This window comes from Anopheles bellator, chromosome 1 (genome assembly GCF_943735745.2).
Source record: "Anopheles bellator chromosome 1, idAnoBellAS_SP24_06.2, whole genome shotgun sequence".
Lineage (NCBI taxonomy): Eukaryota > Metazoa > Arthropoda > Insecta > Diptera > Culicidae > Anopheles > Anopheles bellator.
In genome coordinates, this window is record NC_071285.1 from 43,706,575 (window position 1) to 43,778,663 (window position 72,089).

Consider the following 72,089-nt stretch of genomic DNA (forward strand, 5'->3'; position numbering starts at 1 on the left):
TTAGTTGAATTTGTGTTATTGATTGCACGTGCATTTGACGGCCATAGCACAGGATTTCCACATGAAAATATTTTTCTTACAAATACAGTATTGAAGCAACGCCAGAAAATGAGCATTTAATGGTTTGTAAAAAAACCAACAACGATCATTATTCACAAATCCATGACCAACGGACCTGCGAAGGAAAAGGCCCGCTTTTCCCCGCTAACAAACCCAATTCCATGTGGAAGCGATACACGATATCCTGCGCTTGATGATGTGTACATTTCCTTCTCCGGGCCCGCGGCGCGATGAAAAATGGCTGACGGCGAACCTTTGTTGACCTCTATCGTGCATAAAAGTAACAACGTGCGCCGCCTCAGGGCGGTTTTCCACCACCGGAAGTGGCAACGGAAAACGGCTTTTCCATGAGGCGCCGTGCAGCGGCTGTGATTTTTCCCATCGCTTATCATCGGTTCGCTTTAAGGTTGCCGGTCGTTTTCCTTTCACTTTCCGGCGCAGCTAAAGGAAACCGCTCGATGAAATGAGTCAATTCGAAAGAGCGAAAAAGTGGTAGAATTTTCTCCGATTTTCCCACACAAAGCGTGAACGACGGACGGCATCATTCGAAGCGAAATCGGTTCAAACGGGTCGGGATCCGGCGGGGTTGACGGCACATTACGACGATGATAAAAACCTGACGCCCCCGTAGGGACGTTGCATTTTGAGTAGAAGAGCGCTGTCATAGTGTGTGTTTGTGTGTGGTGGCCACCGGTTGCTTTAAGAGCTTTACGAACGGCCACCGTTTCAGTGGCATGAAAACTTGACAAAAAAAACCATCATCGAAGCATCAAAGAAAGTGCCACTTCCCTGTCCGGAGCGCCACGATTGTCAACGAACGGTTTTTTCCGCACCCAAAGGCCAGGAAAAACAGATATATTCATGAGGAAATTCGTCCACCAATGGGCCGCGGCTGGCTCGAGATGAAAGCATTAAGAATTGTGCGATTTTACGGAACGACTTTGCGACGACTCTTTGCGCGCCTCGTTTCCCCACTTTGCTTTCCCCACTGACCGTGGCCCGAAGGTTGCGGTCAATTTACGGTTGTGTGCGGCCCGCCGACTCCATTTCACTTCCGGCCAGCTCATGCTTTCACGAAAATTCACGATTTTTCGCTTTGATCTATGGCCCTGCATTTCCCATTTGGTAGCATTTGTTGCCCTCTTTCTTTACCAAAGCCATGGCGCTCTGCTTCGCATGAAAGGATCCGAAGATTTTCCACAGAAAAGCGCCACCCCCAAGAATGGATGCGTTGTGGAAGGTGAACAGAAAATGAACAACCCGTCGGTGGTTTTTCTGGCTTGGGGCTTGATTGGAAAATATGAATTTCGGCTCCAGACCCGTTCAACGTTAAATAAATCCAACTAAGTCGGCCGGCGTCGAATTTTCTTTCCATCACCATGGGCCTACCCCCACCACCCCGTGCGGGTTCTAATTCAATTCTTCCGAGAAAATTCGTGTTTAGTTCGTGCCGTTCCGCTGTTGGTCCGGGCCGTCGGCGCGACCGTAGCGCGGCCGGGGCCACCTTTCCGGCGTATGTTAATTTGATGCCAACACCTTTTTCGCTATGGGTGAAAAAGGTGGGAAACGGCACGCAAGGATTTTATGAGCCTCCATTATTGGCCAGCTAAGGGTGTACCAGCGTATCCCGCCCGGGTGGAGGAAAGGATGCGGGCTCTTGGGGAGGTGAACGTGGTTGGACGTTGCATTATTGAAAGGAAAATGAAAAGCTCGAGAAAAGTCGCGTTCGGGGGGTGATACGTGATGTGCCGGTCATTCGGCAGAGCGGCGGCATCAATCTGCAGTAGCATTTCATTTCCCGTGGGTAGTGAATGCTGGGATGTGATTCACGTTTGGGCAAGTGGAATGGTTAGAGAGGTGCTAAAAGATCCTCATCCTCCTCCTCATAATATTGGCACCGTTATTTTCAATTTGAGTGTTTCATGCGGGCCGCTTGTAATGAGGTGGAACAATGCTACAACATTTTTTGACAATTTTTAAATATTTTTTTGTATTTATAATATTTTATATATTTAAAGTAAAATTTATCGATGTGCCCAAACTGGGGATTTGTTTGTGAGATGATTTAATCGCTGGAATCAAATCCCTTTACGCTGTAATGTTTAAGGCCGAATACGTTTGATTTTGCTTCCGTTTAAAGTGTCTTTATTGATTCACTTTTTTCGATATAATACCAGAAGAGGTCGCGCGTACACGAACCGCGGCGTCTACCCGGGGAGCCTGACGAGAAAAGAAGATTTCGTTCTTCTTATCATTTTAGCAATTTTGAGCTTGGGGCTTCTTTCATCTCTTTCAAAACTGGGAAAGTTGACTCGAACTCGAACCAGCCCTTTCAAAACCATGTCATGGTCGTTGTTATGCAGACATCAAAAGGGTCTTTCATTTTCGGTATTCGGAGCTCAAGTTTGCCCTAATACTGATTGACGCTTGACGCTTTCCTAGCCACGCACATTTGATCACACCACAAGCTCACCTAATCACATGCACACTACACTGCGTAGCAATTGGTCCATCAACGTCGTTCCTCAAATTTCTAGACCCGAGCTTTAGATATGTTTGTATTGATAAACAAACGGTCGATTTAAACATGAAACAGAATTTGAGAAAACTTCATAAATATCTATACTTTTTTAGGTCAACGAACTTTGCCTACCTCGGAGCAGTGTGGTGCTTCTTATCCATTTTTTATAGGCCAATTTGCATGGCAATCCTGTGCCATGCTCAATTTAATACGCCCTGTGCGATAGCGTCAGCCTCACCCATCTCTTCGGTTCGGTGACTCTCGGTGTTAGTACATAAATTATGCCATTCTTATGCTTCGGTACCTTCGTTTCCGAAAATCCACAAACACACCATGGTACGCGCGTGTTTGTATGTTTCGATTAAACTCGTGTGGTATGTATGTAACGCATTCTTAATTCCCCAGCGCTTGAGGGTCTTGCCGGCATAATGCCGGCTCCGTGAGCTCCACACGGATCGATAATCCATATTCATGGAGCCAATCCGGCATTTTCCGGAACACCCGGTCCAGCTTCATAATTCTGTAATCCGACTCCTTGGGTACGTTGGACATTAAGGAAACTATAAATCATCGATGGGAGCCCAACCGATGCCACCGGTGGCCGAGACCGTTTGAGGAATACAAGTGACAAATTACCACTTTCCGGGAACCGCACACCGACGGTGCTGCAGATTTGCATCGGTGTAGCTTCGGTCCGGTTCGAACTCGTAGCGTACAGTTTGTGAGCGTCTCCCGACAGAGACCTGCAGGATCTGAACACGGTTCAGATGGTGTGTTTGTTGAAATAAGGTACGCCACCAGGACGTCCGCTGCCACTTGGCCGACGCCACAAGCCCGTGGCCGGGTGTTTGTTCAACGCAAGACACGCACCCTGCCAGCCTGAATCGGACTTTCAATGAATGGGCTCCGAATTTCATAAACAAGCATAAAGTCCATCGAAGCGCTCGGCAGCTGTTGCGCCGCCAGTCGATGCTATCGAACTGACTCGGCAAGAACTCCCTTGCCGAGCAGAACCGGTGATTCCCTTACCGGTCCTGCGTGACGACGGCAGGACGAGCGGTTCGGTGCCCCTTCGTCGTCTCTTGCCATTCCTATTGATGGCGTCTCGGGGCAAATATTTACCATCTATGAACTAAATTAAATTTCATTTCGTCGGTCCACCAGTTGGCCGGTCGCCCAGTTGGATGAGCAAACCCGCTCTTTGGGCCGAGAGGGCCCTGCTGTTGTCCGCTTCGCCGTTCGCCATTCTATATTCTATTTGCACGGCCACCACGACCATCAGCCATCGATTGGTTTCGTCAGTGTTTATGTACTGCTGCATATTGGTTCGGTTCAGAAATACGAAACCCGAACCGCGGTACCTTGCCGGAATGCCTAGGATTGATTGTTGTGCCTTTTGCCGTCTTGCCGGACCGATGTCCCGTTTCACGACGCCAAACAGCCGACGATGCATGGATTGAAAAGTGCCTATCCACATTCCTCTTCAGCGGGGTCTGCTGGCACAGAGTTAGTTTACATGTTGGGGAATTACAATAAAAATTGCCGATAGAACATTCTTTGAATAACTATCAAATACTATAACAAAATCACGATAAAACCTCGTGCTTATTGGCAAAGGAAAATCTGAAACTGTCGATCATTCTCTTGATGTGAAGTTTTCACTTGAACCACTATTTTCAAGCAATTAAGAGACATAAGATGTACAGGATTCTGTTTGAATTATTATAACTGCAATAAAAGAATGTCTCGAGTAAGGGTCCGGCAGTAATATAGCGGCTCATAGTGGATGATTTCATGCCTATCTAAACTAAAATGAACTGTAACTTTCTGACCATTGTTCCTAGCGTGTTATGGTCGACAAATACGTTAATTTTTATACTGCTTCTTAACGTTTCATTTTGTTGTACAAAGTAATATTTACACCCGATTTTAGACGTTATTTAGGGTTTCATCATAACCATTGGTAAAAACAAATATTCGGAAAAATGTGTAAAAAAAGTTGTAAAAACAGGTTCAATTTAACAATCGATGTGTCAGCGTGTTTTCAAAACACAATCAGTGCTGGTTGAGCATGAAAGAAATCTTCAGCCAAACACCAGAAAGCAGAGTAAAATCGATCCGTTGCTTCTAATGAGCATTTGTTGGGGTTATGCGTATTCAGACACAGTAGTCAATACCTGCAGTCCGTCCATTTTGCGGGTGTAATAGAACGTAATTTGATTGGGTTTGTTTTGTTAAAAGTATTGCCGTACAGCTCGGTGGGCTCGATGCCAAGAATCCCATCCCAGGGATGGACTAGAAAAGGCTGTCGGACCTCGGAAAGACCCGAGGGCAAGAAGGCGCTCCATTCACGGTAGGTGCGCCTCTGTTAAATATCTCTCTGAAAGAGTCTCATGTTGCAAGGCGGTTCAAAGACCTACCAAGCGAAAAGGACCTCCTTGCCAAGTAGCAACAGGAGGAAGCCTAAGACACTAACCTGCGGCGTTGACACGTTTCCTGCTCCCCGACGCCGGGCTGGGCTGTGAATTAATAATGCTGATTAGGGAAAACGTGCAATAATTACGACATGACACCGACCTCGACCACTTCGAACCCCGCATCGCAAGATACGTGGAAACGGAACCCGAAGCCAAACATTGGGTGAAAGCTGAGAAGGATCCGTTCGCCACCCATTTGTCCAACCCCGGGATTCCCGTTGAGCTTCCGATCCTTTCGGCACTAATTACGGCAAGCACGGCGTGTTTCGGGAAGCTCTCAAGAAGCAGAATGTTACTTTTTCCCCAATGCCCGCCGCCGTACCGGGCTCCCGTGACCCGTGCTCTCACGCCGGGGCATGCCCTCGGGACAGATTCGCAGCACAGATCATCGGGCAGATGTGGCGGACCGAGGCCGCAGTGCAGTAGAACTTAGGAAACCCTTATTCCAACGGCACGGTTCTGCTACCTGGGACTCCTGTCAGCCCGTCAGCAAGCACATGCACTGGAATGTGCAACCCTCGGTAACGAACGGCTCACAATGTGGCCGCCCCCCGGGCACAATGTGGAAAGAAAGAATCTCGAAAAAGGACGAATGGAGAACAAATTGCGGAACGTGGTGTTTGCCTAGGGTAGGGCCATCAATCTCGTACGCCCTGCACCGGGAATAAGGATTTACTGCACAACTTGTGTTCGACATTGTGTTCACTTAATGAGAAAAACCCACGAAGGGTGTTTGATGGGCTGGCTCGTCGAGTGTGTAACAGTTTGATTGCAAACAAACAAAAATTAGACCAAGCCGAGCGGCCGCCATCTTCGAATCCCGTTTTCCGCCAATTCTAACAAACGTAAGGACTAACGACTGATGAAGAGACTCTTGTCTCGTTGGGACTTCCGACACCGCTTTTGAACTAATGCAGACTATTGTCAATCTAACCGAACACAGCACAAGCTGCTGATGCACCAAAACTACTGGTTCAGGATAGAATGGTTCTTGCGCCCAGGTGCAGCGATAGTAAAGCTACTTCAAAGTGAACAAAATTAATCAATAAAATGCAAGCCTTCAGGTGATGCAACACACGGTGCCATCACCGCAACAGCAAATCATGAGCATTGCACGTTCGGGGCAACGTTTGCTCACCAACCCGTTTTTGGTCTATTGTTCTCTATCCTCCGGGTTACAGGATCGGCATCTGCTCGGTAGGGACACAATTTTCAAACAACCTTTAATATTAATAGCCAAAGTTAAATTTGATTCACGGTATAAAGGACTGTCGTTGTTAATTAAACACTGAGAGACCCTTATCGGGTCCTGCAATATACACGGACCCGAAAAACTTATCTATCCACAAAGCAACAAACTAAACTATAAGGGCGAAATGGGAAACCTGCCTTGTCAGTTGGCAGCTAAGCAAGTAAGTGTCTACAAAGCGTTTTGATGGCCGTGGCCAACGAAACCGTCGTTCGTGAATCGGTGTGTTTTGTACGAGAAAAACACATAAATTTTCCAAACACTCCACGGTTTCTGTTTCTTTGTGTAATATTTATTTGTTCACTTAACGTTGATTAAAACACGCATCAGGGCCGGCTTCGTCACCAGTGAGCTGGGTGTTCACATTCAAGACAATTTTCAGGGAAAACTCCTCCCGGTCTTCGGTGTCCAGCAGTGCCGGTTTCAAGTTTCGCCCTTTAGGACGACGGTACGCCACTCCTGCCGTAATCCTTGTGAAGTCCTGTGGCTAGATAGAGTAAGGTCGGATAAGTTGACGATAACATCGCGTCCGATTTGCTACAGTCTCGACTGGCTCGGTGGTGGCTAAGCTACACTTGCCGGGATTTACGCGCACTTCCCGGGCAACATCGGGACGATCGGAACAGATTAATGCCACCGCGTTGGCGTTTGTGTGTGTTTGGTGGTTAAACATTCGTTATCGCCAGGCGCTTATCAAATAGAAGATCCGCTTGAGAAATCCTGCACCAAGTCTTGCATATTTGATGAATATGTTTGCCGTTCGTTTAAGCTCGGCCAAAGCGGAAGTACGTGCCCAATGTAAGCTTAAAGTCAAGAACTTCAAGCGGTAGGATGTCGAGAAAATTCGAGGGTTGCATTTCACAGGCGTCCATGAATGATTCATGGGCGGTATTTTCGAGGTTAGGGCCTTCGATTTCTACCGGTGCTGGATTATACGCAGCACACAGAGCGTAAAAAATGGTAAAAACACCATCAGCAATCATGCCGCCCGAACGCTGGCTTACGCAAGCCAGTTCGACAGGCTAATTCGATTTGTGTCCTTTCCAGGGTGCTCCTGAATTTGCCCAATGAGTCTACGCACGGACTAAAGGAAATTGATTATTTTATCTGAGCTCCAACCTTTTGAGGAGGGGCCATAAAAGTGGAAAAATTATTTTCTTCGCTCGCTGCAGAGTTTGCAACGAAATGGTTATTATGGAAAATGGTAAAACAACAACCGACCATGGTTCGAAGCGGCTCCAGATCGGATTCGCCGCGTACTTTACGTGAGCGAGAATAATAAATTCATCAACTTTTGAACTTTGGACGCGCAAGTTACTCGTTAATTTCGCCCGCCAGGCCGCACGCTGTCCTCTGTTGGCTGGGGCCACCATTTTAAAATCGTTAACCATTCAAAGTGCTGCCAAGTGCCGGGTGCCCGGGACGCTCGTGCTCTTGATTTGGTTAGTGAAATTATACATTGTTCCTCCTGACCGGACAGCCGGCCGTTTATCTTTCCAATTCAGCCACGCTCGCGGGCGCTTTTGGCGTGGCGAAGAAAAGTTCTTGCCGCCTGTTTGTCTCATTTTTTATTTAAACTTGTTTGTAGATAATTTTCTTACGCAAACGATACTCTAACGTGAACACGATGGTGACCACCTCCGAAGCTGAGTCCTTCGAGGATCGATCGTCTTCGGAGTGTTTGATTTAAAAACAAAATGCTTTTTGTCGGGCTTTCGTTAGGCAATCATGTTAATTGAATTGCTTGGTGTTACGGGGAACGAAGAAGGAACGGTAGCTGCACGTAAGCCGACGATAAATTAGCTGAACTCGAGCCAGTGAGGGTTGGAAGTTTGATAATCTTCAAATGAGGTCACCGGAAAACGGAGTGGCCAAAACAACAACAAAATCTTCCGTTTGGGACACTCATGAAACGAGGCTTCGCACACTCGTCCGCTCGGAGGTTCTCGAGCATAATAAAACAAGACCATTATCAATTCCAGAAGTAATCATGTTCGCCATTACCTATATTGCAACATCCACTTTACTTTTCTTGACTCGCACACGCGGAAATCAACTTAAAAGCACCACGCCGAAGCGTTTCGGAAACATTAAGCGGTGCGCCTCGGCTCCGGTGATGCTTTCCGGTCTAGGTCGACGGTCTGCGTTTGTGTTAACCTAGTCTTCATCTTGTTACGCCGTTCGTTTTTATGCGCCGCTACAGTCCCCTTCGCATCCTGGAGTCGTTTGTTGTCTGGAACACGGAAATATATGAGCCAAGCGAAAGATAATACCAAATTTATGATTCTTCCAACAATTTTTCGCGCCAGCTGGAAATTCGTAACCGTAAGCATAATCATCATTACAAGCGAGCGGTTCTTCCCTCTTCCAGCGTTTGGCGATTGATTCGATCGTTTCCTCGTCCCACCGAAAAAAAACGCTCCAAATGGAAGCCAACAAACGGTGGGCCCTTCTTTTGGTCTGTCCCACGGTGCACGGTTTTTCGGGGCCACAATCGTGAAAGAAGACGTTTCGAGCGAGAAAAAAGAAACCGCTAAAAAGTTTAAATTTATGGTGCACTCTTTCGCTGGCTGGTTTCGCACTGTAACTGGTGGCGGGTACCACTGAACGCTGCGCAACCGTTTCGATAATCTAATCTTCATTAAGGGCTAACTTCTTTCTTGTTGTTCGTGCACTCAACGAATCGAATTTGGCGATTTTCTCCTCGCCCGAGCGAGTGTCCTTTTTCGATTGCTGCGCGTTGCACTATCGCGCAGTGCAACAATCGAGCACTCTCACTGCGGTGCACTGCTTCGTGCACTTTATGCTTACTAAAAAAGTCATTACGAATCGGGGAGAAAAAAAACACCCACCCGATGGTGGATGCTAGTGGTCGTGGCCAAAAGTTTTGCCATCAGCATCCTTGACCGGGCTGACCGCAAAAGCCACTTGAGTCCGCTGACCCCGCGAGCCTGTCCGGCAGACTAATGGACATTCGATATCGTATAGAAGGATAAGCGAATAATTGCCAGGGTCCGTGAGGTCCGTGATGTATTACGTGACCGGAATCGGAAGCGTCAGCGCGAAGGAAAGAAAGGTCTTCACAAAAGAAGATTTCATAACTAATCGTGGGTCTCAGCAGAGAGAATCAGGGACCCTGGAAGATGAATTAGGTGAATCGTTATTTTAAAAAAATTAGAAAGAAGTTGATTTGGTCGCATTAAAATGCGATTGAAATTTGCTTGTATGATGTGGTACAAACAGGGTTCCAATATGAAGATGGATTGTTGCTCTTAGTTACTTTCACTTAGGTTTTTTTTAATTAATTTGTATTCATCAAGTACTATTTGTCAAATACAATTATACCAGTAAAAGTTAGGTATTCTTAATTCCTGTTCAGTTCTACACTAGAAAGAAGGATCTAAAAATTGTTTTCAATTTGCTTCCGGATGTCTCTCGAAAACGTCCCAAAGCCGATTCAAAAAAACACGGAAAACACGAATCACAAGCAACAAGAAGCGCCCCAGCCGAACTACAACTTCAAACTCCGCAACGCTTCGCGGCTGGCTGAAATATTTACGGCGTGGAACTTTTGCGCCAGTTTGAAAAATTTGAATTGTTAAGCAGCAAAATGAGACAGCGAATTTCTTCCTGGCGCAAAAGTTTCCATTTCCGACCGTGTTTTCTTTCTTTTATTTTGCACTTTCCATTCCCAATTCAACGTCGCGACTATTATGTCTTAATTTGCCCATTTAGGTTCGGGATGCGGCGGATTGGATCGCTTTTGACAGCGATAGGCCACCCAGGGCCTTTAGCTGGCAGGCGCACCCGCAGGCGACGACCCAATAAAGCAAATTGTTGTCATAGACTTTCGCCTCGACTCGACAAAATCATAATGAAATAAACTCGACACTTCGGCCCCGGGCTTTTCGGATCCTCTTTCGAAACCGGTTCAGGACTTGGCGCTCCGCTCCGGTTCTTCGAAGAAAATCTCGGGAAGGTTCAGTGATTCCGACCGGCATGGACTTGTGTACTGACGTTTGGCAAACTGCCCCGAGTCCTAAGGATCTTGCATTAACCAGTGAAGAAAATACGCCCCATGCCAGCAGATGCCAAGCGCTCCCCTAATTCTTGTCACAACACGCGCCGATGGGGTGATAAATAAAACATTAGCATCGAGTACACGCAGCCAGCTGCTTCAGCTGTATCGCTCCGGTCTCGATGTCGACACCCTGACTGCCAGGAGTGCCACGATGGCATCATCATCGATACGCTTTCTGATTGAGCTCTCCGCCGTGAAACATTCATTGAGCTTTGAATATTTAAATCGAAAGGGCAAGACATTCGCAAGATGTCTGGTGCTAGTCGCGTTCGATTCACCAAACCGGAGCGAGCCTTTGCAGTAGAATAGAAATAAAACATGAAAGTACTTTTGACATCATCGTCACCTTTTTGAAACGTGAGATCCCTTTGCTTGCGCACAGACACATTCACTGATCAAATGCCACATTCGATACCAGCAAATAAACGATGGCGCGAAGAAAGTGAAACTTGAACCAACGTTGCCAATTAATCATTACGCAGCGGTAATAGTATCCTTCGGTCGAAGTCGGTCCGTTGAACTCGTGGCCAAACATCATTAGAACGTAAACGGAAATGGCTGTACTGCGATAGCCTGCCCGGATCGGTAACAACCACCACCGCGAACCACCGGGAATCGCATAATTTATCTGATGCAATTTGATAGTGCCACGGCGGTAATTAAATAATGTCAACACATATTTGGCCTTTGCACTTTACCAGCAGCGTGCGTGTCCTCATCAGGCCGGTTCCAAAATGCATTTGCTTACAGTCGACTTCATTTTCGGGCCGACCCGGCGCGCGGCAAATTAGTCATCCATCGCGCATATGAATATTTATGGATTGGTGTGCATTGGGTTGGGTGCATCCTTTGCCGCTTCACGTTTGGGTTTTGAAATTAAACTGCCCAACGGATTGGGGTGGCACAAGGTGAGCGTGATGCTGCGGCACCTCTCCACAACCACATATTAAACTGCAAAGTTTAAAATGGTAAACAGAGGTTTTTACTAAATAGAGTTGGGTTAATTATTTTCGGACGAAGCTCATGTTTTAAACAAATTAGGTTGGGTAACTTTTTTAACAAAAATGTTATAACACAACTATACGCTATCTCTTAAAATTGTTTAAATTTTAGTTTGTACTAAAACGGAAACCTTAAGCAAGAAAATCAATGCTTAATATAACAACTGAATGGAAAAAAAAATTTGGCATTAAACTTTCTCAAAAGAAAGACCATTTTTATCCTTTCGGTAACATGGATAAAAATTACAACAAACAGGGTCATCTTGTAAATTTAAATAATTTATATTTTTACCAAATGTGGCGGTAACAAACTATTTCCTTTGAGAGATATGCTCCAATATATTTGATGTTTATTTAACTGATTAAACTGTTTCGCAAAACTTACCTCACAAGCGTTGCGCACTTTACATACATTATCCGCCACCATTTGGCCGTCAGCTGGCCTTCAATAAGACCACAGACCATAAAGTACGTCCGTAAATCGTAGAACACTTTTCATTAATACACCAACGGAGCTCTAATCATATTTCCATTTCACTAAAATGCCCAAGTATGTACACCGTGTCCTATCCGATGCTGCACTGGCCATCTCCGGTGTGCTGCAGTGATAATTAATTATCCAACTAATTTCATTACAGCATACCCAAAGCTCGCCCTGCAGCTGGGCGCTATTCCCCAAAGAGAGAGGTCCCTCTTCGGATGTGTTGAGTTCGGCGTCGGGCTCCTCCGGGGTTTTTCAAATTAATCGTTTGATTAATGTGCCTCACTGGGATTGGGGACTGTGTGCAATGTCATGTCCCCAGCCACCGTGGGACGATGTCGCCCATCGCTGTGGAGCGCTATTGACAAATTTATGGAATTTTCATCCCAAACATGAAGCAGCTCAAAGTCACGGCGGCTTTAGATAGATTGGGATCCCGGCCGCTAATGGGTCAGGGCATTAGAGTGCGTCGGGTGATCCCTTGGCAAATGCGCCGGTCCGGGGACAGCACAAAAACCGTAATACTCATCGCTAGCCCTCGCCTCGACCGTCCTCAGGGCAGCGTCCAGCGATTATGGAATGCAATCGGTTTAATACTGAAAATGAGTTGCGTTTAGTATTTTTCTCTTTCCACAATTTCTCCATCGAATCGCCCCACAGGACATGCAGGCGTACAATGAAATGCACCATTGTTCGGGAAGCAATAGGAACACCAAAACTCACGGTCACTGTCCCTGAATCATCCCAAGCGCATCGCATTGTTTGTCGATGGACATGGAAAATACGACGAAACTGCGCTCAGCCAGCAAAAGCAACAGCCCCAGAGCCATCGCTGGAGGTTATACATTCCATCGATTTTGCAATTACGAATCAAATTTGAAGATTTTATCAGAGTGTGACTTATGGGAGCTCCAAACGCTGTGCTATTTGAAGTGTTCCTGATCCAAATGAATGTTACACTTTGGATTTACTGTCGAAAATTGCGAGTAGGCCCGAAACATGAGCGTACATTGGCCTGGAAGCTCTCTTGTGCGGCTGCAACAAAACTGCACAACGCTTCGATCAAACAATAGTAAAGGTGCTCCCACACAGAGCCAGCAACAAAATTGGTAGAATGATTTGCCCAACGAGCCCTACGACTTCCATCCAATTAAACCACTTGGTTTAGCACTTCGTGCAAACTTTAACCCATCGCCAGCCGGTGCCGTTAAACGTGAAAAGGTAGATGGAAAGGTGCCTTGGGACGACAGTCGTTTTCTATTAGACGCACACACCCGAACACAGAGCTACTAGTAGATCGATCGTAAAGATCGAAGTGCTGGTTCATAAACGACTAAAGACTGCGAGAGAGAAGCACATAAAGTTGGAATCGATTTCCCGTGCGAATACCTTGCAAAGTCCTGTTTTCCACGTCCTGCCCGCTCCAGGCTCAAGGGCCTTGCGCTTTGCGCCCGGCCCTCCTTTTGTAGGCTGCAAATAAAAATATAGAAGCCCTCAGGCAACGGCGGCTATCGGCGGGTGGCCAAATGGGCGAACAATGTCGTTGTTTGAAATACCAATTGGGATTAATGCGGGCTCGAGGTTCGGGCCTGACGGCCGCCCAAGCCGACGGTGGCTCACAAGATGTTTAATGCATTTTCAAACCATGGCACTTGAACGGTTAAGCACTCTCTCTCTCTCTCTCTCTTTCCTTTTCTCCCTCTCTCAGAACTCGCAGGACCCTTACTAGCGTTAGTTTTTGGTTGTTTTTGGTTGCGTAATTATTCGACGCAAATAATCAGAACGGCGCACAATGCGGCGTGCAATGCTCAGGATATTTGACCACATTTTATGGTCACCTTCTGGCGACCCCGTTTTTACTGCTCATGTTGGTGGTCTTAGTATTTGATCTCACTCGTTCATTTAATGGTGGCCTTCGGGGAATCGTTCCGTTTCCCGTACCGTTCCGTCAGCAGTGGAAAAGATTATTTTCATTTCGATTTCTTCTATTTCACTGTCGGTCGGAGAAACTCCATAATCGTTCGTAATCATCTTGTTGGGAAGCGCGAGCACCACCGGAAGTGGGATTAAGAATTGGACGCCAAGTCATGCCACAGTGCCGGGCTGGTAATCGAATTAGTATTAATTTTAAATTAATGGTTCATTGCTGGGCATAATCTCGCGGTGCTGTGTGTCACCATGATTTATGGTGCTAAGCATATTTTTCGAAATCCCATTTTTGTGGATTTATTTCGCGCCTCGTTCATCAGCCATGTTTCATGTTCTAAGAAACCTAAGCAGAATAATCGAACAGCGTAGCATTATAATCTGATCCGTTTCCCCAACTCTTTGCAGATGTCCAAACATGGGTTTCTTGTGTGAAAGTGCGCTCCGCCCTCAGTATCGAGTGCCGCGATCGGATCAAACGGTGGACTTTGCGAGCCTCGAACCCTACCAGCACTATGGCCAGCCCGAGCAACGAACAGCACCCAGAGCGGCAACCGTAAACCTCAAGGTACGTCGTCGCCACCCAACGTCGAATCCCGCTAAAGCGCCACCTGCGTCGGACCAGGAACCGCAGTTGAAAGCGCCGTCACAACCACATGGAGGAAGCTGGCCCGCCAGCTGCGCACCGTTCTTCAGCGTGTCTTGCTCACCGGCGGCCGTACTCGACGAGTACTCGACAATCGTGCTGGACAAGCTCACGCAATTCCTCAGCCGTCATCTGGTAGCGTCGAACGCACGGCGTCTCCAAGATGGTCCGCTGGCCAGCGGGGCTGAGCCGGGCCGTCCGGTGGCGAACGTACCTACCTTCACTGTCACACCGTCCAACCGAGGGCCGCCGAGTGGCTCCTGGTGCAGCCGGACCAACGACCTGAGCCAGCCGAACGTCCAGAGCAGGGCCGGCCGCCATCGGGACGAGGCCATCCTGCCGGTAGCGAAAGCAACCAGTAGTCACCATCTTGTAAGACATTCACTTTGTTTATACGCAGCCTCTAGTGTACTACTAGCGTTATGTTATCTAACGATACCAACAGTTGCCTCAGACACAGCACACCCAATGTAAGTACCCGCGGGGATGGCCTATCGAAATCTCGCATCCACATACCGCCATCATCTGGACCTGGTTGTCGCGCCTATGGCTTTGGTTCCGCATCCGGGTCGTTTGGTTTCCATCGTGCTTTGGTCATATTGTTTCCCCAGTTTTGTTGTTCTATATCTTTCTTCACTTGCGGCTTGCGTTTTCATCTCTCACTTGACGCATTTCTCTTATCAACTCTCAGCTTACATTACATGAGTTGTATTTTATTTGTGTTGAATCATTTTTTATTCCTACTTACGTTACTTTAGTGGTTCGCTCTATCAAACCTTACGGGGTAAATTGTAACCATTTAGTTGACGATTATCATGCCAGCTTTCATTGACATAGCAAAAGCCAACAAGCTATCCTGTTCTAAAGCGGCACACTTCAAACGGGCAATCAGCCCGAAATTATCACTTAGAGAATGCGCTTCCTCATTTTGCTCAATATAGTGTCCACTGTTTGCCGCATGTACTGCAACCGAAACAACTTGTAGAAATCACATGAACAAAAACAAACTTTAATCCTAACAGCTGCATTGTTTATTTCTCTACCATAATGTCTAACTTTGCCAAACAGAAGAGGAAGAGTTCGGTAAATAAAAATCACAATAAATTTTAAGTCACCGGTACATGCAGAGGATCGAATGCGATCAGAGGATCGAAAAGATCGCACAAGAAAGCTAGCTCGCAAGAAACTGAGCCAAACGAATGTTTCCTAAATGAAAGTTGGTTGCGAAAGCAGTATTTGACTATTTATTTCTAGGTCATTTAAGTTAGTTTTAACTGCATCCCCCTGATTACGTGCGTGGTTACGTTTCGTTTAGGTTTTATTGTTTTCTGTACATTCGATTTGCGCTGCGCTCAAATTCACCGTTCAACTCACTCACTCGTATCGTGTTCTTGTCTCTGCTTCGACCATCTCCGCAGATTCGCCGAAGGAAAGTCGGATAAGGAAATTTTAGATCATCTGTTAAAAAATTCCCGCTACGATAAACGGCTGCTGCCACCAGTGGACGGTAAGTAGGCCGGCGTTCAGCCGCGAACGATCCGCGAGATCGAGCCGCTGGGCACTAGTAGAAACCTCCCGGCTCCTGGCTCAAGTGCAGTGCAACAAACACACCTTTTGACCGATGCAAGCGATTACAGGAGTTTGAGATTTTTAGTTTCATTTTTTATTTGGTTATTTCTTAGCAAAACACCGTACCATTGAAGCCTCCCATTTACTTTGCAAAAGTTAGAAAGCTACGAACCCTATTTACCGATACGTGAAAACCTGCTTTTCTAGGTTTCTCTTCTAGAGTAGTCCATCTTTTGGAATGTGATCTCAACTGTGATTTTCATTTTTCGCTCATCCCATAACACTATGGCAGAAGCCAATTTTTCCTATTTTAGTAGCGTTACAGTAAAGCATCTGAAGCACTTTAAAAAACATTGACCCAAAACATCGGGCTGTCCTCCGCGGGGCACGGAATATTAAAGAATGAAAGTCTAACGTAACAAAACCAGCACAAAACTGTGCTGACATGACCCGGTTTCAGCTGCCCCTTGTAGACTGTGGTAGCTATACGCTCATGTTGTGGAATTTGTTTCATATGTTGTGTTTCGCCGAAATCATTTTCTTGTTGTACATTCGCTCATGTTTTTCAGTGTCGTTCGTCCGTTTGCGGCCTTCTTTAGCTGAGTGGTTTTGTTGCAATAACTTTTTTCTTTCTTTACTCCGTAGCAGTTTGGTTTTATTCACCTTTATTCCTTATTTCGCTTCACTGCAGTGTGGTTAGCATTTCTCCGTTTTGTTTTCTATTTGTGTATGTGTTCTATATAATTGTAAATATTTCATTGTTCTGGTACGGTTGTGTTGCTGTGTTGGTTTTTTCCCTTTTCTTTGCGATACCATCGTTCGCCATAGAACTCGAACTCGCCAAGGCCATCGGCCCCATGTCTAGTCCCTTAAAATAGTGTGGTTTGCCGTTAAAGCAAAACTCTTCTAACAAAACAAAGACAGCCAAACCTTCATACACCTTTCCCACTAAACTAAGCGGCCGAGCGCCAAGCCAAACTTTCACCAAACTGTCAGGGGGAAAGGAAACACTAGAACCATGCACGAACTTCTCTTGACCGGCGCCCCGCTCCTCAGGCGAACGGGGAATGGCCAAACCTACAGCTGCCTGAACCGAACCGAACCGAATGCCATGCCATGTCTTCTTGTTTTGCTTCTTCTTCTTATCTCTTCCTCTTTGCAGATGCCGATTTTTGCTGTGGCATGCACACGCCGGAAATGGCTAAACACATACCGGATATGCGTGTTCCAGGACGACCCCAGAATCGTGGTCCGTTTGCTTTCCCTTGTGCCCTAGTGTTTTACTCTGCTACAATATTTCGTCCGCTACACCTTCTTTGTTCGTCCGTTCCTTCGTATTGCTTCGTTTTCATGCTCCTAGTACTGATTCTATGTTGTGTTGCATTTCCTCGGACTAGTCGTACTTCGTGTCGCGCGTATTTAGCATATCCTAACCCTGGATGCGAATGGATTCCGTTTTTATGTGTTCTCACTGCCGGCTGTATGTGTACCAGTGTTTATATTGCATTCGTCTCCAACGCGTTGCAACATAAGTAGCAACATTCGGTAGAATATAGATGATCATACTTTTACGATGCCACTGCTGCACACCGACAAATCAATGTGCTTGCTAATGGTGATTTTGCTTTCTCTTTGTTTGTTTTATGTATGTTTTCTGCCCACTAACTGTTGATCACTGTATTTTAAAGTGCACAGCATTATTGCCAACATCTGATGACTTATGTAAAATAATTCCATTACTCTACGGCCTTGGGAAGCAAATAACGATATCACGGTTTTATGTTTTTTCTTCAATCAGATTGGGATCATACTATTACTTGTAGAATGTAAAAAACGAAGCCAATTTTGCTTTATTTATTCTATAAAAACTATACATCTTCAGTTTCTTTCCACTCTGAATCACGCTTAAATCACACTCCTTTCGATTGTACAATTCTGCACCGACTATATCCTGTTGTTGTGCCGCCGTTTTAGCGAAATCTACCTTACCAAGACGATACGCACCACCAACTCGCGGCTCGGTGATTGACTTCGTTAGGCATTTCGGTTGTTTTGTTTCATCACTTCGTTTTTAATCAAACCAGTAGAGTACCGTTTGTATGCAGATTGCACGAGCCCGATTACCGTAAACCCGATTGCGAAAGTTAGTTCGTAAACTAATGACGAAAGTTCGGAAACACCATTTCCGCCAACCGCAATCCGCGAACCATGGCTTCAGTTCGGTGGCTACAGTTTTGCTCTCCGTGTTTGGAATCTTTCCAGGAACATTGACTGTGAACGTTAGCGTTTTACTATTAAGCTTAGCATCGCCAGACGAGTCTAGTTTGGTGAGTAGTTGGTTGGTGGTCAACCATCGGCCACAGTAGGGAAACGCGTTGTTGTTTCTAAAATTCATAAACGCTACACATTATTTATTCGCAACCTGGACGCCCGACGGGCGGGTGCTTAACAAACATATGCTCTTTATCCTTCCTTTTGTTTTATATTAACAACCCGTGCAACAACAAACGCCCAATGCCGGCCGAACTACGGTGTAGAAATACGAGGTCGAGTTTTTGCTGCAGCAACAGTGGTTCGATCCGCGGCTACGGTACGCAAACCAGTCGCAGTATGAATATTTGAACGCAATACATCACCACGAGGATATTTGGCTACCGGATACATACTTCATCATGCACGGCGACTTCAAGGATCCGATCATACCGATGCACTTCGCGCTGCGGATATACCGTAACGGAACGATTAATTATCTGATGAGGTATGCAACTGTAAAAACATCTTCGGACCGATAAATCTGGAGCCACTAATTAATATGCATATCTCCCGGATGCGTCCGCTACAACCGGATATCCGGCCACCGTGTTCCGTCTCCCCTTGTCTCGCTTTATTTTACATTTCCTTCAGACGCCACCTCATCCTATCGTGCCAGGGTCGGCTGAACATATTTCCTTTCGACGATCCCCTGTGTTCGTTCGCGTTAGAGAGCAGTAAGTATACCTACGACAACGGGCAGCAATGAACCATTATTTAATACAAAAAAATTTGGGGCATCGGGTATGCTAATGCGGTGATTGCAATAACGCCAGTTACATTAATCAATTTGTTGGTTGTGCCAACTAATCGGACACTGTCGTACTCTTGAAAATTTAATCAAATCATCTTCGATTCACTACATAGATAAAGATTTCCCTACATTTTCCGGTACTGTTCTCGTGTTTGCCCAGCAAAAGGACGGCAATATTTACTTACAATTTATTACGATACCGACCTGCCCAAGTCAAATTGAACATAAACATAATGGAGCAGGTTCTTCCGCGTACCACTCGCTTACCAGTGGCCTCTGAAAAGTGGCCCTTACTGACGGCAAATCATAACAAGCATGGTCGCCTTGCTCGTCGGCTTCTTCCCTAACGTCTTGGTTCTGTCTCCCTCTCTCTCTCTCTCTCCCGCACAGTATCGTATGAACAATCGGCAATAACGTACGTCTGGAAGAACGACGAGGACACTCTGCGGAAGAGCCCTTCACTGACGACCCTAAATGCGTACTTGATTCAAAACCAAACGATCGCCTGTCCCATCAAGGCGAGCTGGAGAGGTAAGAACCGTGTCCCGTTCCGGGCGTCGCAATCCGGAAATTCGGTGCAGTCCACTCCGGTGGGAAACCTGTTTTCCGCTGCGGAGTTGGAATTTAAAAATTTATCGTTGTCCTCCCTTATTCCCCAATTTCGGACCCGTTTTAAGAAATGAGACCTTTTCTTACTAGACTTGTTTACTTTTACTTCTGTACTTTGTCTTGCGTGATTGATTTGTAGTGTTTTCAGTTGTGTTTTCTAATATTATCCTGCCCTGATCTAGTGTTTGTCCATGCCACCAATGGTAATTAATAATCTTTTTATATCATTAATCAAACAACGATGGGCATTGGCATAATTCAACCGATGCCCGTCACCAAACCAATTAACTATCCAAAAGTCCTCTCGAAAGCATCTCGATTCGGAACGGATTTGCTGAGTTCTGTGCCCTATCCGTGTCGCCTGTAGTCTCGCTATTGTGTTAACTAATGCCAACCCCCAATTAGACCGATTGAGCAATTTGTGAATGCAACAAACGTGTTTGTTTTGATGAAATAATAACGCTTTTTTTGCCACCCATTAAATATTTGACCAACTCCAGCTAGAATGAAAAAACAACTTCTTATCATTTTCGTTATCTTTTCGTTTTTGAATTCGACATAAAAAAGATAAACTTTCCAAAGCCGGGGGACTTCCGGTTTGGTGCCTGCCGTTCAGAGCTCGTTAGCGCCGCGAACGGAAGGCGCCTTTCCGGTCCGTTTGAGTAATCGCGCAGAAAACATGCAAATTCTTCTCTGCAAGGCACAAGCGCCACATTGACGTAATCATAATTACGGCGAGCGCGAGGCTGAGTCGGCCGTTCCTGTCTGGAGCGCAATGGAGCATCAACGACTGGACGCGTTGAGTAAAATTGGAAGTTTATGAAGCAACAAAAAAACAAATAACAGAAAAATCACGCTCGATTGGCAAAAGGCGCCCATTCGTTTAATTGTGTGCACTTCTCGCTGTGTGTTTTTTTTTCTCGCTCTCCCCTGGCCATGTTTACACCCACTATGGGGCGGTCCACTGGGGGTGTTAATGGCTAAATTATGCGCACCACTTTCGCCGATCGCCTTTTTTATGGTTTTGTTTCATTTATTGTGACCGATGCAGACGATAGCATAGGTTTAGTTGAAGCATTGGCGCAAACTTTTTGCGTGTCTTTAGTCGAATTCATAGTTTGCGTGGTTCTTTGAACTTTATTTCCCTCGCCCTTCGTGTTTTAACTCAGTTTGCACTTTGGTTGTAGTTTAAATTATTTTCTCTTCCATTTTTCTTTGCTTAGTTCTTTCCAATTATTGATATCGAACCCTTTTACCTGAGGATCTATTTTATTGACTTAATTATACTCAATTGAAGTAATGATTTCAATAACAAAATTTGATAAAATTTCGTGTTATGTGCCATAGATATTAGCATCGTACAAGTTTCTAGGATACTTCAATCGATATTTGTATTTAAATATCTATTCCTTTATTCGCATTATTTTTTGCTAAAGCTGATCCTAATAAACTCACCCAATTCTTATATTCAATTTTAAAGTCTATACAGCACCTCTTTGTTCACTTTCCACACGTTTATTTCACGCTTTTAAACCTATCGTTTTCTTAACTACCAGCCCTGTTTAGGACTCTTGCGCTCAGCGTATGAGGTGTTAATGAGTTCATCTTGTAGTTCCTTCAAACCAACATCGGATTCCCCACGCGGTACTTTGATTTCTTTTTCGTTTCGATTCCAAACGTTGCCAAATCAAAACCGACGAATACCGAACTGATCCTCCACTGAACCCCCGTTATCCAACCTACGTGAAACTATGCGTTATGATACCCCAACTGAATTGACATTCTGCATGTGTGCAAACATTTTCTTCATCAGCCGAAGGACAAACACTGTCGGTAGAAGACGAAGAGTTTCTTTGTAATTTATGTCAGAGACGCTTTGAGGAGCAAGGTACATACCATCATTAAACACTATTTCAATCTTTTCCATAAGCTCGAAGAAGCAACATGTCCTCTTAGTCCCCTAGTCCCGTTGTTTTCTTTCGCTAACTGTAGGACTTATGTTTTTTATGTTGGTTTTACGTTTGTTTTTATTGTTTCCGTTCGATGCTTATGCCGACTCGTTTGACCACCTTCATTTGCTCTATTCTGGACAGGGCTTTTTTAAATTATGGCTTTGCACAGCAAATTGAAGCATGGTCCACGGTGACCACGAACTTCATGCACGAAAGCTTTCGCCATATTTAGTTCTACATTCGTTTGCTTTTATGTTGTTTCGTAACCGGAAAGGATTTTGCTGTAAATACCAATTGGTTTTCTTTGAATATCTTTTTCTGTTCGTTCTCCACATACCGATTTGTTTGACGTGCTTTACAACAAAATTTAGCTGCAATCCCAAAATTGAGCGGAATGTGCTTGCATTGCCTTCTCCCCACGTGTGCCTCTTCCCCCGTGTTGGCATCTGTTAGTCCAAAATTATGCTGCTCCCTCGCCCCGACAATGTCCCTGTTATGATGCTCCCTGCCTGTCGTGCTATCCCCGGTAGAGCAGTACCTATCAACATCAGCAAACTGCGAAAACGTTCAACATACATTTTAAATAAGCAAACAAACAAACAAACAGACCCATGTTTGACTGTATGAAACTGTATCTTTTCGTCAAACGATTGTTCGGTGCGTTTGTGCGTGCGCAGGAAATTACAGTTGTCTGAAAGTGGATTTAATATTTACAAGAGACCGAGCGTTCTACTTCACAACCGTCTTTATACCGGGCATCATCTTGGTGACGTCGTCCTTCATCACCTTCTGGCTGGAGTGGAACGCGGTCCCGGCCCGTTCGATGATAGGTAAATGGCAAAATCGCATCGCGCATCGCGACGGACGACGGACGCCAGCTACTACCTACTAGTGCACTAGTGCCATACACACTCTCTCACGCACACCCACCTCTCACAACCACGTGGACGACGCCACCGATCCTAGACACAGAAACCGACCACACTCGCGCAGAACTCTATGACACGCCCAGCCACGCCGGCTGGACACATGCAAGGCTGGATCGATCGCTAGCGGGACAAACACGCTAACTATCTCACGAACAAACAACAGTCATTTGTGCCGAGCGGCTGACCCAACCAACCGTGCAGCTCGATCAAACGCTGCTGCCATCGTGCCCACTCGATGGGTTGTATAAGTTTCCACTTTGTCATTTACGTTATCGTATTTTTTTTCTCCATCTGCCGGAAGCATGTTTCAGCAAACGATTCACCTCATCATCGCCCAGTCTCCGGGGAGCACAAACACTGGTGCCATACGGGCCGTTTCGGGCAGAGGCCTCACGCTGTCACACCAAACACATGTCACACTCTCACTCTTCTCGGGCTAATGACCAAACCGACAAACGCTTTTTTGCAACCGAACATGCCGAAGCCAGCGCTAGCAAAGCAAATGCAGCCGCATCGCGTAGATCAGAACGTTACTCAATTCAATTCCAGCTCGCAAGACTGTTAATGCCGATCGTGGAATGTTACCGCATGCCGGTTGGCGCCGCCAATTTTTGTAATTCGTACCAAGCACCAGGCGCCTCCATCAGTAATACTTATCATTGTGTGTCTGTGTGAGTGAATAGCATTTAGTTTGTTTTAACTAGCTCCAGCTCCGTCCGTTTTCTTCGTCCGTATGGCAGGCTCGAATCTCTTTTGCTTGAATGTCCAATTTGCCATCCTGCGTTCATGCCGAGGCCCGACTCATAAGCCCGGTCACATTCATTTAATACTCATTACATACATTCGCAGTGATTCCTATGCTAAGATCGGCACTCGAATTGAAACAAAACTAATCCGTTTTCTTTTTCGGTTGTTTAAGTTTTAGGTTTATGTTAGTTAATTTGGCCCCTCGAGTGTGGCATACAGTGTAATTTTTCAGCAAATTGTACACCATTAGTATCCAGCAGCAAAACTAACTCCAAAATTGATTCTAATCGACAGCAGTGCTTTACCACATATTATTTTCATCATCATTTTTTCTCTCTTCTCTTCTTCTCTTTCTCTCTCTCTCTCTACCTCTAATCTCTTCTTCTACTTTTTAATCTGTACATTGTTCGTCTCCCTCTCTCACACACTGTAAATTCAAAACCAACCATAAAACAATAACGATTACTGTAATGATAACTCGTCCCTATTTTCGCTACCGACGTCCCGTTTGAATCCCGGTGTGGCTCATATTTACCCCATATTGCTGGGTGTTGCGAAAAATAACCATTTTGACCACCTATGAAATGCAACTTTCGCCCCGAAAACTGCCTCTCAAACACACATACAATTTTCTGTTTTTCTGTTGAAAACTAAACACCCCAAAATTCCCGAATTACCGGCGACCGTTGGCGGCGACGGCGATGGCGGCGACACCCGTAGGTAATTACAGTTGCCTGAAGGTAGATCTCATGTTTACGAGGGATCGAGCCTTCTATTTCACGACGGTCTTTATACCGGGCATCATACTGGTGACCTCATCGTTTATCACGTTCTGGCTCGAGTGGAATGCGGTCCCGGCACGGGTCATGATAGGTAAGCGCAACCCAAACCCAACCCATCCACACACCACTAACTTCACGCCAACCTTCACTCACTTTTCCGCCGTCGTCGTCTGTATGCTTTCTTCTGTGTTTCCGAGCTTTTCCGAGCGAAATGGTTGACATTTCGTTGCAATCGAACAGGTGCTGGAAGCAACGCACTCAATTCAATCAACTAACCAACTAACACCGTACTTGTCGCTCCGATTTTCTTCGTCACGCGGCGTGTGTTTCTGTCAGTGTTTGTACCCTAACTTCATTGTCCGTGGTCTGTGTGACGTGCTTTACCGTGTTTGTAACGTCCGTGCGTCCTGCCCTATGCTGCTAGTCGTTGTCACCAGAGTCACTACGGAACGACTTCTTCGTTGTATAATACTGCTTAATTGTGCAAAAAATTGACGTTTACTGAAACCTGTCAAATGGTACGAATAAGGCATTCGATCATTCGTTCTGTTTCTAATCATTATAAATGCTTCGTACCCTGAGTCTTATATTTTTATCACCATCTGTCCAACGGTGCTTGTCTTGTCGTGTTCGAGACCTATCTACGGCACCATTTTTTCCTGCAGCTATGTACAAATGTAAATATGTATGTATATAGGCCGATGATGGAGCGCAACGAGCGTTGACAGACACATGTGGTCGATTGTTCTGCGTGACAGCGCGCAGCCCAAGAATGTGGACAAAAAACCAACCTCACAATGTTCCATTTGCAGACCCCCATGTCATGGACAGTCAACCGCGGCCAGTCGACAGTTTTTCTTGACTTTTTGTCCGTCCTGTGGCCAAATTGAGCTTCTATAAACAGTGCCCAAATAAACAGGACCCGCTACGTACTGGAGGATCGCCGCACCCCAATGCCACTTCCGGTCGATGGCTTCTGTGGTGAACAAGTGTGTCAAGGATCGGTCGATTGCCGGTGCTTGATTCTTCGAAGCCGATGGTGGTTGAATGTGGCTATCGAAAAGCCGGTGACCGACCCAACCACGAACGTTGCTATGTTGCCACTCCAATGTTTACTGTGGCAGTTGTGTGGCTAGGTGATCGACGTTTTTCTTATTCAAACGGCATCGTCGACTTGAAATAAAGCCCATGGTAGTGTAGATTGTGTATAGAACACGGTAACGTCAAACTGGTTATGATACTGTTCTAAGGGAATTTGCTCGATTCGGTCAAACTGTTTACGTCCAAAAATGATGTTTATTGTTCAAAAATAATCTGCTTAGATCTGCTGGATAGTTTTTTCCGATTCATTCACAAGAAGTTTTCCAGGATTTGTTTCTGTGCTTATTCTATAATATTAAAAAAATGCAGTAATACCATTTCGCTGTCCACCCCGAAACAGGGAAAATTTCAATTGAAATCCATTCAAGTACTCATCATCGCAAGCAAGGCATTTAACAAAAATAAAAAAGAGCAGTAGCACCACCGGAAAGTACCCCATAAAAGTAATGCAATTCATAGCTTCTATTGAAAATTGGAAAATATATTGATTGACTTTCAACTGGACAGAACTTGCCGACTTTTCCGAGTCGCTCTCTATCGCTCTTTTCGTTTCATATCAATCGCAGTTTTTTGCGTACCACCAAAGACCCGTGAGTGGCATATTATTGAAGTTTAATTATTTTTCTCCACCAATCATCCTTTCCAATTCACCGGCGGAATGCCGATCCGCCATCCAATCATTTGCCCTCGACTGTGGTGCTGCAATGCCCAATGGCAGACAGTGGAAACGAGGAACAGGGAATAGAGAGGGGAGGGAAAATCATTGCAAATCTGGCCCGGCATGCTGGTGGCCGGTAGAAAATGATTTGAATAATAATAATAGAAGCGTGTATCATTACATTTCATGCTTAATTGACTGGATCGTTGGCTCGCTGCTCCTCGGAATCATAGCTGCTCCGCTGCACCGTGGCCGATTTCCGTTCGCTGCGCTGTTTCGTGTGTTGGCCCCATTGCCCGTCCCATTCACGCTTTCCGTTCGTTCTATGGCCATTAAAATCAGGGTGGCTCATAAGCCCTCATTGCCACGCAAACGCGGCGCACACTCGTAGACTAACCTCCATCTCACCGATAAGCACAAATCATCTGTATGTACTCGCGCGCACACGTACGGCAACACCACAAGCACATAAACACACAGACGCACACAAACACAGGTTGACTGTCGCTGCTTGGACGCCTCACGCAACATCCGGACTACGCACGAAAATGCAACAGCTCTCCTGGGCTGGACTGGAATCCATTAAAATACGATGCGCTCATTAAAAATGCAGCCTCCGAGTGACCGTTAGCCGCCATGACTCATTCTTTCTTTCTTTCTTCTCTCCGTCACTGTTGTTTCTCGTCGTCGTCGGCGCCATCCGGCCACGTGGTTCTACGGGCAACCGGGCGCCTCCATCGTGCAGGTGTAACAACCATGTTGAATTTTTTCACCACCTCAAACGGTTTCCGCAGTACACTTCCGGTCGTGTCCAACCTGACGGCGATGAACGTGTGGGACGGGGTGTGCATGTGCTTCATCTACGCCTCGCTGCTGGAGTTCGTGTGCGTCAACTACGTCGGCCGGAAGCGACCGTTGCACAATGTTGTATATAGACCAGGAGAGAATCCAGTCACTCAGGTAACGTACCACTGTGACCAACTTCCCCAAAGCCAACCCACTCCGTTGATAGCTCGAATCCCTGCCTCGTGGCACGCCGTCTACCGCGTGCCGTCCCAAATGAACGAAAAACAATTGCACGCACAGACCAAAGTAATTAACACAACCGATGCGTTCGTCCTAAGGGCCGGTGCGCTCCTTGGTGCGCTCTGCTTCACGTGCTGAAAATACGCCCATTAGCATCCCCGTCAATAGCAACCATCCCCACACAAACTCACTTCACCACCACCACCTCATCGGCCGCCGTTGCCGTTCCCCGAGCCTGTCCGTCAGAACCTGCCCTATCTGTTGAAAATCACCGCAGTGCACACTTTTCTATATTTTCGACTCTTTTACCGTTCTATTTTATCTCTTTTCTTGCTCCACAACCTTCTGTGGTCTGTCTCTCTGTGTCTCTCTCACTCTCGGTCTCGCTCTCTCTCTCTCTCTCTTTCTCTCTCTCTGAGGATCTCCTTCGTTGTGTCCCTCTGATTATGTTGTCCACTGTGTTAGCTTCTGTTGATCCGTGCAACGTAGCACCATTTCTTAAAGCATATCCTTCTTTGGTTTGCTCTCTTTCCATTCAATGTTTCAATGTTTTGTTCAGGGTTTTTCGTTTCGTTTTCTTCCACCTCTTTTGTTTTTACATTTATTTTCACCTTTTAGATTATGATCGCCTTGTTTTGTTTTGTTTTGTTACATTTACTTTTTCTTTACTTATCTTCAGCTATTAGTTTACTTTTTACTTGTCTCGTATTACGCTGCGCCCTCTCATGGGTGCGACTTTCAACGACGGCCTTGGAGCCAACAAATAGATTTAATTTAAAAATGCATAAGTCGATAGTTGAAAAATGGGCGTAGGTTTTTTCCACTTTCCGTTTGCTCATCGTGAGGATAACGTGTAGAGAATACTTTCTGTGGCACAAATAGTCTCCTGTGGCAAACACAATCGAACTAAACTTGGCTGCGGCTTTTCCGTGTTCAAACTGTACGCGCTGTGAGCTGTGGAGCATATGTTGCAATGTTCAACGTTCTTTCTATACATCCCTTTAAGGTGCTTTCTTCCAGTTTCATTTCGAATGCTGTTTACCTTTTTCTAAAAACTCTTTTCTATATTCACGAGTACTTTTTATTGTTATCGCTTTATCATTGCACGCGCTCTTTCTCTATTCTACTCTTTTTCACTCTTTTTCCATAAATAGCCATTTTTTCTGAATTTTTCGCTCGAAATCGATTGGTGGCTGTGTCCAACTATCGTTATTTCCGATCCAAGAGTTTTGTACTTTATCAGAAAACTAGTTCGTGGCCGTGTCGTGTTTCAATTTTTTTACACTCTCTTTCACGAAACGCTCTGTACTATATTTCGTGTGTCAACTTTTTCTACTCAAAAGCATTGTTTTTTTATATCGTTATTACGAAACGAGTTTGCTCTGTAGATATGTACGTGTGTCGTGAGTTTTGATGTTACTTTTTTCTATGTACTGTGTTCTCAATAAATTTAGACTCGATGTGTTGTTAACTGCTTTCGATTGAAAGTGAGGGGATAAAACATGTTTTCCAATCAAATCTGATTGAATCGATTTAAATAGTGTTCCTTTTTCCTTAAATGGTAATATTAAGTGCTAGTTTTAAGACTGCTCTGTGGACCATATCGAGAACCATTTCACATTATTCACTCCTTTCCGTAGTCTCGCATTACACTAACTAAGAATGTCTATAAATCGTAAAACTTCCACTGTCTGTCCCGGTTGCAAAAGTATATCATTGATTGCTTCCATTGGCTACCAGAACCTCGGTGTTACACGGAAAAATCAATCGATCGGAGCAGGGGTTTCTGCAGAGTTCGCTGAACTTTACCGCCCATTTTGATTATCGATGGGATAATTACAAAAATCGTTACCTACGCTAATTATTAATGAGACCAGCCCAGACAACGTGGTGCACCACTTCAATCGTACCGCGATGCACATTCTGTAGCTCACATACACACATACACACACCACTGACCACCGGCGACATGGTTTTCAGCGTTTTTCCACATTGTGTTCCTGTGATAAAATTATGCTTGTTTCAAGACTGAATCTGCACAACCTCATCATCACACTGCACTCCCAGAGCAGCACGAGGATACCGATTACGCGATATCAGGCTCACGGCCACACTGCATTTTTAATTTCGAAAAAGCTTTAAGGATATCAAACCAGTCGTAATGAAAGGCCAAGTCGTGTGTTTAAATCCCTTCTCGAACGGTGCGGTTGGCACTACATTCATTATTCAAGGCTTTCCGTGACAACATTACGGCGACTTTGTGATGATCTGCATAATCTGCAGCGGTTCGTGCACACATGGGTCTGATTCATGGCCCCGGGGTCTGATTCATGTCGCTCCGGTTGCGTGTCGCAGCGTCAGGCAGAATATGAAGCATGCAAGGTTGCCCGTTTTCCCGGCTGTGACACCGATTAATGCTTGCCGCATAATAGTCGCAACTCGCAGGTTGGAATTTTAAAACACTGCTTTGTCATTAGCCAGCGTCCTTGTAGCACCGGACTGGAGTCAAGTATGAGTCAAGGAAAATCTAATAATCACTTCTTTCTCCCCGAAAACCTTATAATTACCTGCCAAATGACCTTTTCGCGAGAGGCAAATATTGTTTCCTATCGTGCAGTGGTCGCTCATGGGACCTCCAGAGCGTAATGTTTGTGGAGCACAACATGTTGAGCTCGTGATGGTCGAAGTTGGATACTTTTGCTTCAAATTACTGCTCGCGAGGGCAGAGTTTCGAGAGAATAAAGTTTTCAATCATCGCGTGGTAATCAATCATGCCGATGTGGGGTGATTCATTAAAAGGACTTTTTCTGCCAGGTGAAATTTATTGGCGGTCGCCGTGAGAAAATCTTGAGCTTTCGTACTGTCCTCGATAAACAAGCTACAATTTTCCGGGCGTTTGTCAACACAGACCCACGATGAATGCAGTAAAAGAGTTGCCGCTTGCGATAGAAACCAAATGTGGCATTTGAGCTTGGGATCTTGGGAGTATCTCAGGGTCTTACTACAATCAGTGGATATTTGTTTGATATTCGTCCATTTGATAATTAACATTCACATATTTCAATCGTTCAAAGCTAGTGTTGATCACGATGTAAAAAGTTGGAGTAACAAACTCGATTATTTTCTACAAACTCGGGGCGAAAAATATCAATGATCCTAAGTGGCAAGGCTTAAGATAGTTAAAAAAAAAGGGCGATTGCAAACTGCTAGAATTCGTCACCAATAGGATCAAACATCGTGATCAAATATTTTTGGAGAAATTGTTCATAAAAAATATAACAAGAAAAGTTTTAGTTTATCACAAGAAACAGATTATGAATTAAATTTTTTTAACCACTTTTCTGTATCACACTCCAAGAACACATTTTAAATAACCACCTATATTTGAATAACGTTAACGTTGAGAAACAAAGACACGAATCGAAACTACGATAAATGTTTTCATTCAATCAACATCTTACAGAAACATTATCCTTTTTTTGGCCCAATACGAATATCCACGTACCGCTGTTGATTCCTGAGTTAGTTTAATACGCGCCTTATGTGCCTCTAGTGGAAGAAAATTTCACCCTCTGTTCGCGTTTTTGCACCATTTTACGGGGTACCGTTGCTCCGTTGCATCCGGCGGAAAAATCCATCACCGTCGTAATGTTTCCGCTGCGGTGAACCGCCGCAGGGCACAGTCACACCGGCGGTATCCGGTCTCATCGTTGCAAATATGACGGAAATATCTACCGTTGCAGATGCTCCAGCCAGGACTCATCCGGAGGTTTGCGATTTCCCATTGCCATTTCCGCTTCCATGATCCAAGGTCCTAGGGCGGCTTTCGGATTTTCACCCCGAGATGTCGCCCGGCCAGAGTGCAAGTCACTGCGGGTCGTTGTTCCAACGGAACGGCCAAGACATTCTTCCGGGCCGGTCACGACGGAGCAGCAGATTGCAGTTGTGTTGCTGGAGAGCGAGAGTGCACAGTTCCCCACGGGGTGATTGGTCAGTGAAAAACAGTGAGAAAAGTTTTATTCTGCAGACAACTGCTCCAACTGATGACGAATGGTGCAACGTGACGAGTCATTCGATTTCAGGTCAGCTCGGTCACAATCGATAGAGAAAAGCTCCTTGTTCATTTGTAAAAAAGAAATCGGACGTAATGCCGGAATGTTTGCTGCTGACCGTGTTGAGCGAGTAGAGCCAAAACTCGAGCGTTATGTAGATCGATCGTGTTGGGCTGGAGTTCTTTCTGCTCCTTGGCATGCGGGCCAAGGAGCACGACTGTTTACTGCAGCAACAATATTCCTGCTTCGCTGCAACCCGACCTGGCACCATTGCCATGGTTGTTACGAGAACGTCCCATCCGTCCCCTGCTGAATCGATTTTTATTATGTTTTATTGATGTCAGAACTTCTCACACACCGCCGGCGGTGTCGGTGTCCGGTTCCCTTCATCATCCGTCCTCCAAGCTAATAAACTGCCACCGACCGATGGCCAAAGTGCTGCTTCGGAAGTCAACTGGAATCGTGTGAAAAGCCCCGAGCGTAGCGCACCAACTTTGGCCGCCGCATCTTCCCGGGCCAGGCAAATCCGGGCGAAAGGACGACGCCAGAAGACGTCCCGTGGAGTTTTCTTTTAGTATCGGCCCATAAGTCACGGCACCACGGAAACTGTCGTCACCTGTCACGGGTCCACCTCCCAGTGTACCTTAAACTTACCCGTTCTTCGCGAAGGTAGCTTCTTCCAATACGATGCAGCCAAGCACCGGGTGTAATCAAGGATTCTAGCTTCTGGCGAGTATACCACGTTTGCTATTCGGAACATGCCAAGTCACATCGTTCACCCTCGGAGCGCGTTCGCTCGGAGAAAAGCGAAGCGAAACTATCTCTGGCAGTTTGGTGTCGTTGAGAGTTTTTCTTCGCCTCGGGACGAAGCGCGAACGTATTGACACGTCCGGTCGTCGGTGTAACGCTGCTCTCGACACGACTCGGTCTGCCAGGCAGTTGCGAGGGCATTTTTGCTCGGTACGGCCAACACAATCCCGAAAGTTTCAATCGTTTCTAGCTGAGTACGTCTTAAAAATTAGTGTTGGAAAGTTGCCCAACTTGCCGGTGCACTTGGGCTTCAACTGCTGTGATTGACAACGGCGCTGCACCGAAAACGTGAAAGATATTTTTACCTATCCCAAAGTAGGGTTTGAATGTCCTTAGTCCAGCTTTAATCGAGTGCCTCCAGCTCGGTGGCAGCTCGTGGGCGAAAGATTCACACGCGTCCCGCTTGTTGTTGTAAGGATTCGCTTAAAGGCGATCGAAAGAATACCCCCAAGGATCGCGGCAGCTTCCTTCGAGCTGATTCGTTCGAGCTCTTTTCCGACTTCAGTTCTCTCGTTCTCTCCACCTTTTCGTTGTGTTGTATTCCATTCTGTTTTTATCCGTCTCGTGTTTTAATTAAACCTATGTCCTGTCGTTTAGTTCGGTTCGTAACATCACTTCCGCTCACACCCAACCCGAGTAGCGTGTTTCAGCTTCATCTTTTCGCTTTTTTCCTTTTTACATTTTTCAAATTCTTCACACACTATGCTCTCTAACAGGCGCTTGTTCCTAGTGCTTTCCCCTAGTGCAAAGAATGTCCTTTACAGTACACTGCCAAACACGCACGACATCCACACAAACCTGCTAGGTTCTATTCGGTTTCTTTCCCGATTTCATCCCTTTCATTGCGCACTGTGGCAATAACGTGCGCCTTTTCAACCACTCGATGGCGCCGGAAACATTGTCACAACGTGACACACAACATACAAACACACCACCGTCTAGCATTTGCGCATTTATGGTTTACGTTGTTCCGTTTTTCGAACTTTTCCTACACCACGATACTGCTCTCTGTTGTGATGTATGTGTATGTTTTTTAGTATCAACCAATTTGTGTAATGTCATTTTCCAGCGTCTTCCAGCTGTCCTAAGCAGGATCGGAATAATTCTCGCTAGCCCCCTGGTAAGCTATCTTATTTATTCTACCATCATCTACTACAACTCAAAGCTACCCCCAAAAACTCAAACCCGAACCCCCGAACCGATGGAAAGTAGAACTAAAACCGAATCAGAAGCCCTACAGCCATCCCGACACCCATCAAAACGCTGCTGACAATGCCAAGCATTGCGCCTCTCCCTGCAAACCCCGTCAACCTCTATGTTTTTGTTTCATCCGCGATCTGAAGCGTGCCTCCTTAGTGCCCGCGCGATCACGTCAGTCAAACCGGTCGACTGCCGTTGGTCGGTCCCGCCGGGGGATGGGTTGGTGCCTGTTGCTAGTGATATGCTGCGGGGGCTGCTAGTAGAGCATCCTGCCAAACCTGTCATGCACAGCAATAGCACGGGCGCGCTCGTTTGCCTTTGGCCAAATCAAATCCCGTTCGGTTTTGTGCTCTATCGCCCTTTCTGTTCGCTTACAACTTACAATCACCGCTGCTGAAGTGACCCGCCGTACCTAAAGCCTCCGAAAGCAGTTTGAGACAGCAAACCTCTTGCTTTGTTCTTTAATAGTGACTTAAGACAAGCTACGGGTGGGCCATTGGAAGCGGAATCATATGTTTCTTAAAAAATACATTAACAGATTTTTTTTTTGTTTATTTGTTCATCTTTCTTTTGTGCAAGAAGATATATTATATAGTACATATGATTTATATGGATGCAATTTCTTGGCGTTTATAGTCCTTGGGTAACGAATGCCAATCTGGTGACCTGATCCCCAATTGGAACCATTTCCAATTTCCTATGTCATTTTTCGATCGATCAATTAGTCGATCTAACAGCTAATATCAGAGATACGAGCGTTGCTCAATGCTTCCACTTCCGATGGCCCAATCTTTATTGGAAAAAAAAAATCAGCCAAACGTATTGCGAGTGAGCATGCTTAGCATAACTCTTGTAATCACACCGAAAGAGAGCATAAAACTCGCGATCCCACACGGTGATCCCGTGTTTCGTGTGTCGCGTACGATCCCTCCGATTTTTGAAACCTACTTTAGTTTCTTCTCATGCTATCTTCTCTTCTATTTTTCTCTTCTCTCTCTCTCTCTCTCTCTCTCTGCCTCCTATCGCGCCACACACGCCATCCGTGCCGAACCTGTTTTGGCTTCCATTTTTACTTGCTTCACTGTGTTCCTGCTGTTTTGTTTATTTCTGATCGGCCCAAACTGTGTTTGGTTTTCTAATGTGCTCGCTTACTGTTGCTTCAAAATTCTCTCCAATATTTAATGTTTCGTTAATGTACTTTTTGGTACCCGCCACTTGGCTGGAGTTTACCGTTCCATTTTCCGATGAATCCGATCCGCAACGCATGGCTTCTTGTCTTTTGGTTTCAACAAACAAAACAAAACCCATAACATTCCGCAACAACTGATCGACAACCCACCACGCGATGGGTCGGCCGGGCGGGCACAACCACCACCCTCCCGTCATCAGTCGTCGAGGCTTTTGTCGGTAACGTTTGACGGTTTGACGCTTGCTTCCCACACTAGTTGCCAGTCGGCCCCGTTGGGTTGTGCTCGGTTTGCTTTATTTTCAAGTTCACGGGCGCGGGCGAACGAACGATTAGTGGGCGAACATTCTAGCACACTAGGGATTAGAGTCTTGTTTTGAGGAGTAGCGTGCCTCTTGCTTGCCAGCTTGCCACCGGTTGCCCCTTTGCTACTCCGCTTAACCCCTTTCCCGTTCTGTTTCGATTTCACCCGTTTCTTGCTTACTTTCTTCGCTGCTCCCGAGTAGACCCCCCGTATTGCGTAGAGATCGTACAGGATCGTGTCTGTTGATGCTTGTAATCGATGTCAGAAAGCTGCACCCACCATTTACGCACCCAATTCCAGTTCTTCCCGGTTGACTCGGACCAATTCTGTTCTTATTGTTCCTGTTACTTATTATTCCCGTTAATTGTTATTATTTTTATTTTGTTGACCAAAATGTGGAAAGTACTAAAACTTCGACTTTTCAATATCGGTTCACATCGGTTTCATTGTGCCACAATGATGGTGCGCCGTTGATGATTGTTGAATGAACTTATAGCGTTTCAGCACGAAACTAGTGAGGTGCGCTTAGTGTTGTAGTGCGCATAGAAGCTGTACATATAAAGCATACAACTGACGCCCGGATCGATTCCGGCCGACTCAGTGCAATCCATCGTGGAAATGGTGCTACCGATAGTCGAAAGGCTGGCCTGCGGGGGGCTACTGCGGGGATCTCGCCGACCGTCAAAGTCATAGCCAACACTTTGCTTTGTTCCATCGATTGTTGCCCAAGCTGCCCGAATTTTACGTCACATTAGCAAGTTGGCGCTAGTCCACTTGACCACTACTTTCAGTATGTTTCGAAGGGAAAAATTAAGTGGGCACTAGAAGAGTAGAATCTTCACTAGTTGCAGTTGAATGTTGCTTGATGTTAAAATCATTGTTAGCTTCATGTTCTAACCAGACCTCATCCTAATCGAACATTCTGTTTAATGACGATAAACAGACCCATCCATTGCATGACCGTTGAAAGCCATGATTGTTTTCTAAAAAATATTGCAAAACTAAATCGAAAATTCAAACGAACATCGCTCCTGGCTACACTTGTTACACGCAATCACCAATATCTACAGCCTGTGTGTGCCCGGACACAACGAAGCCCTAGACCTCAAAACAATAACAGATATTCCGCGGAGGGGGGTAAACTTGTTGCCCGTTAATTTTAAAACCAGTCGAACCATTATTTGAACGAGCAGGAAACGATTGAGCGCGAGTTTCACACGGCCATCGCCGCGGAGAAGACGACTGGCGCCACCGCTACTAGCGCGTCCTCCGCCGCTTCAGCCACCGCCGCTGGCTCCGCTACCGCCGCTTCCGGTTCCGTCGGCCGGACCACGCATCCCAGCCAACCGGCAGCCAATCAACGAACTTCAGGCGACGTTGGCACCGGCGGCGGAAGTTCCGCCGCTCCCCATCCACCGACCGCGGCCAGTGTGCAGCGGTGCGAGGAAGGGTTCACTTCCGGCCCTTCCGGCAGTCTCACGCACCGCCGAACGCCAACGGTCGAAACGAAGCTTAACGAGATCGGGCTTATGGAGACGAGCTTTGTAAGTTGTGCCGCGGGCCTGCCTAACCTGTTTCCGGTTGACCACTCCCGGATTTGACGCCCCGCGAAGTGCCGGGACCGGGGCGATGATAAAAGCATTCCCACAGTTACTAACCACTGGTTGGGGCGCCATTTTGTGATTGCATTTATGCTGCACACGGAGTGTGCCCTTTTCCAACCGCCGTTTTTTTGCTTGCTTGGGTTATGCTCAACCGCTTTGTCGACCTTAATGTGTGTCCGTTTGCGTGTGTTAGTTCGATCGAGTGTATTCGTGTGGCCTGACCAACTAACCATCCGCACCATGGAACCGAAGACCGCGAAGAGGACCGATGCATCGCAGGTTCTTTCTCCATGATATACGGAGTGTCCTTCTTTTTGTGAACGTTTTGATGAGATTTTAATTACTTTTTGGTAAAAAGTTTTGTGGAAAATACATTAAAAAGTTTTTACACAACTGTTACGGAACGTCTTTATTGGACCGAGCATTACGATCGATTTGCTGATCCTGCATTTTGTGAGGTTGAAAACAATTTTATTACGAATCGCACAAACCATATCCTTTCTCGATGCTTCGGGAAATCGATCTGCGTTTCAATATATTTTGCGGATTTTTTGTGTTCGTATTTTAAAAGTGTCTCACAAAATGGTGTTACTATAATTGAGAAGGAACGCATTTAATTTATTTAACGGAAAATGTACAATTTATCGCTTTTTGAAAAGTATGTCAAATATTTGAAAAAAATAAGAGAATATTTTATTAATTTCCACGAAGTAGAAAAAGCGCGTGAAATAGGCCATACCTTATGCAAACTTCAGATAATTTTAAACAAGTTAGACAAAGTGATTCATGTTGGGAGTGATAGTAAAGACCGAAACTAACAGACTGATGAAGATATACCGATGGCCAACCAAAAATACCAAAAATTAATGTCAATTTAATCATCTCATTAGCATAATAAGAGATTCATAATCGATAATGATAGGCACCAAACACAGGGTGGCAAAAAACAGATCGGTGAGCCTTTCAGACCACAAAACTCAATCCGGATCAATTTTGCATATTTTTTCTAAAAATAATTAATGATGGATTCCAATGACGCCTATATGGATAACGGACTCACAGCAACCTTTTTCTTTTACAATTAAGTACAGTTTTTTCGAAATTCACAGAAAGTGAGAAAATTGTTTAGATAAGACCTAGTCCATCGCTATCAGCGATCAGCGTTAGCATTACGTTAGAATAACGTTAGCGATCGTAACACATACATTTTTTCCACTTCAAAAAGCAAACAATTTGTGCAGCATTTCCACCTGGACCGAGTTGTGCAGCGTATCGCACCAGTCTGGTGGCCACGCATCGTCAGCAATCGCCGGCACACGTCCCAGTAAAGCGATGCAGCTTACCATCCCGGCCTCAACTAATCAACTTATGCACTCGGCAAAAGATGCCTCAACAACCGACGGCAGCTTCCGGCGTTCGCAACGAGCGTCGGGTGCCCGAGCATAGCGACCACCTCGAACGTGGGGCCCGGTGTGGTTCCAATCAACGCTCGTAAAAGGGGAATTATCGGTTGGCTGGAAAATGTGCTTGGCATAATCGAGATATGCAACCGGCCCACCTTCGTGGGCCGGCCTGGGCTGGGATGCCAATGGATGCTTCCGCCGGGTTGGCTGTGGGCCATAATGGCACAGGCCCGAGTCCCGAGGTTGGAGTTGATTATGGAATTTTGCATTCTATTGTTTCCCGCCCCGTTGTTCGGGCTCGCAAAGTTTGACCCACGGAAGGGCGTAGGGCGGGAGTTGAAAATTACGATGCTCAAAATATGATACACTGCCAGAGAGCGGCCCGTCGACAAAGTGCCACCAGGAGACAGCTTTCAGCGCCAAGCCAACCGTTCATCATCCATTTCCAGCCCTTTTCGTTGACTGTTCGGCACGGGAAGAAAGTTATGCTCGTTTCGGTCCGAGGTCCGAGGGTTATGCTTTGCCGTCTCGCACACGAACGATGAATCAAACGATCCCACGCAATCCCGATCTTTCTCGGTGCAATTATTGCCTGCTCTGAAATAGTAATGGCCGCTGGTGATGAAAGGTCAAGCGGAGGGACCCATAACTCACTCGCTGCTTCGTTTCTATTGGACAACAACTTTTGCAATATTTCACAATGGTTCTGGCGTTTTGGTTTTTATTGTATAAAATGAGAAACGTGGTTCTCAAACTATCTGGTGCATCTCTGTTTAATGCTCTCTGTTTTGCTTGATTAGTCTGTGCTATGTGGATAATGCGCTTGCAACCGAGACTGACCTCTTATCTGTTTGTTGCCTGCGCTTTATTGTTATTCTATCAAATTTGTAGCATCGCTGTCCATAATGTCGTTCACTTTTTCGCACTACGTTCGTTCGTACTTTCAGTTTTTTCCCATTGTGGATGCTTTTTTTCTTGTTTCAATCGAATATAATTTTTTTTAATGGTAGTTATTAATGATAAATTCAATTCGCCTAAAAATCCACTTCGAAGATGTGTGTATGTAGCTGTTTCTATTTTCCGAAGCATCTACCAGTTCTGACCGCCCAAAACATCCGTCGAACAAACTTTCTTTCTGCATATCCAATTTGGCGTTGAGCAACTGTTTAGCGAAATTTTTTTGTAAAATATTCTATCGGCAGTCACAAATTTGTATATTTTTGCACAAAAAATACATATAATTTAGGTGAGGTATTATGTTGCTCCTCCATTAGCTTGAAGTACCAAAATAATGTGCCTATTTGTTTGATAACTTAAAAGTGAAACAACACCGCATAAAAAAAAACATAAAAAGCGCTTCCCCTCACAAATGTTGATCTTTGTCGATGGCAGCGTTGGCGACGCAATTACTAAATTCAATCAAACAACAGCAAACCCTGCATGAGTTCCACCCAGAGTTCAATGTTGACACGTATGCACTTCCACCGGTGTGTTTGTGTGTGTTTGGATTGTTTGCCAACACAATTATCGTCCACTTACCGCCAGCACCAGTTCAGCGCAAGTTGAACCGTTAGGTGCTTAGAGAGAGCGAAAGTGTGGAGAAAAACCGTCATCCTGGGCCCGGAACGGCCATTAGCATGTAGATACTTTAGCTGCTGGTTGTGATTGTTGATTGATAGTTAGCGAATTGCGTTCCGGTCGCATCGCCATGGCTTTTTGGCTGTTTGCAGTGGGTGGCTAGTGTGCGTTTGGCCGAACGCCAGCTCTCGCAAGGATGGCGTCCTTCTCGGACCAATTGCTCCAGCTCCAGAGCTCCATGCTGCGGCGTTGGAGATCTTTTGTACGCACCAAACCATGCCGCGAGCCAGTTCACCAAATGTAGCGGGTTTCCGGTGCCTTGGGCATGCCGTATGTTGCGCTCCGAATTTCCTAACCAATTCTTAAACTTTAAGACCCGCATTAGTTTTCATGGAACGATCTTCGCATATGAAAAATCCCACTAAAAACCACTGCTTGCCGGGCCGGGAAACTCGTTGCAAAGCTGGCTCCTTTCTGTTCTAAGTGGTCAAACTAAAACATAATTGCATTGATCGCCTGTAGCTCCCGTTTTCTGTCCGTCTCGCTCACTCTGTCTGGCGGCCATTTTGCCAGGGCAGCGCTGTGTTAAGGTGAATGTGTGCAATAATTAGTTTCATGTTTTATTATTCTCTCTTCCCGTTCCCCGCTCTGTCTCACCCTACTGCCTCTTGCCACCCCTGCGCCCACCGCAACCCTCGACACACGACACACATTTCGAAACTAACGTGGAAAAACCAACCGCCAACGAAACAAAAAACCTTCATCCTCCATTTCTAACATTTGCATTCATCTGCCCGAACCTCGCCCGTCCGGAACACCTCACACGTACACCTCCACATATCCACATGAATGTTACTACTACTACTACTACTACGGTGACCACCTTCGATCCGGAACGGCGGACGCCCATCCCATCAGCCGGTAAGTGTGTCCCGCGTTATGCTCCTGGTACAGATTCTGTGACTATTTGACCGCGCGCCATCTCTCTCTCTCTCCACTCCGCGAATTGGACATCACTTCCGGAAATCACTTTCTCGCACGGGCGGCAGGGGCCGTGGCCATGGCACACATACTACACCGGTGTATGATAAGATTGCCACGAAGAAAGCCATTATCCTTTTTTTGGTGATGAACAAATGAAAACGCTGGTCGCCGTTTTCTGAGCTTCTCCTCCCTTCGATTCGGCCACGTGGTGTTCTGCATGTCGTCGGCGTAATTGGAATACCTGAGGATACCCCGGGCATGACTGATTATCCGGCGCAACCGGGTTGGCAACCATCTACCCGAAGGTGGCAATTTTGCTAAAACCAGTCCAGTGCCGGTGGCGCTGGCCTCCACGGCCTCTTCCTTAATTATCCTACAGGACACAGGACGGACGGCACAGCACGTGGTCCGGGCAGAGAAGGCACATTTCCGGTGCGCCATCGGAATATGTAATTTATGGCCACCGGTGGCCACTAATGGTCGCGGGTGTGTTGTACGTTGATTGAAATCGTTCGGCCACTATCCTACTACTGAAGGTGCTCCGAATGCTTTGAAACAACAGTCAACATCATTTTGCAACACTAGTCCCGATTTTAATTGACAATGGTTTAAATGGGAAAAAAATAATAATTGAATTTCTAAACGAACTATTAGGTTCAGTTATGTTCCATAATGGGCATAAAATTAAAATGGAACAATAACAGCGACGATTAGCATCGAGACGAGCTATAACCATTGTGTGCGCAACCGGGTACCATTTAGAGAGAAAGTAAAAAATCAAACTGAGGGTGTAAATCAAAGTTATGTTTATGAATTTTTTATAGAAGGTGTACAGGTTTGTAAATGAACTCATTTACATGCTAAATCTTACTTATTTAAAAGTAAATAAAGAGAATATATTTTGGTTTAAATTAAGATCAGTTAAAGTCATTTCGTTATTTTGATTTCCATAAACATTTATTAGGGGTACTCGAAATTTTCGCCACTTTTACACCTTTCTATAGTTAACTTATATCATATATGACACGGGCCAGTTTACTGTTTTCGTTCAGAACTATCAGGAGTTTGAGGTTCTCCAATGGCAGAAGTAGAAACGGAGGTTGTGTAACCCATCGTAATAAAAATTATACTAAAATTTTTCCCAAATGTAACTTAGCCACTTTTCACATATGTTTATCGCTCCAAGTGAATCGAACTTTAATAATTTAGCAGAAGCCGGAAAATTTAACGGCGCATACAAGGGTTAAAATCTATTGCGTTGATTATTTAAAACCACTTAAGCTCAATTAAAGAAAATAGCGACGTTGTCCCATTAAATACTTGCCTCCGTGACACAATTGCCGCGGAGCCGTGAGTCACTTTGTATGATAAAGTAAACATAGGAATACAACGAACAACGAATCACGCACCAAGTAGCACCCTAATCCGCCCTGTCCTCGTCTAGCGACCACCTAGTGCACTAACTTGTACTGTACGCGCCTTGGGAAGATAGCTCCCAGTGCCTGTGCTTCATCTAGCGTTCGAACGAGCGAAATAGGATTAGTTTTAGAATAGGACCATCCGTTGCCGGAGAAGCTTTTCCGGCAAAACCGGAAGCTCCCGCAGAGGGCACTTAGTGCCATAGTGATCGCTGGTAACCGAGGATGCATGCTGGCTTTAGGTGTACGTGTATGTGTGTGTGTGTCTGTGTGCGCTAGTGAATGTAGTGTAGCCTCAAGTGCACCCCGTCAAGGATCAATAAGGTCCGGCCGAGGTGCCGACAAGTGCGTCCTTTTCATTCAACAATCAAACGTGTGGTTTGGTGTGATTGCCCAAGTACTTGGTACCGTTTATTTTCCATTTATTCATTTTTTCTTTGTCACTTCACACTGTTGCGTTGTGCCTTACCGTCGCTTTTCGTGGATTAACCGGCCGCAAACGAACCCTGCCACCTGCAACTGTAACTGCCTCCCTAAACCCCTGAAAGAGGTGGTCTCTCTGTATGTGTGCTTTCGTGTGAACCCGAACTGCCAAAATCTTCCCCACGCCACTTCCAAACACCCAACGCCGCTAACTCGAAGCGCGTTCTAACCTCGAGTTCGCGTAACTTGCGTAAAAATGAAACAAACAAAAACCAAACCCCTACCTTACACGAGAGAGTTGTTTTGCCGATTTGCTGCGTTCCGAGTGTTTTACTGTTTTTCTTAGTTTTGGCCCTGGTTTCATTTGCACGCACGGTGCCCACATTGCCGCGGCCACTAACGTTGCTCCCTTTGGCAGGGTGTCAAGAAGCGGGAATCCGGCGGACCGAACGAGATCGTCGCGTGTACGAGTTGCGCCGGCGGAACGAGTCCCTGCACTCACTCGGCAAACAATGGCTGTGCAACGGAGGTAAGAGGCTGTGTTTATTTATTTGTCGGCATTAAAAACAAAACAGCACGATTACAACTGTCGATTTCGGATGATCGACATCATCACGGTTTGCAGATTAGGTAAAGTGTCGAAGCAGGATCATAAGTCAATGTCAGCCCGAATCTTGTACTTCTTTTAAATTTTTTCATCTTTCAACAAATTCATGAGTTCAAAAGTGAATGGAATAAACTTCCTTTAAAGAGACTTGCAACATCATTTTTTTTTAATGTATTGCTAAATCAATCCATTCCAAGATTTGAAACAATTAGCCAAACAGTCGTTCTGGTGTTAAGTGGAATTAAAAGAAATCCTTAAAGGGTTTACAAAAAATAATTTCAATATTAATGCAGCTTTCGGACACGTTTAAGTCCTCCGATAGGTTAGGGATAAATCTTCTGCATTATTAGGATAGAAGGGTTAGAACGGTTAGAAGAGGCAGGGGTCTATCTACCTATTGTTCGCATTCAAATTAATAACACTTTTCTTACCGTACCATCTTTTCCCCCAAAAACAGACGTGCTTCGTGCAGGTGCGGAAAAAGGAGCCACCGCATCCGATCCGCGTGGCGAAAACGATCGACGTGATCGCGCGCATCACCTTCCCGTCGGCGTACTCCGTGTTTTTGATATTCTTCTTCATCCACTACAAGGGATTCTCCTAGAACACGATCCAGAAATCACTCATCCACAAGATCTACACCAACAACCTGCTGTAACGGACGGTTCCGCGCGGTGTACTCTGGCTGCTCGGCTACCCCTCGGCCGGGCAGTGCGAGTGAAAGTGGAGAGTGATTTGTGGTCCCAAGTGACCCGCGCAACGCGACAACCCGTTCACCGGTGGCAAACCATACCTGCCGCTATCCTGCTATCCAGCCCCAGCCCCGCTATCAATTATTCACACCGGACCCTGATCGGTTAGAGAACCAGAGGTAATCCGCAACATAGAACACTAAGAGAAACCGCAAACACTAGCGCTTGGTTGAAGGTTTACTGCGAAACTAAACCAAACATACTGCCTTTTGCGTACACCGGGCAGGCGATCGATTCGCGAGCATCCCCCTTTATAGAGACAGGATCAATTACTTGCGGCAGCGAAAACGAGCAGTCTTTCAGCTGCAAGACACAGGCGAACGGTCAGAAGGGTGCTAGCGCAACGGGAGTAGTGTTACTTGAAGTAACCACTCGAAGCACACTTATACTACCCGGCAGGTGGCCGACGAGTAGTGCTCCGTTCTCGATAAGCTAATAGTTTCATCTCGTTTCGATTGCTAGTTAATTGAATTGAAGACTCATTTTCTAGACCGTTCAGCGACGATAATTGATGCGCAATCAAAAGTAAGGCTAATGTTGGCAGCGCAATATAAACACATATATATATTCACAAACAGACATAAAAAACCACAAACTCGAACATCTACCACTGGGCACAGGTACTAATTAGCATGCTGGAAGGGATGCTTCTAGTGGCCATAGGATAGAAACAAACCCGTAACCGCCATAGTAACTTAAAGTTTCAGCTAAGCCTGCGTAGCGTGGCATCGGCCGTTAAATTTAAAACAAAAACCAATAGCAAGCAATACCAATAGAGTTCATAGGGGATACACGCGTAACGGGCCGGATAGAGGTGTTTATTAATCTAGCGAAAACGATAGCTATGCAGTAAAACAAAGTAAGAGAAACAAACTTCAAAGTGAATAAAATAATAGATTAGCCCAATGCGGGGTAGCGAGCCAGAGCTAGCGCAGTGTAAAGGTAGATAAGCAAAATAAAATATTTTAATAGTGCAGTGCATTGAAACACTACTAGGAAGATAAGAAGCGCGGTTCCTTCAGTAGCTCTCACTCTAGTCACCCCAGGGGGGCCGTACAGCTTGCAATCACTACGGAAATCAAAACCGGGCAGTCCACGGTGGTCCTTTGAACCCTTTTTCGAGTGCCACCCCGGGCGGGGGACAGCAACCGAAACCCACGCCGTTTCGGAACATTTCTGTGATTGTAACAAAAAAGAAACAAACACCCTTCTATAGTTGGTTGCAAAGTAGTTAGCCAAAGCCTACTCTCTCTACGACTGTGTTGGTTCTCGAATGAAATCCTATTTTTCTAATTAGAGAAAACTTTTAGCAAAATATCTACCATCGCTCACGGGCCAGCGCGTCTAGGCGAACGCTCGTTACTTTCGTCATGCTTTGCGAACGTGTTGAACGTGTCGTACACTAATTTTAGGAAGAATTTAGTGCAGTGCAAGTTTCGATACCTCCTTCAGTCACGCTCCATCCCGGGAAGTTCCAAATTCTTTAGACGACAAGCCTGATCAGCAATAAGCACGCTTAGTAGCAGCCGTTTGCCTTTACCGACTAACGTTTGGACCAACCTACTATTTAGCAGCACTTCGCGCGCATCGCACACCAAAGCAGGCCAAGGTGTCCGACAACTCTCGCACCGCCCGGTGAAAACTATGCTTCGTTGAGTTCAAAAGTAAAACTATCCGTCAAACGGACTGTCGGAGCTGATGAGAGGGAGCCCCAATTTTTGATGAATTTATTTGCCGCTAAAGCACAGCAGTTTTACCAGACAGGAGCAGGAGCCTTTGATACATGTTTTGAGGAGCTTTTCTTCTTTTGTTTTGTAAACAGACTTTCTTTCGCTAATCTAAAACTACGAAATACTGCATACGCGATACTGCTAGTGCTGATGCCTGATTACATGATATAGTCTACGCACTTAAGCGGCCGAAATTAAAAAATATAAATCACCGCTCGTGATCGACAGTTTGGGGGACAAAAGCGGAGAAATCTTGAAATGAAAGGTTGGATGGACAAAAATAGGAATGAGAACGCGGGGAAACATACACACAGTGCAACCGAAACCTAAAACGCTGAAACCAAGTGCTTATTTTGCATCATTTGACATATCAATCGTAGTAAAACAGAGTAAAACGAACAAAGTTTGATAGCTGAGAGAAAGAGAAAAAGAAAAAGTATAACGAAGAAGGTGATCGAATCGAACGAAACAGACTAACCAATAGGAGGCACAAACGGTGTTGGACATAGTCCGAGAGGGAAGTAATGAGTAATGAAATGACAAAAACCCAACAAAAAACTAAAAACAATGGATTCTTCTTCTCGAACGTTCCGCTACACTGTGCACTAAAGCCTTTAACACTGTAGCAAAAAGAAAACCGCGACCAGATGTACTTTCTTTCGAACAGAAAAAGACGTTGATTTGTGACGGCCGCTCGTCCTGGACCGTTCTTCGACGTACAATTCCGCTATGCTATGCTGACTCAGTTCCTTCCTATACCTTTACCGATTAACACTGTAAGCTGGCACGAGAGGACTTCTATATTCTAAACTTAAGCCGGAAGGCGCAGCGCGTCTTTGCTCTCATTCGGCTACACCGCATCAACCGCATCGATCGTTTTCGTTCGGGAACGCAGACCAATGCAAGAACCGCACAGGGCTCAAACTTTCCAGAAACCAAGAAAAAGACATTAACAATTAATGCCGCGCCGGGTGGCACCCGGAATACGGAGCAGCCCCTGTCGTAAGGCCCACAAAACTTCGCTACTGTGTATCAATGTAAAAAAAAGGGCATTCGTAGTCACTAGAGAAAACTATATTTTGTAAAGTTGATCGTAGGTTAAGCTATACGAAGCGTACGAGGTAGTACACGTTGCATCTGCACATATGACGCGCGCACTCATCACGTCACATCATACAGCTCTTGTCATGCCAGCAGGACACAGCAGGACGTTATGTAGCTTATGTGTAGCCAAACGGGAGAGAATCTAATGAAACTTGTCCACATTTATTGTTGTCTACTGTATAGTTGCCATCGGCGGGATTTTAAATCCATTTCGTTGCGTTAAACATTGGCGTTCGCGCGATGGCCTTCGTTGCCAGTCTTAAGTTCCATCTACTACTTCCAAACGTCTCATCATGCCCATCGCGCACCATCGTTCACCTCAGCCAGCCACCAATTGCATCACACACAGTACTAGTTAATGTTGAACATATATTATTACGATGAAAAATAAAACAAAACAACAGCTCAGCTAAGATTGTGATTTACCAAAGACGATAATACCCGCGAAGACGTAGCGCGAACACCCGGAGTGCGGCGTAATCTGCTCCTCGGGGGGATCGCAACATGAACCAATATGGGGCGACGACAAAGCGCTAACCAGTCAGTCATTCAGCCACGCGTCGCTTTCCACAACGGAGTGGACTCGCAAACCCGCAAACTTGATTTTGATAGACCGAAACTCCAATAACTACAAATTGCCTGCACATCACCCCTGCCGGAAAGGCTTCGTTTCGGTACCAATTGCCCAAGCAGCACAACCTTCCCATACCTTTGGGCGTTGGACAGATTTCCCCCCACAACCCGATGAGCTCCCGTTTTCGCCGAACGGATTTGCCTCAGGGCCTCAGACACCCGGGACGTCGGGATCGACGGTGTGGTCAAAGCCGCATACTAACCCCTAGCAGACACAAACCGCATGCAAAGTAGATTGTAAAACGGATATCGTACTAGCATTAATGGAGGAGTCACTGAGCTATTATGGTAAGCGGTCAGAGTGGCTGAAAGCGTCAGTCGCCAGACCGCCAAAAGAAATCAACCTTTTTATACACATCCCGCGATATCAAACATTGCGCCGGCTCGAAACTAAAACTCCGTATTGATTCACCAAAAAATCCAACTCACAGTCACCAGCAGGTGGGCAAAGGTGGGCAAAGAATAAAAGTAGTGCTTACTTAAAAGAAAACACAATTAAACATTAAAAGTAAAACAATTAAAACGAAAGTTAAAACACTCACACACAAACTCACAAAAACCACAACCAAATGAAACTGTACTAACTATTGATAACGTTCGAACAATATGGGTAATAAGTAAGGTGCGTGCGCTGTCCGAAGGCTGCCGCCCCCCGGCGTGGGGGAGGCAGACACGCGGCACACGGCACGGCGGAGGATGCGACAAAGCGGGAGGGAGCGTATTAAAACTATACAGAAACACAAACACAAAAAAAAACAAACGCAAACAAATGTTAGAAGCAAACAAAAGTAAACAAAACCCTGCCACTAATGGCTAACTAGCGCCGCAACACGAACGCTAACGTAGGCAGCCGCTAGGCGAAACAAACAAACACAAAACGCAACTCGTTACAATGGCAAAAGGAAACAAAAAGCAAATACTACAAAAACGGAGCAGAAACAGCAGAAAGCATAAAGTACGAAACAAAACTACAACAAACTACGCTAGAAACATTTTACACACAATCCAGGAACCGAGAAGCGAAATGGTAAAAGCAGACAGGAAGACGATGAAAGCCCACAACACACAACTTGAACTTTGGAACACTGGTTTTGTATCAACTATCAATAGCTGCTAACGACATTCAAACGCGACGACGGCGCACCAAGGGTCAGGATCAGCAGGATCGGAGGATACTGAAGCAAAACATAGAGCAAAAAAACACACATAAAGCGTCCCCAAGCTCACTATTCTCACAAACATGGTAATGCAGCGTTTTCCGGGCAGATCGGGCGGAGTCGATCCACGCTCCAACAGATCCGGTACCGGACCGATCGGAAACGGTATGGCCCGAACTAGCGATACACACTCTAGCGCTGCGCTGTCGTGCTCTGTTTTTTATACATATAAATATATATACACATACCTTATATCGTGTAGCGTGTTGTGTCGTGCGACTCTAGTGGCCGCTTCTTGGCTGCGCGCGCGTGCGTGAGTGTCTGTGTGCGTGCGTTCGTGTGCATGTGTGTTTGAGGGGTGCAAGGAGCGAGTTGCCGGGCGAAACGAGAAGGCTGCGCAAGAGTGAACTCTTGGGCGCGACACCACTAACCACGTGGTCGCGCAAGTACCGAGAACCTTAAACACAAATCTTTACAATTTACCCCCCACACCGAGGGTGTAGACTTGTGCGCGTACAGCTACAGCTGGTACATTTTCTTCATTTTCCTCTCGGAAGCAGCAAAGAAAACATGGAGGGGACAAAAATAAGTATCCTTAAGTATGGGTTAAGAGAAGTGCTTTGATCGATTATTTTACGACATAAGATTCCACAAGATTCACGAATTCAAACACTTTGTAAACACTTTTTCAATCCTTTTCGTCGTCGTCCAACCATTTTGTAACCACTCATCCGAGAGTCCTAAGAACCACACCTCAAGTTTTCGATCAGACCGACCCCCAGCAGACACGCAGCCACGGCAAATGTTGATTATTCGATAAGTTTTAGTCGCTTAACTTGTGCTCCTACACTTTTGCCACCTTTATTCAAACCGATACCGCGTAGGGTGGCCGCGAAGCCCGTGATAAAACATCGAACCAACCCGACCCGGCAAGAGTTACCCGTAAACCCGGTAAAAGTGTGCGAAATTCACTGGCTAACGATAACGTACCCGGTAGCGCGATGGAAGTGGGACCGAATTCGAAGCGAAGTAAAACGTTAAGTAAATTACTAAATGTAAAACAGAATGGCACGGATCAAGCGTGAAGTTTGAGAGAAGTGAAACGGAAACTGTGAGTGAGCTAAAGGACAAACGAACAGGCATTCAACCAAGAAGAGAGGGGAGGGTGCAAAGCGGAACGAGAGGTAAAACGAGCATAAGCATAAGCCGTCGCACCGACAAGCACACGATAAGCTTTATGCAAACTGTAGTCCGCGGGAAGCCGCAACCGCCGGCGAGTGGAACAGTGGAAAAAAAACTATATTATATATACAACAGAACAGAACAAAGAAGAACAAACCAGAACAAAACACAACCTATACATATACATAAAAGTATAGACAAGAAAAGCAAAAGCGAGCAAACTGAGGTCAAACCAAAAAATACCGAAATGTTGTACCGTCACGCGTTATGTTTTTGATTTTATGATCCTAAATAAACGATTTTTTGATTGAAATAATAAACCCTGGCGGGTGAAGTTATTGAGGTGACGCAATTTTCGAATGAGCGATCGAACTGTGTCGAACAATTCACGGTCACGGTTAGTTGTTTAAAATTCAAATCACATTTGAGAACCCCGTTTTCCAACCATTACTAGAAACAAGGCTTCAGACTAAAACGACTAATCGAACGTCGGAACGTTGTATTTCTTAACACTACGCAACTAACTAACATTCAGCTCGACAGCTTGAGGTGGGTCTCGCGATCATTTTGTGCTCGAGCAGTTCACTACTTCATCTACTAAGGCTCCTAGGCGTGCACCCCGGCCGATACCGTTGCCACTTCCGGCACCTGCTTGGCAGTGCGTCGACCGCGCCGGAACTGCTCTTCGATCTCCGCCAGTGTGCGGTTCTTGGTTTCGGGCAAAATGACGTACAGTAGGAGCGTGCCGAGCAGCGAGATGACACCGTACACCAGGAACGCCCCGTTGATCCCGACAGCGGCGAACAGTGTCGGTCCGGTCTTGATGACGGCGAAGAAGCACACAAAGTTGAACGAAGACGTTAGACCCGAGCCGAGTCCACGCGTGGCCAGCGGAAAGATCTCGCCCGTCATGCACCAGGGCAGCGGAAAGAGCCCGATGCCCACGAACACGATGTAGCCGATGAGGAAGACGAGCGACAGCCACGAGTAGTTGCGATACAGCGGGATGCTGGTCTGGAAGTAGAGGAAGATCGACAGCCCGATCAAGCTGACGGTCGTACCGACCCCACTGGCCATGGCCAACGGGCGACGGCCCACGGATCGCAGCAGAGCGCAAGCCACCAGTGACGTCACGACGCGCACCAGATCTACGATCAGCATCGCCAGGTACTCGTTCAGTCCGTCGCGGCCGATCGTCGTCTGCATCAGCTGGATCGAGTAGAACGCCACAATGTTGACGCCCGAGAACTGCATGGTGGCGAAGAACACGAGCAGTGTCACCAGCGGCATCAGGAACTCTCGCCGCCGGTACGGACTCGTCCTGTGGTTCTCGTCATCGTGGTGTGGCTTCTTACTGGTAGCCTGCGTACTGCGAGCGACCATGGCGTCGAATTCGTTGCGACTATCGGCGTCATAGCCTCGCAGCCACCGGAAGGCTGTCTCCGCTTCACTTCGCGAGCCCCGCCCTAACAGCCACGCGGGACTTTCGGGTGACAGTAGCATCAGCAGGTAGGCAAGGATCATGAACAGCGAACAGAGAAGGGCCGCCGTCTGCCAGCGGAAGAACGTTCCGAACAGGTGCGCCAGCAGGATGCCACCGGAAACGGCGAACGTTACGCCGGCCAGTAGGATTCCCCGGTAGCGAGGGTCACTCGTTTCCGCGATGTAAACGGAGGCGGGTGGCCCGACCAGTCCGCAGCTGAAGCCGGTGATGAAGCGGCCGGCCAGGATCTGCGGGTAGCTGTGGGCCATCGACAGCACGCACCAGCCGATGGCGAACGTGACGTTGAGCAGCAGGTGAGCCGTCTTGCGGCCACACCGCTCCATCAGCAGGCCACCGATGATACAGCCGAGCGCCATCGGCAGCGGGGCCATCGAAGCGATCCAGGACGATTGCTCCTCGGTGATGGTGATCTGGCTGCCCGGTTGCTGCAGCTGCGGAAGCAGGATCGCCGAGAAGCCATTGGTCATGCCGGCCGCGGCGCTGCTCACGATCGGACCCGATGCGGCCAATATCTACGGGCGGAATCATCGATTAAATCCTGATACGGAAGTTGCTTTTTGGTAATGCTTTTGGCAAAAAGCCTACAACCTCAAGTAACGAGTGAAATTGTTCGAAAAGACTTCAATTCCTGCTTTAACCGTTTGATGTTTGGAAGGTGATCCTCCTGTTTCAGACATTCTCGTCCGGAATTTAGACCAAATAGTCTCCAGTTTGATAAAATCTCTGTTTACCATCCGAGATGAAGTTCTCAACTGAACATAACCCGATAACCCGAGATTAGCCGGAGAGATGAATTGGGCGTTGAGGCAACCAACTTTCCTTGGCGGCTCGCGTATATCACCTACGAGATGGCGCACCAATGTTTGCACTCACCTGTCGTGCCAGCGGCGAAAAACGTTTGGCCACAATGCTCTCGATGAACGCCTGGTCAGCTGGCGGCTTTTTGATAATCATTTTGCTGACGCCGATCGTGATGCGGGAAACGACGCCAGAACCTGCAACGATAAGACTGTTGGCGAGATTAGTCTTGCTGCCGACTGACCCACATTTGATAAGATTCGCCCCCGACCAGAATGGTCATTCAACGTGCTGCTTAGCTGATAGTGTCCCGCGGCCGAGTGCGGTTACGGCGCATCCCATCGATTGCAGCACTCACACTGCGTGGGAATTTCATGGTAAAGACTTCTTCTAAATGTAATACCAGCTATCTAGATTTTAGCAACACTAAAATACCGATCGTGATCTCAACGTGTCGGGGCAGTGCTGTCTTAATTGGCCTGCCACAAATTGGTTGGCCAGAAAAGCGGTTCTTAAGCGTGGCTCGTTTGACTAAACGAACATTCAGTCTCGGGCTCCACCGGCCTCAGTAATACCCCCCGTAATGTAAAGTTGAAACGCAAATGACAATAATTTTCGGTGGCTGGCCGGGACCCATTAGAGCGCTCTTGCCAACCGAACGCTAAGAACAGCACCGATTTCTGACACTAATTGCCGGATCGGCAAACATTTTGCATCTCTCAACTCCATTGTTGCCTTCCATTGGGTGGCCCCAGAGAGGGAACCTTGTGAATCTTGTGAGAATGCTTTCGCTTTTTATTCGCACCACCTTGGCCATTACAACATTGAACCTTCTCTTCAACTGCACTTCCCTATTTAGCACTCAATTCAAGTGCAGCTCGATCAATTCGAGGCTACCTCTCACATTGGGCGATATTTGACTCACGCAACGCTGTTTTTACTTTTTCACGAACTTAACATATCCGGTTCGTACGTAACGCGCCCGTTCAAATCGATGACCGAAATGTAGGTCACCGAAGCAGGGAACAAAACAACGCCAAAGAGGCACCAAAGTGATGGTGGCCCGTGCCGACCGATATGTCTTCCCATTTTTTGTTGCATTCGTTTTGTCTTGACGCCCGTGTTGCTCACCGGTGTTTGGCAGGATCGATGGCAGAGCATAAAGGCGGGCTCCTGCGTTCGGCACTTGCACGTCAATTTAAGTCTTTCGTGGGTGGCCAAACATTCGCGCATCAACTAAGGTCTTTCCACAGTTTTTCGGCCACCGCGTTAAACCGTTGACCCTTAAAACCGTTGCTTCAGCATTCAGCTCCGTGTGGGTCAGTTACGCGTCGACGCCACTCGGGCCACTGTTTGCCAACAATGGCGGATGTTTGTTAAGTAATCACTTTGGCCGCCTCGGTCACCGTGCGTGCGTGCGCGCGCTTCGTGTGCTCACTTCAAGCTTGAGGAGGGCCCTTCGTAGGGCGGTCACTACTTAGCACCCAGTTGCTTGGCGCTATCACAGCTTTAACACACATTTGCGTGTGACACGTGGCGGAGTCTCGAGTGCCACGAACCGACCACGAGCAGTGATCGGCACCGACTGAACGCACCCGATCGTCCGCGTCATATACGGTCCCACGGTTCGTGAGTGTTCGTTTGTTATCATTCCACACACTGCCATCAGCTGTTCATCCCCGAGTCTCTCTCTTTCTCTCGCTTTTTTATTGTTTCCACTCCAACCCGATCGATCACTTTCTCGGCCCAAAACTCCCCGGCAATGTGACGGCACGTTTGCGTGAGAGACTTTAATGCGTCGATCGACGGACAGGCGCGAACCTTTCGCTCCCTCGATCGAACCGAGAGCGGTGATCGATCGAAGAAAGGTGATGGCGCCAGGCGCCTCAAGTGATTGATTATTCAATCGACTTCACCACAGCGATGCGCTCTCCGTTGACCATTGATGGGGCATTAATTGTGCTCTACGGTGGATTACGGAGGCGGTAATGTTAATATTAATTGCATGTCAAATTGAGAGATACTAAGCGCACGGAAAGATTGCGATATTTTATATAATTACATTTAAACCCAGTTCTGTATTAAAAATGTGAAAAAACCACACACTAACACCTCGTGCAGCGTTTATTTGTATCCCTGATTGCAACGTTACTGATAATTGAAGGGTCAACTACACCTTTATTAGTTAAGCCCACAACCTCCCGGAAAGTTATTAACATTAATGTTGCTTATGCTCGTACCTTGCTCAGCAAGAAGATCATCTTACGGAGCGCGTCCAGCGTGCGGAAGGAACCCACGATCTGGAATGTAGTAAACTTGCTTGGGCACTTTCGCAAATCGCGATTTCATTTATTCTGCGGATAAACTCGACGGGGTGCCCTCCTAACGAGAGATTTACTGCTAATCGATTTCACACCGAACGAAACCGGTTGCCGTCCACCGTGAAGGCAACAACAATCAGCAAAATCCGCCTTTACCGCAATGCTGCGATCGAATAAAACATATTCCAATCCACCAAACATTGGTTCGTTTCTTGCCCGAAGCTTTACCAACGGCCACGCTGCTATTCAAAGCATGGTGAAATATTTCATAAGCCGAACTGAAAGCTTTTAGCGAAATATGTCGCTCAGTGAAATAATACATGAAATGTTTCGCGGGCAATGGAAAATTCAAATCAGACTTCTGTGTGGCACGTGGTTTTGATGGGGCAACCACGTTGGGTCGGCGCGCGAATGAAAATGTCACCCAAATTATCATCACCCTAGGAGGGTGTTTAAAAATGCATCACCTCCTCCAGTGCGGTCAAACAAATCCGTTCGGGCGTTCCCGTCGGTTAATCACCGTGTATTCCTCGGCAGCTGTTTGTTGCCAGCGAGTGAATCAGTCCAGTCCTGCCGCTTCGTGACCGCTCGTTTATGCCACCGTTACTCCAATGAACAACTCACTTCGTGCCATTCGGCAGCGTACTTCCATCATCCATCCATTAAGCAGCTCGATCCACCGAACGCGAACTCTATTAGAATGCGAGGAGGGGGCCGTACATAGCTTTACTTTCTCACCTGACGGTGATGTCCCTGTTTTCTGTGGTCCGTGCCATTGCAGTAAGAGTATGATTATTTTATTAAATCAATACCATTATGCGGCTATGGCGCGCACCGGGGAGGCTCTGCTCGGCCACACTCGCTAATCATCGTAATCACGCCGAACCGCGCCGATTCCGATCCCTTCCCGTTCGGGGTCCAATAATTGCCCAGTAATGTCAAGTAATGGCGTGGGTCTGAAACTAATTCGAGAAAAAAAACCTCCATCGGCTCAGTCAGCTGTCCGCAATGGGTTGTAAATAAACTAGACTTTTGCTTGTAATTCACACATAATTTATAATCGACACCAAGAGAAATGGTGAGAACGATTCGGTTGAAGAATTGGTAACATGGTTCTGTAAAATAAATTAAATTCTGGGAAGCTTGAGTGGAGTAGCGAGTGAATGTTGCTCATGAACTAACCTTAGTTTAAATAAGTCAATGGTTCCACAGGAAAATACACTTGTTAATGATAATACAGTGAACTGAAAAGGTAATCATAAATCGGTCAAACGTTGTTGTTGTTCATAAACCTCCGCATAATTGGAGAGTAAGGACTTGAAGAAATTAAGCATTTTCGGGTTGCGGCACGGGAAAAATGGGCGGTTGACTGGTTGGTGTTTCTTGGAATATAAAACGGCTAATGAACTTTGAATCGCTAGTTCTCGTGCGTGCGTTACACGCCCGGCAAAAGGGCCAGGACCAAAAGACCCCTCCGCATATGGGCGCAAGGATTCGTTCAACCACCGTCCCGTCCATTCCTTTCGCGCCTGCCGTCCGATGATCGATAGCTACCATTTGGTCACCACCTTCGGTGTAGCTCCGGCTCCAGCGGCTCGGCCAAGTTGGGGCCACCATACCGACTGACGGCTGGCCCCGTTTTATATCAACGAGAGTTCAATTACCGAGCACTGCCATGAAATTACAATGCAGCACATGATCTGCAGAAGGCGCGAGGCAGCTCGTGGGAGTGGTTCTGAGCCTACATCGTACCACACCACAGGCCAATTACGTGTCTCACTCGTTGTGATTTGTGAAACAAACAGCAACGCCGTGCCGAGATCCGCACCGAAGCAACGAGGGCCACGAAAATGTTCTCGGTGCCTAACGGACTCACGGGTGGCGACGTGTTATGTAGAGCTTTCATCGATTTCTAACCCCCGTGTGGCTCAACCCGCTACATCCGCCAACCTAAATATACAATTAGCCCGCCGTTACTTGAGCCCCGAATAGTGGCGTCCACCTTGCGCGAAAGACCTGGCGCTTTGCGGGCACAAGAAAAACGTTCTTTTCCTTCGACAGGAGAAAGGTTCCACGAAATGGTGGTCCCGACGCCCAGTGGCTTCTGATCCTGTTCCTGTGTGCGGAAGGAAAACTGTAACGAACGGGAAAACCCTCCTTTTCCATTTTTCGATGATTGATAAGTTTCTATTGTGCCTGTGAAAATGTTTCATTTAACTCGAAAGCTCAAGGACGATGGGTTGAAAACATGAAGTAGTAGTAGTGTTAATAGTTTCAGAACTCTCACATAATGTGTGAAAACATTGTGAAACACATTTTCGTCATTCGGTCAAAATGATGATTCTAAATCTCCTGTCACTGATTACACAATCAGCAGGGATGAATTTTGTCCACTTGAGTACTAAAACTCCCAAAAACGTTTGTTAAATTGTGTTAAATTAACTCAGCGAGACAGAACTTTGCTCAATGTGTTGAAAAATTCCTCTAGGCTTCCACAAACGGAAACGAATGAAAAATGTAAAAAAATGTGTGCCAAAAATACAAATGTATCAATGAATAAAAAAAGCAGTTGGTGCTCGAAAATCATTGTTGCTGGTGGAAAGATCTGCTTAAGTTTTAAATGGATTAGAATGGTTTTGGTCAAAGTTTCAACACACTATGCTGTAGGGATAAATTTTACGAATTTCACAATTTTTATAATATTTTTATTTTATAACGTTCTAAAACAGTTTTATATTTTTGGATCGACAACTGCGTCGAGAGGGTGCGTTTGCGAAAAAATTCTCTAGAAAGCGAACCGGTTCCAGCGATATTTTCAACAGGGTACCAGGTTGCACCGCGGAGGTAGCCCAACTACCCGTGATTAGAAAGAGATCTGGCTGTCCCCCTTGCTTCCCCGTCGATATTAGTGGCCGGATGCTGATCGCTGATTGGTGCGATAAGCGGCCTGCTCTGAGAGCTGATCTACCAGGGTGACCAGATGCGATCGGTAGCGTAAGGGTAGAGATCGGAGAAGGCAGCAGCATACGCAAAAGAAACGAGAAATATACGAAATCCGATTACTTTTGCTCACCGAATGTTATGATGAACTTTTGCGGAAGCGAACATGTAACTAACATGACTTTTCTGCATACATATGTATAGAATATGTGTTTGTTTAGTATTCCTTTAAGGAGTTTACATATCGTTCAAATCATGAAAAATAAGCGGAAAAATTTGTTAGAAATCCAACTATCCAACTAGAGACTATAAAACCCTAAAGAAAGTCTAATTCATATTATCAACCAACCGTTTCTTGACCGAATATCATCCTTTTGTACCTTTGCACAGAGGAAAACGGGCGGCATAAACTCAATCACAGCCATAATGAAAGTTGTATATAACGTAAAGCTTTTAATGACCCACAGGTCCGATAAGACCCGGCAGAATTTCAGACCCACAGCTCTGGCCGGCTTTAAACATTTCGTTCAGGTGATTTGTCTTCCCGTTCACTTACTCTTGATCTTTCGGTATTTGTTTGCTGAACCATAATGTACGATAATGCCTCATGTACCGCGTACTCTGCTACTCGTCCATACGCTGCCGGTGGCGTTTCGCTGGAGTTAAGGGTTTTCTTACATTCCCAACGTTCCTTCCGTACTCGATGTAGCAAACGGCCCACCCGTTTCGAGTCCACCCTTTTTTACCATCCTTCCATCCTAAACCCTGGCTAATGTCGGGCACGGTCCAGGACCTCCGGTCGCGTCCACTCGCAGGGCCCATTTACGAATCTCGAAGGTTCAACTTTTATGTTAATGCATAGCTCATTCTTCGGAGGAAAAAACTCAAATCGCGGCTCTACATGCCGTGTTTAGGATTCATAAAATTTTTGGTCAACCGCCAGCTTGGAGGTCCTAAACTGTATGTGTGTGTGCATGATGAAAAACGCTACCGAAACCGTTTGACCAGTCCGGTTTATGCATAAATTTACGCTCGTTTATGTCCCGCCCTAAATCAGTTGGCGAAAGATCGTTGTATAGAGTGTTTCTAACGTTATACGTTTACGTTTAGATCGCAAAGTAAAGTTGCAGCAAATTGTTGGACCCACTGGAAGGAAGAATAAACATTTTAGTAAACTTTTGTGTGCCAATACTAGTATATATTTATTACTAAAGTTCCCTTGGTATACCTTCAAAACATTCGTTCAGACATAATAAATGATAGAATAAATATATCTTTAGTTTTCATCGCGTACACGAGATTGATGGCGCAACCGGAAACACATTCCAAGGCTTGCTCCGTTTTCGTGGCTTGTTTGATTAATTTGTTCATCGCCCGCAACATTATGTCAACGCGCCAGGACGACAGCGTTGACGTAGAATCTGACAATTCTGCAGCAACTAATCACACATCAAGGCGTGACCTCGGAAGGACATCACCACACGGGATCAGGTGGCCCAACCGGACACCCGGCACACCCCATCGCCAGCCCACCAACAGACCGTTCGTTGGACTTCCACAATTTTCCAAAACACCACTTAATAATATTTTTCCACATTCATTTTCCTGCCCTGTCGCACCGCAGAGTAGTGGAATCGATTCTCTGTCAACCGCGGGCGCGGGCCAGTCGCCCGGCAATAAAACAAACATTAAGCCGAACGCGAATGGATGGCTTCATTAATTCCGAATTTACATAACGGAAAAAGAACAGCAATCAACCTTTCAAGCCTTGCGCGGATCATAAAATTATTATAAGACCACAGACACGGACTGTGTTGGACCATTCCGATAGCACATTCTGAGCAGGATGAGGGTAAAAAATGCTCTATCAACGAAAAAAGTAGCTCCACCAGCAGGTAACGCTGGGAACACAGTCCATTTGCCGTAATTACGATTGCCTGATGGAACGCCAAAGACGTCGATTAGGTTTTTGCAACTCGTGGACCTCGGCCCGTGGATTATGACACGAAATTCTAAAACGCGACACACGAAAAGTAGAGTAACTAATGCAGGTTTCGTTCGGCGTAACTTCGTCCACTAGTTCTTTCAATCGGGGTGGGATTGGAATACGAAAGAGCGCATGTCTGCCAATCGGGGGGGGCTCAAACATTTTGCCGGGTTCGTCTTCTATCGCAGCTCAAATCGCCCAACCGGCCATTGCACAGGCTTTCGGTGTAGCTATCTGTTTTTAACAAACGATTCTTTGCAGGCATTCGCAAGGACAAACCAAAGGAATGACTCAAAAACGGATGCAATTATAACCGAAAGAGGTGTGCTTCAGTTGGAGACACACCTTAAGGTTTTGCGTTTTATTATGTGACGAACATCGTTCCATTACAAACGCCTCTTCTGCATTCGGGTGCATCAAAAAACCACACAATCTAAGCATTAATTAGCTCGGTTTGACTTTCAGCACTGTCATTCACAAAATGCAGCACTAACATTATTATGAGCTGTGCAACTTGTCAAATTTCGTACCATCGGCCACAAAAGTCCGAAACCGAGCACTCGCCGGGCGCGACATTCGCTGCCACCGGTCCGCGTAACGGTCAGGGAGCAAAGCATTCCCCTACCGAGAGGCCACACTCTGTCGAGTAGAACGAGTGTCGAGGAAAATCATCGGACCGCGAAGAAAATTACCTTTGTGGGTTTTTTTTTCTTCCCCTTTTTGGATTCACCTTCCTAAGAAGGTTCAGTTTTGACCGTTACAACGTCTTTTCTGGCTGTGTGGAGCGTAGATTTCTTACACCAACAACAGGTACACAACAGGAGTTGTTTTCCACCAAACTGCTTATTTAAATGGGTTACGTTCAACGACATTTTTTACACTATTTTCTATCCGTATTACGGAACTCTTTTTCTGTGCTGATTATGCGTTCATTTTTACCTCTTCTAATGTTCGCAGCAAAATTGATCTGATTTGGCAAATAATTAATTCGAAACTAATCCTTTCCATATTTATAATCCACTCGACTTATTCTGCCGCTTGAAACGCGTTCCGCCATTCTCTTTTCTCGAAGCGTGCACCTTGCAACGGCCAAATGCGCCAAAGGGATGCACCTGACGCTCTGCAGGCTTTGTGAAGCGCATTTTGCGCCCGACGAGCGCATTCGATGCGTAACGAATGGAACGGGCAGAAAGGAAGCGAACAGGTCTCTTTGCTTCCGAACCGAGGCAAGGACGCAAGAAAAAAGAACGCTCCCTTAAGACGGACGGCTGTGTGCGTTCTTCAAGAAATCCAACAAGGACACCCTCGAGCCGATCATCGTGGCACGTGCCTTCGTTCCCGGCGGCACAACAACAGCTGATCGCCGCTTCGATCTTTATTTTATGTGTCGGGTCGTTTTCTTGTGCCTTTCTACTGCGAGTCAATTACTTTTTATTCGTCTCGCCACACGGCAGATGTTTCTTGATAGGAGTCGATGTTTTTGTCGGCTTCTCGACTGTTCGATGTCGCTTCGTTCTCGGGCACAACCTGTTGGAGAATCTTTTTACTGTTTCTCATTTCTATTTTCTGAAGTGCTGTATTTCATTCTTGGCGGTCAGTTCGTTCGAAAAGGTGAACCGATTCCGTATCAAATATGCCTTGCTAGAAGGTTATATAATATTAACAAACAACTTTTATTTGCAATGTTTCTAAATGCTGATTAAAATAAACATCACCATTTTAATATTATTTAAGCTTTCTTTCTTAATTTTAATCACCTAGATCCTTGTCGAGTCTCGTGGTTCCCTTTAAATGCTCGTTCTCGTTCAACGATCGCTTTTTAATCGACATCGAGTCCAAACCAACAGGTGCCCAACGGCTCAAGTCAACGGCTTTCGAGGCATTCGGCTCGAAACTATATAATGACCTCGACGGCGTAAGCGAACCCCTCGCGAAAGCAAACTCCGAAACCAACGGTCAAGTCGAAACCCGACAGGTTCCACCGAATGCCGCCACACTTGCGACCGTTCCACGTGATGGCATCACGCAGGCGTAGTCCGCCGCCGCCCGGAAGTGTCCCCGGTGCGCGGATTAACGACACGCAGGATCGCAACCCCTGCAAGGGCAACTTGTTACGCCAGGCGCAGCTGCTGGTCTGCGGTGTCCTGCGTCCTGAGCGTTAGCATCGCGTTCCTTTGCCCCCATTCTTGTCCGCTGCCACAGAAATGCCTTCACAAACATCGACTCGGACTCGGGACTCGGGATAGGGTGGACAAATGAAGCCAAAGACGTGCGTCATATGGGCACCCGCTGCTCGGTTTGCTTTGCATACGCAGTGCGGCCCTTTAACTTCCACTGCCAGGACCACTGTTGGCCAGGGCGGTTGGGCGGTCGCGAATCATTAGGGCGCACCGTCATCTGACGTCGGCCCAGTGTGGGAAAGTACGTTGGGCGAAGGCACTTTATCATGTAAAAGTTAGGGTACCACCAGCGAGTGAGTTTAGCTGTCGTTGACCAAGCTCCTGAAAGTCGTGTGAAAACATTAGTATTCGAGCATTTATTTCAACAGATGTTTCTCGTTGCACACACAAAGATTCGGAGAAAAACGATGGTCGAGTTTTGTGCCATTTTCGTTAAAGGTCCAGCTTTCAATAGAGGTCCCATAAATAGATTTTAATGTGATGCAGAAGACCAAAGTTGTCAAACCATAAAGCCCCTTTGGAAATCGGTCGTGCTTCCAGAGACTTACATAACAAATTATGGACCAGAATTTCAAATTGATCCTATTTCACATTAAATTATCTTATCATTCGAATTTTAATGTTGGTCATTCAAAAAACGATATAAGAGCAAAACAGAGTTATGTTGAAAAGCTGAGCATTTCTTGGCATCCCAAAGCAAACTCTGACCATAGAGGTATAAACGGCGTGTCATGTGGCAGCATAAGTTTCTTGCGATGGTCACATCTGCATAATGCTTTTCTCTTGAAATGAAGTTCCTAAACATGTTAAATATTCTAATTTTCATATGTTTTATGTTTCCGTGACTTTGGGTTCAGAATGGTTCGTTCCCGAAAACTTTTGTTATCGAATTCGATCCAAAACATAGCAGGCTAAAACGGGTCCACACTGTGTACTAAATCTCAAGCATTTTGTCTGCTTGGCATGCTGTGACGGCATACCGAATGTAGTGTTTTGCCGATGAAATAGCTTACAGATTTAACTGTTTCAATAAGCATCTCACAGCGTAAAATTATTCAGAATTGAACGACTAACTTCAAATATTGGCGTATGAATTCCCGATATAGTTCAGATTCAAATTACTATCAAATTGAACAATAAATTCCTTAAAGGGAAATAGCTAAGCTTCTCCTCATTGTACAAGACACTTAAAACCAAATTTGAAAGGTACTGGGAAAAGGAAGGGAACAAGACTGCGAACATTAAAGAGAAACCTGGTCACTCATTTTCTACCAAACTTATCCTACTTTATACTAATTGCTAGCTTTTATTTCAATTTTATTTCAATTTTCTAGTTTAAACAGCATTTTGAATATGTGTTTGTAGCTTAAATCAAATTTATATAAAAATATAAGTAACTGTGTTTGAACAACGAAACCGGTATTCGAAACAATTAATGAAGATTCCTAACTCTTTTCGTTTACTTCAACAGAATTCGGTATAACCAAACATGCATATATAGTGCCATCACCTTCTTAAAAACGTATAATATGCATTGAAATTAAAGTCAACACTTTCGATAATACGAAACGCGCTGGAAATGCGCTGCAACCGAAACCAGCGCCTTCGCCATGTGCGAATCCTACATCAACCCAGAGCCTTGGAAGCCCTCAAATCAATTCAGGTGCGTTGCTAGCAACCGGCAGAGCAGACGGTTGTGTTTGAGGAGTGTACACATCGATAGTAACGGGCACCGGCAGGGCGGCCAGGAATTGGCCGCCGCAAACTCTGACATTTATCGATCGCCGCACGGCTCTGCACCATGACGGCCCTTGCCGGTTGGCCCCGCCGCTAATCCGTCGCTTTCGGGGCCGGATCGGGCAAGGATTTTTGGTGTAGAGCCCGTAGAGACGGTTGGCCAGCACAGACACACTCGCACACACAGGCACGCAAGCAGCCGGATGTGCTTACCGCGCCCAGTTCAATCTCGCGTGTCAGGAACGCCTCCCGGCTCGGATCTCGAACCTTCCGGCCATCGAACCAACGCGATTCGCGTATCGCACAACTTGGGCTTTCTTCGACTTTCCTCGAGCTTCCTGGGACACCCTCGGAAGGAGCTTTAATCTAGGCGAACAATCAAAGTGCCACCTTTTCGCCTCCGTTCCACAACACGGTCCGGACCGGAGGCGTAACGGAACTGAGAAATGTTGGCGGGGACGCCAGGGAAGGCTAGGAAAACTACCACCAGTCAGCTAGAACATGCACGCGAATAGCGCACGAAATGGCCGCCTGGCCAACCTCCACCGGCCAGCTCTATTTACTTCATCCACCCGGTCCGTTGCGTAACGGGAGACCGTAAATCTGGGGGACCACCCCGGTTTTGGCCCTTTTTTGGACCCCTGTAATTAACTCATCTTTTGCCAATTGTTTAATGATACGGCACGGTGCGTTTGTGTGGGCCAACGTGTGATATGTTTATTCAGCAACTCCTTCGGTAAACGAAAACGGTACCATACAATTAATGTCCTTATTTTGTTCGATAGAAAGTTCCTTTAAAAAGAGCTGGAATAAACGCTAAATAAATAGGTTCCATCGTTACACTGTTTTGCCCCATGCTGGCGAATGGTTTCACCCCAACAACCTGAAGGATAGGCGCCTATGCTGCTTGCGATTTTCCCGGCAAACACTGGCGAGTCCTATCGCTGATTACGATCGAAATCGGGTGAGGAAAGCGAGAAAATTGAAGAAAACCTCCGCGGCCAACCGGCGACGGTGTTCTGACGATAGCGAAGCGTCCATGATATATCGCTTCCTCAAGCCACTGGCGACTCCTTCGGGCGCAGTAGCGCTCCAGGCGGTGCCGGTTGTCAAGATTGGGCGATTTATGCAAATCATGCCGACGAGCGTACATAAGCTCCGACGGCACGGGCAGCGATTAAAACGAACATACTTTTTAATGAACGAATATGAGTGAGCTCGTCGGGGTTTTAATTTTTGTTTTCGGGAAACTTCCACGCGAACGCGTGATCAAATTTGTGATCAAAAGCACGAACGAACACACTCACGCAAACATTGTACAAGGAAGGCAATCAAAAGAAAATTGTCCCAACATATGAGTTGACTGGACGGACGAAAGAATCCTGCTCAACTCCTTAGTCCCATTCGGAAAGGAGCGAAGCAGAGCAAACAAAACGAGCGAATCATTTTTTTGTGAAGAATACGCATGAATTCGATGCGATTTCTGTTGTTAACTCATAGGAATTTTCAATTATCTCGCCAATCCTAGCATGGGCTGGGTTTGTGAATTCGTGAATTGACTTTATTCTACGCTGGATGATAATTCATTTGCGCAGCTTCATTTATAAATATATACAGTAGTTATCCCATTTTAATACCCCATTTGAGAGCTAATGTAATGTCCTTAGCACAACTGAAAGGTCGATCGATTGTTTTGGGTGTATTGCGAGGCACACATTTCATTACCCAGCACGTATTATGAATCGATCACGGGCGTACTCTAACGAATCCGTCACTGCGCCGATGATTGAGTACTTGGTCGACATCAAGCGACCGCCATTTGTCACCGCGAGGCCTAACCTAAAAATAGCCGGAATTTATTCCGAAAAAGAACCATTTTCCCCGTCTTATCTCTCCCCCTCTGTACCCTTTTATGCTGCTACCGGATCGATGCCATTGCATGATAAGTTTAATTAAAGATCGATCGGTACGTTGAGGCTAGCACCATTTGTTTGTCCAGAGCCGCACCGAGCACAAAAATTTCGTTCTCTGTTTCATTAGCCACCGTTGGAAAGAATATTGCTCGCCGTGTAAACAGCTTTTCCACCCTCCAAGAATAAGATAAAGGGAACGGGAAAATCAGCAAGAAAAATAGTGCGAGAACATGGCAGAGAGTAACGGCAGAGACCTTCGCCCTGCGTTTGAATGTTTAGAGTTTAATCTGTTGGTAGTATCAAAAAAGAAAAGGGAAACCCCATATCCTTGGTGCCAGTATGGCGGCGGTCATAAACGTGGGCCCCTTAGCCGACCGCCGTCGGCCACACCACAATTACCATACCTCGCGGTCGGTCCGCCCACCGGAGAGAAAATAAAACCCTGCGGAGCTTGGTTTCGATTTAACAAACTTCACCCCCAAACCTGGCTACGAGTTTTCCCCGAACGTGGAATTCGCTTCGCCTCCCAAGAAAACGCCATCTTCGCAGTGGAGGGGTTTCGTGTGCGGCAGGACACAACCAGATTAAATGGCATGCATAGTGAGCCTCCATTAATCTTCCTGTTTTTTTTAAGTCACTCAAAACATTTCGGCCAGTCGATCTGACCTCACGCCACTGTAATTACAAACATAGTTCCCGTTGCGAAAAGTAATAGTCAATTAGTGCGCTGTTGGGGCTAAGTTTGTTCGAAGAGGGCTACGACTGGACCAGCGCCGAAGAGAACCAAATCCCCAATTGCCCGTTTGAGACCGAAGGCATTATGACGTTTTGCACGTGTCAACACTCAATCCCTGGCGCCTGAGGTTTCCCGCGGAAGTTCCGACTTCCCAACACGTCACGTCAGATTCGACCACCTCCACTGGAGGGCTGTCGTAAAGCTTTTGGGGCCATTAAAATTGCGGCGACGGAGAAACAAACAGGAACGACAGCCAACCAATCGTGACGGTCGGTCCTATCGCGTCGGGCTCCCCATCGCTAACGACCGAATACCGCGTGGCTGTCGCATTCGTCCGCAGTATTTTGCAATTCACCTGGACCGTGCGTCACTACAGGAAGTTCATCGCGGTTGGCGATTACTTAGAAGTTGTTTGTGTTTGTATGTTCAAAACTTCGAAAAAACGTCTTCTGATACGATTTAGACGAATTATTAGAAGATGTGGGCCGAACTGACCGATTGTTAGCCATTATCCTGTCTGCATCCACTTGACACTTGACTGTCACTTAGCTTTACAGAGGTACACCCAATGCAATGTCTATACCATGACCTTGAGCACGTCTGTGATGTTGGACTCACTCGGCTAGGAGTATTGCTTGGCCTGAAACTAATGGCAACTCTGTTTTCGTGCGTCATCTGAGTCGAGCTACAATATTTCTGCTCCCAAGTCCCGGACTAATCGGACTTTGACGCAAAGTCGGTCGCTCTACTTTAAAAATGGGGTATTTCCTCCCAAAAAAGGGAACTAACTAACCGGACTCACGAAACACGCCAGCCAGATTAACCACCGAAGACGATGGTCTTAGGCTTGATGGCGCTTCTTCTTGCCTTCCATTCGATCGGCCAATCTTGTGGTCGGATCTTCCGACCACATGCCCAGTACCGTTTGATCTATTTCCCAACGCCGCTGAGCCGGTCGGTCTCAGCCATGTGCAGTGCGTGGCCTTTTTTTTTTCATTTGCCTACCAGCATCGGATGTGGCCGCAAGAGTAGCCACTTGCGCAAAGCTCTCCAAAAACTCGCGCGTAGCTGATCACAAATCGAGAAAGCTCTCCCTCTCTCTCTCTCTTGCTCCCGCTCTCTCTCTCCCGCTCTCACTCTGGCATCGAGCCGCTCTCTCGTTCTCTTTGTGGAAAACTTTTCCTTTCGTTCTCTTTCGTTCCAGCCGCGGGTTCCCGGGCTGTCCGTCAGGCGACCGAGGGACGTTTTCCACGTTTTCTCTCTCTCTCGCTCTCTCTCTTCCTGGCGCACGCATACACTGGCAACACGCTATCGCCAGGCTAGCAAGGCAGCGGCCCGGCGCTCTCTCTCTCGCTCTCGCACCGCACCTGCAGAGCTGAGCCGCGGCAGGTACATGGTCGCTGGTCGTGCTTAAATAAACCCACTGTTTAGTTGTTCGCCTGTTGTCAAGGATACCGGTCGTACCGTGTGGGGGGTGCTATCCCAAGACATAACCGTATCGGCATCGCGTTGCCCCAGCAACGCCAAACACCAAACACACTTACGAGCTACCCCATTGCTTGTTTTTGCTCCTTTTCGGTTGGTTTTATTATAATATCGTCTCTCTACGCCCAACTCCTTCGTCCTTGCGAGACCCGCGCCCGGGTCCTGTGTGCCAGAGTGTGTGCCTGTGTGTGCGGAAGGGAAGCGATCCTTGGGGCGGCACCCGTGTTTCTAACCTGACCCGGGGCTCGTGTGACGGTGGCGCTCTCTCTCTGTCACACCGCCAGAAAGTCGTCCTTCCGTCCGTCCGGTAGTGTGCAAAAGGGAGGTAGGCCGAAAAACCCCTGACGGACCGTGGGGGTACATACACCTCGGGTGGTGGTGCCTTAGTGTTTGGACCCAACAACAACCATTCCTCCTTATCGGGCTTAACCTGGGCTCTCCGCTAGCCACCGGCCGATCATTCCGTGCTGTGCAGTGTAAGGATTTGGCTCGGACTAGAAACCTCTGCACCTAGAGTGAGGATTGGAGGCCCCCCACCTCAACACTTCTTGTAGAGAGACAGAAAATTAAACGAAACAGTGTTGTCCCCTTCTTTACCTTGCGGGGGTCTCCGGCACGAGCAAGAGTTATAGGGGACCACATGATCCTGGACAGGACCCTGCGTTCGAGTGCGGTACATAGTGAGGCAATCAGTCGGTGACTGAAGGTCTACCAGAGCCAACGCGGCGGCTGGTGCGTGTTTCCAGAGTTAGTAACCACCAACCTTTGCAGAACCTCCAACCGATAGAAAGGACAGTGTAGAGAATCGTCCCAAAAACGTGCATATTCTTGTTCTAATCCTATAGTAGCGCTCTCTTCCACGAACCTTGCGGAACTTGCGGAGTTCTTGAACACAGGAGTGCTTCGCAGTGCTGTGCGGTCCAATATATTTTACTCGAGTGCTGGAACCGCCGTGGTTCATGGCGGCGTAAGAACGGAACAAAACCGAAGTTTGTCAGTTTGCAAAACTTAAAAACTCCATCAACACCGAGTTGTTAGCTACAAGGAAGCCAGTGTGTTGTGAGTGTCGTTCGTCGAACGTAGTTCTGGGAGCTCCTGGTCGCACCGCTTCTTCACGGTGATGTGATTTCTGTAAGTATTCGCTTCCCAGTTCCATTTCTCAGCAGAGTAGCATTGTAGGAGCCTTTCACAGTTTTATCTCCGCAGTCTTTTATGGTTTTATGGCGGTTTCGAACGCTTTGTAAGAAGTTTTTCAGAAGTTTTGGTCTGTGCCAACACAAAGTGAACGGTGTCCATTGCGGGGGGTTCTCCTCCCGGGTAGCCTTCAAACTTAGGCTCGGACCGGCTTCAGGCACCAGCTACGCCAAGGGCCAGGTTCAAGGAGGCGATCGAGAGGCACTCGAGCGAATAATCTAATACGGCAGGGGGTGTCCATAAGTAAGCTCTGGCCACGCGGTTACAACTCGCTGACTCTAACGCCACAACCTCGACCTCTGTGTCGGGGGCTTTTCAGCACGAGGAAGACGAGGAAGCCTTCGCGGACGTGGTTTTGTTAGTCCAGTTTCCAAAGCCTCTATAGCCTCTATAATATACTGCACTAGTCGTGGCGCCGTCTGCATAAAACAGCCGGCGCGCCGTATGTAGGCTCCGAACCACGTTTCACGGTTCAGAGGAGCTCGTGGACTCGCACATCGTGGGCTGTGTCCGGTCCAGTTTTGTTCGCGAACGCCTCCACCAGAGAAAGAGAGAGACCCGGCGTAGTTTTCCATGATTCACACGCAAACCTCATCGTACGTGGAGGGTACTGTATTGTGGTTTCCATTTTGGTGCGTCTCGATGCCACACCGATTCGGTCCATTAACTTAACAATGTGTCCACGGGGGTTTTTAAAAGTCTGTAGAACCTCCAGCCAATGCAATCAATGATGAACCGGTGCGCATGCCGCATGACACTTGGCTCTGATTGGTGACTAAACATGAATGATCCGCCGGTAGCCGACCTAGCCGTTTTCGATACATTTCGAAAGTCGAATGGCGCCGTCCAAGCTGACTAAGATCGGAAGCTATCAGCGGCCGGCCCAAGTTCTCGTCACGCTCTCTGTGCCCAGTGTGCCATGAATTTTCTCAAGGTGTGTGGTTGCTATGATGATCAGCACACACATAACCGACAGAGGTCATAAAGTGTAGATCTTCTCTACGCCCGATGAGCTGTTTTAATCGCGAAGAAGGAAGAACCACGGCATCGGAAATCGGAACTACCCGCGGAACTGCCGCGGAATAGGTCTCCAAGTTAGTGGACACAGCAGAACAACATCCGCTGTAAAAGGCACTGTCACAAGAGGCGTCAGTTTTCTCTTCGAAGACTATTCCGCTCGACATTAGTGATCAATATGCTCCGACCGATCGTTTGAAGTTGAGCAAAAGGTGGCCATCTCCCATCGCCGTCCTATTGGTCCGCGAGCCGACCCACTGAGATGTGTGATTGTAGGTTGTGGATTTCGATACGATCCGATTCTCCGGTGGTGTGCGATCGTTACTCAACTCATCTCCCCGATGCAGCACCAGTCTAGCTAGGGGTCCAAAGCTCCAATTACGCAGCTCGCGCCAACAACGCAACCAGACCACAATTGGACAGCCACAGCGCACAGACCCTCCAGCCACAACGCAGAGAATCGAAGAGACCCATTAGCTGTTTGTGGGTCTGTGATTCGTGTTTTCACGCCTTCACCTTTATTGCGGGCGCAATAGACGTCTGGTGGGCCACCCTCAATACCTCTGTGGCGTGTGCTCTCAGATCTTCCACCTTTCCACCGGTAGAAGCAGAGACCAAAAGACGATCGGTCTTGGGCCACTTTTTTTTTACTTTCGGCCGACCCTCTCCGATTGTTTTTTCTCCATTGTCTCAATCTCTGTGTGTCTGTTGGGTGGTTTCCAAACATCAGAAAATCGATCAGCATCATCAGCTGTGCGCCCGTTGGTGGTCCCCCTTTTTTGTTTGGTTCCTATTCAACTCTGCTGCGATGGCTGATCCGACCATCCGACTGATCGATTGGCGTATGCAAGCTGGCGCGTGAAGAAAATTTAAATTTTCCACGAAAAACTCAACCCCCCGTCGGGTGGCGTAATTGTCAATTGAATTACCAAATTTGCTTCATCAATCGGCGTTGCGTGTTTAGAGGTCTTCGGAGTAACGTGGAACTGCGCTTGGCACTGCCCCCGGGGTGTTTCTCTTCTTGCACTGCGAGCGGAAGATAATGGGTGTGGTGCCTTTTCGCCCACCTTTCGGAACCACAGATCGGCAGTCTCGGCGATGGCGGTGGCGATTTATCCGTTAATCGTTTGCCGGAAAACGGAAATAATTTCTTCGGCCGGCAAGCAAGGCGTGTGTTACGCGAAGCACCCAGCAGCAGCAGCAGCAGCAGCACTGCTGACTGGCAATTAGTTGCAGCGGGGAGATGGCCCACCACCCAGAAGTTGGTTTTAAATGTCGGCGGCATCTCTCGGCTTGGTTGGGCGGCAAGTATAAATGGAAAAGAAAACACTGGCACTGCCTTTTTCCGGTGTTACTCCGGGTGCCAGCGGGTGCTTGTACCCACGACTATCGGAAGGGTTTTTGGGAAAATATACTAATTTGTATCCAAAGTAGGTGAAAGTTTGGGTTTGGCCGGTGGGCGAGCTCTTTATGCAAACCGGCGCACAAATTTTTTCCTCGTTTGCTATTTTAATTTGTTCAACAATAATGTGAAGAGCCAGGTTTTGTACCTTTTTGTCCTGGTTATGATTTAATGTGCTACCTTTCGAGAAAAATCCCAGAAATCTAGGATTCCTTTTTGGGACGATTGAAACGATTTTAGATGGAAATGCATTGTCCGTCATGCACCTAACTCCTGTCGCATCGCCTCAATTAGAGACCGTGGTCTAGTGAATTCTTCGTCCTTGTCAAAAGCCTTTCTTCGGACTTCAGTGAGCATATGTCCGTCGAGCGCATAAAACATTCACATCGAGCTAGGTAAACAAGCATGTGATCCTTTCTGTTAGTCCCTTCGAATGTCAAACAATTTAAAAAAATTACAAGCACCCAAATCGACTCACCATCAAGGTATCAATCAAATGTCACTGATCGGGGCAGGGCCATGAAAATCCGGTGTCCATCCGGTGCATCCTTAACATTTCATTGCCGTTCCCCAAACCGAAATCGATAATTGGAATACGGGAAATAAAATACTATTCAATCGAAGCTCTCACGCGAAACGGAAATCGCAGGGCGCGGGCGCGCTCGTGTCCTGCGATAACGAAACAACTAGGGGGCCGTGGCGCGCGCGGACATTTCAAGGCTACCCCCAGGCGCACCAGGGAAGCTACCCCTTTGCGTGTGTGTCTGTGTGTGTCTGGGCACTATTTTCTATATTTAATCGCACAGACAGCAGGTGCAGCACACCGTATATGTGTCTGTGTGGGGTTGCTCCCTAGATCGTGTGTCGAGCGTGTATTTTGCACCTTCCATTCATGACATTTGACGGTCTCGGGTCCCCGGGAGCAGACACTGACTGCGCCCGTCGTCCTGCATCGAAAACCCATCCTTGGCCATCCATTAAAGACCCAATCAATACACATCGGCCATTCACCCATCATCATCATCATCATCGCCGATAGGGGGGTGTAAGTAACCCTTCTCCCTCTCTCTCTCTCTCTCGGTGGGTTAAATCTAGAGCGCACGGACCAAAAGGAAGTGGTCCTCGGCCGTGTAGAACCGCGCCCTAGTTTCCGTGTCCGTGTGTCCTGGCTGGCCGTTGCGTGAGACCTTCATTTATTTTTATGACACATTTCACCTTTCGACGGGTTCTTAATGTACCGTCCCGGCCGTCGTTGGGTGTATTTTCCCGACGGTAGGCGCGCCATTTCGGGGTTCGCCCCGTACGCGGCCGATGACGAAGATATTTTCCACACGAAAAGAGCACATTTATTGTTGGGGTGTGATAGCTCTCTCCTACTGCCAAGCAATGGTCCCTTAAATCTAACTCCCCGTGACTTCTCATTAGCTCAAGCCAGAGGCCAACAGATCAGCAGAGCACGTACAATAAAAGTGAGGGTTTTATAAAGCCCCCAGCACAATGTTAGCCATTTTCTATGGGTGTTATGCAACAAAAGTCTAGTGTTGACCGCGGGTTGAACGGAAAGGATTCACGCAGAGTGGCGCCGAGGTGTTGGTGAATAATCGCAAGGTCATAAAAAGGTGGTCCCGGCCGCTGGAGTCGGAGTTCCTAGGCTGGTTCCGCTACTCTTCCAGCCCCGTATACCGTTGCGACGTCGCCGTCAGGCCCATGATGTGTGTGGCCGCGTCAGTGGCAAAACCAACCGTGACCAATTATGGACCTTGGCACTGGGAGAATTCACAGTGATCGTACACTATCGTTCTGTGGATCTTTTCGTGCCATCGTTCAGATTTGGTGCCCTCATCGCGGCCGGCCCGAGCCTCATCATCA

At 46.7% G+C, this 72,089-nt stretch overlaps 2 protein-coding genes across 2 annotated transcripts; one reads left to right on the forward strand and one right to left on the reverse strand.

The window, feature by feature from the left end:
• Positions 1-14,214: 14,214 nt before the first annotated feature.
• On the forward strand, positions 14,215-43,052 carry LOC131215668 (gamma-aminobutyric acid receptor subunit alpha-4). The gene is made up of 15 exons (XM_058210060.1): positions 14,215-14,912; positions 15,511-15,525; positions 15,861-15,949; positions 17,174-17,260; positions 18,274-18,338; positions 18,549-18,769; positions 18,916-18,998; positions 19,466-19,606; positions 21,498-21,572; positions 22,314-22,466; positions 26,599-26,813; positions 32,811-32,861; positions 35,625-35,975; positions 42,260-42,370; positions 42,906-43,052. The coding sequence occupies exons 1-15, from the start codon at positions 14,215-14,217 to the stop codon at positions 43,050-43,052; spliced, it is 2,502 nt and encodes an 833-aa protein (XP_058066043.1).
• Positions 43,053-49,612: 6,560 nt separating this feature from the next.
• On the reverse strand, positions 49,613-51,464 carry LOC131215669 (facilitated trehalose transporter Tret1-like). Its single transcript, XM_058210061.1, has 2 exons — positions 51,384-51,464; positions 49,613-51,022 (listed from the first exon to the last, which is right to left on the reverse strand). The coding sequence occupies exons 1-2, from the start codon at positions 51,462-51,464 to the stop codon at positions 49,613-49,615; spliced, it is 1,491 nt and encodes a 496-aa protein (XP_058066044.1).
• Positions 51,465-72,089: the final 20,625 nt, after the last annotated feature.

Coding starts and splice junctions, on each gene's coding strand:
- LOC131215669 (XM_058210061.1), bottom strand. CDS start 51,464: ATGATTATCAAAAAGCCGCCAGCTGACCAGGCGTTCATCGAGAGCATT. Junction 51,023..51,383: donor TTTCGCCGCTGGCACGACAG/GTGAGTGCAAAC, acceptor TTCCGCCCGTAG/ATATTGGCCGCATCGGGTCC.
- LOC131215668 (XM_058210060.1), top strand. CDS start 14,215: ATGGGTTTCTTGTGTGAAAGTGCGCTCCGCCCTCAGTATCGAGTGCCG. Junction 21,573..22,313: donor GAGACGCTTTGAGGAGCAAG/GTACATACCATC, acceptor GTGCGTGCGCAG/GAAATTACAGTTGTCTGAAA. Junction 42,371..42,905: donor ACAATGGCTGTGCAACGGAG/GTAAGAGGCTGT, acceptor CCCCAAAAACAG/ACGTGCTTCGTGCAGGTGCG.